This window comes from Gadus morhua, chromosome 4 (assembly GCF_902167405.1).
Source record: "Gadus morhua chromosome 4, gadMor3.0, whole genome shotgun sequence".
Classification (NCBI taxonomy): domain Eukaryota; kingdom Metazoa; phylum Chordata; class Actinopteri; order Gadiformes; family Gadidae; genus Gadus; species Gadus morhua.
The window spans coordinates 5,174,591-5,246,679 of NC_044051.1; the positions used below are offsets into that span (position 1 = coordinate 5,174,591).

At 44.8% G+C, this 72,089-nt stretch overlaps 2 protein-coding genes, 1 long non-coding RNA gene and 1 pseudogene across 4 annotated transcripts in view; 3 read left to right on the forward strand and 1 right to left on the reverse strand.

Annotated features, from left to right (window-relative positions):
* Positions 1 to 3,146: 3,146 nt before the first annotated feature.
* LOC115542668 (protein mono-ADP-ribosyltransferase PARP12) lies at positions 3,147 to 17,377 on the reverse strand. 2 transcript variants are annotated; one of them, XM_030355017.1, is made up of 12 exons: positions 16,672 to 17,377; positions 12,130 to 12,268; positions 11,351 to 11,726; positions 10,796 to 10,849; positions 10,534 to 10,660; positions 9,706 to 9,862; positions 9,242 to 9,341; positions 8,482 to 8,578; positions 7,807 to 7,888; positions 6,349 to 6,479; positions 5,996 to 6,147; positions 3,147 to 5,318 (listed from the first exon to the last, which is right to left on the reverse strand). In XM_030355017.1, the coding sequence occupies exons 1-12, from the start codon at positions 16,950 to 16,952 to the stop codon at positions 4,408 to 4,410; spliced, it is 2,607 nt and encodes an 868-aa protein (XP_030210877.1). In that variant the 5' UTR covers positions 16,953 to 17,377; the 3' UTR covers positions 3,147 to 4,407. The 2 variants fall into 2 exon arrangements, with proteins under 2 accessions (XP_030210877.1, XP_030210876.1); XM_030355016.1 differs by having other exon boundaries at positions 7,807 to 7,891; positions 16,672 to 17,376.
* A 6,765-nt stretch (positions 17,378 to 24,142) lies between these two features.
* On the forward strand, positions 24,143 to 29,541 carry LOC115542716 (uncharacterized). The gene is made up of 3 exons (XR_003976601.1): positions 24,143 to 27,930; positions 28,037 to 28,093; positions 29,095 to 29,541. It is a non-coding gene; the product is annotated as an uncharacterized LOC115542716 (long non-coding RNA).
* A 391-nt stretch (positions 29,542 to 29,932) lies between these two features.
* Positions 29,933 to 45,612, forward strand: LOC115543103 (protein mono-ADP-ribosyltransferase PARP12-like; annotated as a pseudogene).
* Positions 45,613 to 50,711: 5,099 nt separating this feature from the next.
* The window catches only part of LOC115543104 (protein mono-ADP-ribosyltransferase PARP12-like), a 25,723-nt gene continuing 4,345 nt past the window's right edge, over positions 50,712 to 72,089 (forward strand). The window contains exons 1-6 of the mRNA XM_030355655.1: positions 50,712 to 50,766; positions 51,974 to 52,027; positions 52,188 to 52,314; positions 69,078 to 69,246; positions 69,505 to 69,604; positions 70,058 to 70,154. Coding sequence (XP_030211515.1) covers positions 50,730 to 50,766; positions 51,974 to 52,027; positions 52,188 to 52,314; positions 69,078 to 69,246; positions 69,505 to 69,604; positions 70,058 to 70,154 — 584 coding nt within the window. The 5' untranslated portion in view covers positions 50,712 to 50,729. The remainder of the gene's footprint in view (positions 50,767 to 51,973; positions 52,028 to 52,187; positions 52,315 to 69,077; positions 69,247 to 69,504; positions 69,605 to 70,057; positions 70,155 to 72,089) is intronic.

Here is a 72,089-nt window from a genome sequence, read left to right on the forward strand (position 1 = left end):
AAATGGTGGCAATGATTATGCTGCCGCATTTTGCTGTGAATTTTTTAAATAATGATGATGATCCAATAAAAAAAAAAAATCTAGTTTTTTTGTGTGGGCCAATGATCAATCTGCTCCATGCCAGTGGTGGCACGCATGCCTAGGGTTGCTGACCCCTGTTGTAGGAGAATGGATCCCACAAACAAAACTGGCTTACCGTGTATAACCCTGTCAACAATACAACAGATTTCAAAAGGCGATGAGAATGCACGGCTCGCCGAGTTGAGTTGTCCGGATCGTGGTCCTCCTGGCTTGCTCGCGAATTGATGAAAAACTATTTTGATCCTTTGTGGTATGGTGGTCTCGTGCTAGGTATGACTCGGAGAGTTCAACACGTGGTTTATTCTAACAGAGACACAAGGTAAACAAGCTTGAGTTCTGGAGGTGGTTCATGAAGCATCTCTCAAACACAGGTAAGCAAACTGTTTATATTGGGAGTGGGCGGAATGGTAAATAAGCCACGCCTACATGTTCTAGTTTACCCAGGTAAACCTTTGGTCTGTCTTGGCTTTAGCGGATGTGGCAAAGTGGCCATGTTTGTATACTTTAACTTATCCACAAAATCATAAAACCTTATATGGTGTTGTCCATTATGTGAAGAAGAAACCATTCAGAACTATTGTCATCATGCCATCAGAAATAGAATAATTTCTAAAATAATTTTCATCAATGACAATCATGTATGTGTGCATTTCTGTGTGTGCCATCTTACCTTGGCTCCTGAATAACTGCCTGTAAAGGGTGTGATCAGATAAGAATAAAGAAACACGTGAGGAATCCAACCCAACAAGATGACTTACTGACGAGAGATGAAGGAAGAAAATAACCCCGTCTATTAAAGAATCACACAACATTACAAACATGTTTACTCATACTCTTGAGTATTCTGAGGACACTGTACTCAGTAGATTAGCTTTACCTGCCTATCCAACATTCAGTCAGTACTTTTTTTTTCTCTGTTCTCTTACAAAGATCGGATGAGGTGGGCCCCATACATATCTTCTCCTTGGGCCTACAATTGACTAAATCCACCACTGAGTGAGAGATCAGTGAATACAGGGCATTCAAATGGAAGAATCGGCCATAGTCAAATATCTCTGTGGGAACCTCGGATCAACAAACAAGAAAGAACTGATGCAGGGTTGACTCTAAGGTTTCAAAAGCACTTGCTCATCGGGCAATGAGAGGTCATGTTTGACTTGTCCGAATGTCATGTTCACTTGCCCAAATTAAAATCAGAATCGTGAACGGGCCTCTTTTTGCCAGGCACCTGGCCTGTACGTGTTTAAAAAAGAACAAACTTATTTGTTTACTTATTTACCAAATGGTCACATCATGCCATGAAATGATTTCAGTCCACCGTTGCAAATTAATAAAGTAGACCTTGTTACATGTATGTTTTTATTTTTTTTTGCATACTTTTATCTGGAATTTATGCAAATGTACATAAATAAAAGTCCAATGTAGTAGCAAAGATATGCATTTTTTGACTTTCACGTTTCTTGTAGGTCTTACTGAATAATCACAAACGCGTTGTTTATAGTAGTGTGTTGTCATGATACTGGAATATCTAACTTCGATATTATACCTTGAAAAATATGGATATTATGTACCATTTTCGATACCAGGGGTAAACAGTTTTTTTCGGAAAAGAACGGTCCCAAAGTAAATAGAGTACATCCCAAAAACTGCTAGGGCTATAATTTTAAATCTTGGTGCCAATAGAAAGATCGTTGTGCAAGTGAAATATTCATTGTGGATACTACTTCACGGCATAAATTGAAGATTACATTTCCACCTGAAATATTTATCAGTTGGTCATTATCAGTTGGTAGCACTGTTGTACTATGAGACACAAACAGGTAGATAGCTTACCATTTTCACACATGACAACACTATATAAAGTTCAGGGCAAATATAATCGAATGACACCAAGCCAAACATTCACAAATACACATATGGCCACTAGATTTGTGTTCCGATGAAGGCAATTTACCTTTTTTTCCTTTTTTTTATGGGCCGCTACGGTACAGATGCTAATGAGCCGACACGCGCACACGCACGGCTACGCAACCTGAGCTGGATGACGTATAGTCCATGCGACGACCACGGACATAATAAAGGCGACGAGCCTTCTTTCCCAGTAAACGGTAAACATATATCCAAATAAGCAACAGACTCAGCAAAGTGCGAACTGTGTTCTCTGTGTTGTTGTCCATTGTTGTTAAAACTCTGACTGGCGGCAGACTTTATTATGGTCCATGCAGCGGACGCTTGGTGATGACGTGTTACTTACGACGTGATGACGTATGTACAAGAGCCTACCATGGCCAGGCCACAGTTGCGACGGCCAACGGCCAACGGCCACGGCCAGATGGCCTAGTGTGAGTGCACCCTAAGTGTAATTCCGGCGCAAATTGAACCCGGGGTCTTTGTTTTGGCATGAAAACCCATCAAATAAGCCCTCCAGATACCTTTTTCATTGAAAATCGAGTATTAGAGTTTGCCCGGCGCAATGTTTGGCGTCCATGTTATTGGCTTGGGGCATTGTGTTTCGCATCCAAATCGGCATTTAACCACTAATTTTGCAAAGAAATAGCACCAAACCTCTGCAGTAGCATGACTAGGGACCCTACACATAAAACGAAGCACCAACAACTTAGTTTGCAAACCACATCTCAGGAAGTGGTGGTGCCACTGCTCCACTTTGTTGGAGAATCTCCATACTGAAGGGTATAGTTCTTCTGAAGCAGATGTGCTGTGAATTACAATAGTAACACAACCGTAACAATGACCTACAAAAACTATGTCTGTGTGTTTGTGCAGTCATGGCAGACGGTTTGCTCATTTCACGGAGGAGGGCAGAGAGATGGCAAGAGGAACTCTACCACCTATCTTCCGTATCCCGAGGAAGCGCAAACAGTCCGAAATGGAGGAGACATAATATTTGTCTTTTCTTTCTTTATTTATTTTTTATTGGTTTGTTTGAAGAGAAGAGCAGAAAATAAAATTTATAATAATGGATACCAATTCCAGAAATATTATTTGAATCGAAATGAAATCATATATTGCTGGTTATTATGCACACAATATACACCGTAAGAAAATACAATGCAGACTGCACATTTAATAAAGAAGACTGGGGGAAGTTAATTTCAAATTCAACATAAGTTGAGCCTCTTTTTTTCACATGTGAATCGGGATTCAACTGGCCTAAAATATTTTCGTTGGCCTAGTCCGACCTAAGTGATTCTCACTGTTGGCGACAACCTGATTGAAATCAATACGACAAGAACGCATGGATCAAAAGAGCGCTTGTTGTAGACCAACTTCGGGAAACTGTAATTCCACCGAAGAGACGCTAGAGGTCAGCAATACTCCCCGTTGCGCAATGACGTTGGTTAGAAAAAGTGGAGTCGAATTCATGTTTGAATGGAAGCACCTTTTCATCTCTCCTTGACCCGATGATGTTTTCCACATAGGTTATGTAAAGGAGGCATAAAGGTTAGGAGACGTGACAGCACTTTGATGTCCATGTCCTACAAGCCGCAGCGAGACATTATAGGAAATCATTGGCTTGAGTTTTTCGAGCCCTGCCCGTTCCACAGATGATTGACTTGTTTCATTTCCATGTCAGTACTTCTAACTCAGTGGCTGGGTTATGATATTATTATTAGTATTTCGGTATGGTAACTCTGAAGCAAAAGGAGGGGAATTGTATTTAACACACGTAGAGCGACATACCGCAGAGCTATCTTCTAGCCACGGGGCTACCCCCGGCGCTACCAACGGGGGGGCCATATGTTTCTGACCTGATCTGACTCCGGCTCAGCATTTGTATCAAGTACCACTGCACTTCTTATGACAAATGTAATTATTGTAAGTCGCTTTGGATAAAAGCGTCTGCTAAATGCCCTAAAAGTAGGCGTGGCCTATGTGACGCATTGGCTCCGGCTTCCGCGTCTGTCTTAAAGATGCTGCCTTCTGTGGCTGGAGTAGTTATTGCAGCTTGTATGTTGGGTCCTGCTCCCCTTGTGGCTATAGTAATTACAGCTGATATGTTTGATCCTGCTTCCTTGTGGCTATGTGGAGGTAATGCAGCTTATGTGTTCGATCCTGCTTCCTTGTGGCTATGTGGGGGCGTAGCTTATGTGCTTAAAATACGTAACATTCTACAGAGGGGCAAGGTAGAACTAAACCCAAAACTGATTCCCAAAGTCCTTTAGGGCGTGTTTCCATGACTCCCGACACCACAATGACTCAGCGAAACACAACAGGGATGCGACCCTCATGAGGCCTGCACCCGTATCCAATGCCCTAACAGACATCCCGCTCACCTTACACAAGTCCTTTGGATTCGGCTTCGGGCTAGGGAAGGTCAGGAGCGGGCGGCTGGAATGGATGTCTGGAAGTCTTGGGGACATAGAACTGTGGGGGAGGAGTGGGTTTCACGTAGGCCGGGGTGTACACTGGCGGGGGCGTCAATCCTCCCACGGACCACGCCCTGGGCACGGTCGTGGCAATGGACACTGGCATTGCACTGGGCACGTGTGTGGTACTGGGCATGGGGGTGGCACTGGGCATGGGGGGGGCACTGGGCAAGAGCGGGGCACGAGGCACGGGCCCGGTCCTGGGCATGATCAGGGCCCTCTGGAAGCCCATGTCCGTTAACTTTTCCAAGAGCGTGGCATTGGACACTGGAGTGGCACTGGGCACGCGTGTGGTACTGGGCATGGGGCTGGCACGGGGCACGGGCGTGACACTGGGCACGGGCGTGGCACTGGGCATGATCGTGGCCCTCTGCAAGGCCGTGTCCGTTAACTTTTGCAAGAGCGTGGCATTGGACACTAGAGTGGCACTGGGCACGCGTGTGGTGCTGGGCATGCGCCTGGCACCGGGCACAGGCGTGGCACTGGGCAGGGGCATGGCCCTGGGCACGGGCGTGGGCTTCACCACCGGCGCGGCGGTTAGAGTTAGGGCCAGTCGTCGCCAGTCGTCGAAGACCGACACCTTCTCTCGCCTTTCCTTGTACGTGAGCAGGAACTCCGGGTAGATCTGAGGCCGGTCGAAGACAACAAAGATGGAGGGCGAGAGGATGTCGTTGACGCAGCTGTCATAGAAGAGAGCGTCCCCGCCGTCCTTTGAGGGGGGGCGCACGTAGCCGGCCTTGCCCCGGGTGTGGTGGCCCACCAGCACCCGGGACACGAACATGGAGCGGACCGTCGAGGCGTTCCCGGTGTAGTTGTGGGAGTAGCTGGCGTCCCGGGCAAAGTAACTGCCTGGGGATGGGGAAAGAGACGAGGAGAGGAGGGGAGAGGGGAGACAGAGGAGAGGAAACAGAGGGGAGGAGGGGAGAAGAGGAGAAAAGACAGAAGAGAAGAGAGGATGAGGGGGAAGTGTGACAAGATAAGAAGAGAAGAAATATGGAGCCTTTGATTTTCCAAGCCAATCAAACACTTGTCATTTGTTAAAGTTGCAGTCTGTAGGATTTAGTGCCATCTAGAGGTGAGAATGGTGATTGCAGCCAACTGAATATCGCCCCTGCCTCACCTTTATCTTTCCAACGACGTAGGACAGGTAAGGCGGTGGTACTGACCTGTGAGGTGCCAGTAGGTATCGACTAACTTTAGTTAGTTTGACAGCTCAAGTATGTAGTTTGACAGCTCAAGTATGACAGCGATTATGATTTAACATTTTAAACTTGTCCTTCTAGAGCCATTGTCCCTTCTAGGCTACTATAGAAACATGGCAGCCTCCATGGAATTGGACCCCCTCTGTAGACATTAAAGGTTCATTGTAAATCAACAACACAATTGGAATATATTTTTATGGGCTGTACGATGACTCAAACACACTTATGTATACGCAATCCCTGCCAAGACTGTTGTGCTGCATGCCCCTCATCCTACACACTGCACCTTTAAGCCCTGCAGCGGTGTCTTAGCGGCTAGCTCACCGTTGCCGTAGGAGGTCCCGTGGGTTCCGCAGATCCTCCAGTCAAAGTTCGAGCAGCAGATGGCGTCGATGTACTTGGAGTCTGTGCCGTGGAACAGCTTCCTCTCGGCCACGCAACGGCCCCCGTTCCTCGTCTTCATTTGTTCCCTTTGCCTTTTATAAGACACGATTTATAAAAAAAAATTCAAATTTAGTAAATGTTACCTTGTTTTAAAACGCTTTAATTGTAACCATTTAAAAGGGTTAGGGTTAAAATTACAGTTGATCATGATAAGCGTTATCGCTTTGATTCGACAAATCAGCGTGCTGATTTCCCTGATGTCACCCATTTTACTGCTTCTTCAAGTGACGTACAACTGAAATTGGTCCCAGAGACTCTTGTTTTGAATCCTCTCGATCTTCACAATGTCAAAGTCGGTCATCGTCTTACGAAACAGCGTCTCCACCTCCTTGTATTCTTCAGACGAATCTTGCAGCAGAACTTTCTACCAGAGACGGAGGAGAGAGCTCTTAATCAAAGATAAAAGTTCAATCAACCCAAACGTGTATATCAGGAGACTCGTCTTCTGAGCTACTTTTCAAATACATCCTAACTTTGTTTATCATCAGGATGTCATCACCATCAACACTAGGGGTGGGAATCTCTTGGCACCTCACAATTCGATTCGATTCCGATTATGAGGTCAACGATTCGATTCTGAAGCGATAATCGATGCATCTCAATGCAACAATTTTTTTTATGTACATTTCCATGCGTGATTTTCAAAAAAAAAGAAAAAAATATATATATAGGTTTGCTACTCAGAGTTTGCTAATCGCTTCCTACTTTTGTGATGATCATTAAAGACATCAACAGATGAATTAACTTATCTAATATTTCATAAGAGAGAAAGCTTTTGTCACAAATATGACTTTCTATGAAAAATGCAATAATCAATGCAGCTTGCATTATAACACAATATGGAAGCATGCAAAAAATCGGTTTCAGTTTTATTTTATTTCTAATCTTTCTTTTCTATGTCATTAAAGGAAAAGCTGCTCTTGAATTAGAAGGAGTTCTTGTGTCTGGCTGTGCGTTTGCATGCATGCTATGCGTAGGCTGAATCGCAATCGTGTCAAGACAAATCAGATTGGCCAATACACACTGAAGATAAATTCAATGATTTTGAAATTACAACAATTATCCCTCTCTGGCGAACAGAATGTTGCAGCAGGCAAAAAAAACGCCAGCAGATTTTGAAAACACAACTCAAATGGTCCTACCCCCTCTCCTTCAACGCTGACTCTGATTCCACCCATTCCAAGCACGAAGTGGTCGCGCGCGGGGCGCGGGGGAGGGGGAGTGCAGTACGACCGTTTGATTGACGTACTTACTGTCCAATGCAACTCGGTGGCTCTGGAAATCATTGGCTTGAGTTTTTCGAGCCCTGCCCGTTCCACTGATGATTGACTTGTTTAATTTTCATGTCAGTACTTCTAACTCAGTGGCTGTAAGTGGGTTATGATAAGGATTTCAAGTAATTTTGCAAAAATGGCCAAAAAAGCGAATTCCATACCCAACCTTTAATTCTGATTATTAATTGATCTGCATCGAGACAGAATAGTTCTAGCGACAATTGCGATGCATCGAAGAATCGATTATTTTTCCCACCCCTAATCAACACTGGATAACACTCAGAAATTAATGTCATCTTTCTAATAATGAATATAATATTTCTAATAACGCATGGAATTTATGATCTCAAACTAAAAAAGGAAATGTAGGTCATGTGGTTGCTTGTAACTCTGCTAATAAATTATAATTATCATTACCTTGTGTCCAGTCTCAGGAACCTGGGTCCTGTCCCAGTGCCTGGGCATAGCTTGGAAATTTGTTGGACCATTTGGAGGCCTTCTACTGAAATAGAAAAACAATAATAACTTCCCTTGAAGCGGAATAGAAAGGTCCCGTTCTGTGTGTGGTTTATGAGGCGAGTGTCCAAAGTGCCCGATGTAAGAGTAGGGCTTTGTCTCACAAAAAGTAGGGTCAATAATAGCAAAGAGGTGTGACAGTTGATACAGCGATGCAAAGTTGCCTTACTGGTGCAGTCAGTGGCGCTTTCTGTGGTCATACAATCTTATGGCATTTTCATACAGTAGCTTCCTGGTCATAAATTGGGTAATCAGCAAGAACCCACTTTATTTTTTTTCAAACCTGAGCAACTTTCAATTCTGAAAGCTAGACAATAGCAAATTGGGGAAACTGCACAAGTGGTTGAAACGTGACCCTTTTAATGTTCATGTTTACACTGCGAAATAGAACACACATATATTATTCATGTTCCATTTCATTTTATTCTGCCCAAAATGTTTTGTGCCAGTGAAGGGGGTACTCCTTCCGCTGAAAATATAACTTAGAGTCGGTACACTAGTAGAAAAAGTTTGAGAGCCACCTGTGTATCGGGACCAAGACGTTTGACTTCTCTAAAAGCAAACAGTGGAACGCACCTTGTCCTGATGACCAGCACGTCGGCGGAGGACAGGAACCGAGGCCGTCGCCTCACCAGCCTCTTGGTGCCGTGACGCTTATTGGTCTGGATCATGTCTGCAAAATGCAAAGGAATACAAATCGTACCATGCTACTTTTCCCTGTAGTCCTGCAGCAGACACTGTCTGAAGCGACTCACAGAGAGTTCACATGACAGATTATTAAAGGTCCCATGGCATGAAAATTTCAATTTTTGAGGTTTCCTAACATTAATATATATGTTCCCCTAGCCTGAAATGGCGTTAGGTGTAAAACAAGCATTAGGTATCCTGCGCCGTCTTTGAAAAATGAAAGCTCAGACGCTCCGATTTCAAATTTGGCCCTATGTGTCGTCATAAGGGGCCAATTTACCTCCCCTTACTCTGCCTTGCCTGCCAAGAGAAATGGCCCGTCAATAAGACAATGAGCTACGACCATGCGAGCGCCACATGTGTGTGTGTGTGTGTGTGTGTGTGTGTGTGTGTGCGTGTGTGTGTGTGTGTGAATACACTATCGATATCAATAAGTATTAATGATCCCCATCCATAGTCCCTGAGCAGGACGCCTCAACCTAACCTCTTCTGAGCAGTGTGTGTATGAACGGTTGTCAGCCGAATAGGTTGCGGGTGCGAACCCGCAACCTATTCGGTACCAGGTGTTGAAACTCCCTAACTCGATACCAGCTCACGGGGTGTACACCGATGGGTGGTTCGGGGGTTGTGGGGGTAACGTTGGCCTCACCCTGGAGGCTGAGTGTGTAGGCGTGGGACCCTGCGGTGAACTCCACCACCTCCTGGGGGTTGTTCTGGAACTTCTGCTCCAGCTCTGTGCTGCTGTTGGTCTGGAGCGAGAGAGCAGGTGAATTAACACACACACACACGGACACACGTACGCGGACATACACGCACACACACACACACACACACACACAAACACACACACACAGAAGGGTGTTTTTGTAAGAAGAACGAAACGGTTAAGTATTTCTATTTCTTGATCTATTCAGGTCACTTGTTTGAATAAATTAAGCATAATTCATGGCATATTTGTACTCTACCACCAATTATCTACCCTGCCCACCCCCCCCTAGCAGGTACTCTAAACTTAATGTTAACAAACCGCAAACTAACTATCAGCTGGTTTATTAAGTCTGCAGATGTGAGCCGAGTCAGGCTGGCGCCGCTTTGCAATGGTGCTGAACTCACCGGTGAATCGTACTGGTTCCAGTTCCCATCCTCGTCCTCCCAGTACCAGAGCCACTCAGTGGTGAGTAGGAAGGTGGGCTGGAGGACTGAGGAGATGGAGGAGAGACGCCTGACCTTCTGGAGTCCACGCAACATGGTGTCAAAGCACACCACTGTGCTGCAGGAAACATCACACACCGTTGACCCTCAGTATGTGGGTTTAGAGATCACAAGTGCAGCATAAAAAGTTAAAAACACAACACAACATTTGTTCGATCAATTTAATGATTAAAAAATGGGTTTTTCAATTAAAGGGTTTCAATCTGGGATTAAACAGAGTAGCCTCATTTAAACTAAAAGGGTTTCAAACTAGGATTAAACGGAGTAGACACATGTCAACAAAATTGGTTTCAAACTCGGATAAAATGGAGTAGGCCAATTCAAACAAAAGGGGTTTCAAATTTGGATTAAAACGGACTAGGCTGATTTAAACAACAAGGGTTTGAAACCGGTATTAAAACGTGTAGTCTCAATTCTCAAAGGGTTTCAAACTGGTATCAAACCAAATAGACATTTAAATACAAAGGGTTTCAAACTTGGATTTAACAAAGTAGGCAAATTTCAACAAAAAAGGGTTTGAAACCGGGATTTAATGGTCTAGGCAAATTTTAACTAAAAGGGTTTCAAACTGAGATAAAACGGTCAAAGCTTATTTTAACCAAAAGAGTTTCAAACTGAGTTTAAACAGAGTAGGCTCATTTAAATAAAAAGGGTTTCAAACATGGATAAAATGGAGTATGCTCATTTAAACAGCACCTTCAATCCGACACGCTGTCGTCCGTCCCATACCTGTATGTCTTTTTGGGGTCACAGTAATCCTCTTCTATCTTCTCTGAGCTATCCAGCAGCGTCCACTGATGGCCCTTCAGAACTTCCCAGCTGTAAGGCAGCCTGCAATGAGCTCGGAAACACCTTTCTGAAGAAGACAGGGAGGATCAGGATTATCTGTGATTCATACGGCTAACACATCAGGTAATCTCAGGTGCTCAGGTGGCAACAGGTTTTTTGTATACAATTGAGTTATAAATAAGATCTGTTAGTTTTAACTCACCTATGGGGTTTCTACAGGTGCCTTTAAGGAAGTACAGGCAAATCTCGGTTTTATCTGAAAAACATATCAAACAATGAACAACTATTTTCAGATCAATGGACGAGCACTTCCATGGAAGGTTTGCAATGGGTTTTAAAATATGTTCTCCCGTTCTCCAGACATCGTGTTGCACTTACAACGTCATAATATATTACATTCATGACACTGTGTTGTATTTCAAATAATATTTAGTCGTTGTTTTGAGATGCAGATATATCAATGGACTGCAATTATACAGCGCTTTGCTAACCAGGGGCCACTCAAAATGCTTTACAATACTGCCTAACATTCACCCATTCATGCACACATTCACATACCGACGGCGGTGCGGGCCATGCAAGGTGACAGCCAGCTCGTCTAGAGCAGTTTAGGGTTAGGTGTCTCACTCAGGGACACCTCGACACAGCTAGGAGGAGCCGGGGATCGTGCAACCAATGAGCTGAAGCTGATTCACTCACTCACAAAAACATATAGTAGAAAACAAATGTAAATATCAAATAAACGTTCCGGCTTTACCACGAGGCGGTCTTCTCATTCCACCACCACCACCTCTTAGAGCACCAGCTCCACCGATAGCAAAAGCACCACCAGCACCACCGACACCACCCATAGCACCATCCATAGCTCCAACGGTCCCAGGGACCTGATTGGCCTGTCCGGCCTGCTTGGCCTTGTGCTCGATGCTACTCAGGACTTTCTTGTTGATGTACAGCTGCTTCATTGACGCCATGAGGTCGTTGGGGATGCGGCTCTTCTGCAGCATCTCGAATGGCTGCGGCTCGTAGAAGTCGTGGGCCCGCGAGCAGCAGCAGTTACGACGCAGGTATTGCTCACAGATGTGGATCCTTTTGCAGCCATCCCGGCATCCGGTGTTGTTGTAGTCGAAGCACACCTGTCGTGGTGGAGAGGGGGTGTTTTTAATGATTGTCATTCAGGACAGGGATATTCGCATGGCAGAGAAATGTTGATCTACATAGTAAAAAAATAATAAATGAACTAAAACCATTTGAAAGTATAAAAAAATTATATTTTGGAATTAAATTGCAAATTTGTATTCCAAAATAAATATGATTTAACTATTGGCAATGTTCGCCCACAAAATTAAAGTTAAAGGGTATTTTGAGCGACAGAATCACATCAACCCACTATATGTTGCCTTCTGACAGAAAAAAAAACACTCAAGCAACCGTTTCCTTAAGCTAACATTGAACCGAACAATATATAACATGACTGGAAGTGTTGAGCTACAGTGAACCCTCAATCCTCTCCTCCGATCTACCAGCTCACACACTTACATCGGGGAGCAGTGCCATGTCGTTCTGCAGCAGCAACACACATATCTCCTTCTTGTCCAGATCTTCCAAGCCGTGTGTTCTCAGAAGTCTGGCGTTGTGTTCGGAGTGGAGGTCGTGGGAGAAGGAACACTTGGCCCGCCTGTAAATCCAACGGGTTTTCAGGGGAGACATTAGGAGAAAAAGGTCAGGGAGTGACGCCTTTGGAAAACCTCATGTGGTCAAGGAACGCCTACAACGTGTTGGTAGGCGTTCCCCTCACCAGCAGCCGAAGAATAATGGACTGTTCTAGATGCCTCAGACACCAGCCTTCCGAGTTTCAAGTGGGGAAATCTCCCAGCTTTCTTGTGTCATTTCACGGAGGCACGCCCCCTTTTGGTCGGGCCCCCTCGAAATTCTGAGAGTATAACGAGTTCAGTTATGACCCTCTCAACAAAAATGGCTGCGCCCGTAAAGACATTTATTTTCTTTGTATTTGTACCACGCAGTGGCGGTTCCTTAAAGGGGGCAACGGAGTCAACGCCTCCTCGTGATAAAACAAAATTATTTACGTGATTATGAAATTATTATAAAAAAATATTTTTCTTTCAAAATTATCTATGTGCAATGTGTGTTTATTACTGAATAATAAAAAATTGCCAAGTGCCTTTGCAAGGCAGGAGGCTGGCCGACGCTACTCTATGTCCGGGGCTATCCGCTGAAGGGAGGCAAAGAGGCCAAAACGTATCTTTGCCGCCTTTGAGAATAAAAGATAGCCAATCACAATTCAGTTCCACTGTTGCGAGGTAAATCATCCACACCATGTTAAACATAGGAAGGGCGGCCAGCCGCATCTACTCCTTGCAACCAATCACAAATCAGCTATTTATTTTTCTAACGTTCTAAGCAAATGAGCCTTCAGTTGCCACCTTCAGTTGCCGCCTTCTGCGGCAAATGAGCTGGCTCATTTGTATTACATTTAAGTTTAGAAGCATTGCACTCTGCTGACACACTATTAAGTGTCTAGTTTTTAGTTAGGATCCTCTATAACTGTGCGTTCACACCAAACGCGATGGGGCGACAAGATCCCATACAAAGTGAACGTAGAGACGCGTATCGGGCGAATTTTTCACGAGAGAAAACCAGCGACAAGTTTTGATTTGTCGCACACCACACTTTCACCGTGCACAGGCGAGCACGTTCACGAGGATTTGTGGTGCGACAAATTCGCCTGAGTTGAAATATTTCAACTTGACACGAATTTAGCGTGATGACAACCAATCAGCGTTCAACCGTCAAACTCGGTGCAGTGCAGTCCGGGGTGAACTGCAGCATGGAGGAGAAAGTGATGTTGCCGTTTGCGACTCCCGGAGCTCTAACGTATATAATATAATATAATTGTATGGATCATATCACGGCCAAAAGCTCTGTGCGCCTCCGGATGGCCGTAGCGCGGGGAGCTCTCATAGGGATTGGGTTTCTCGGGGTTTGTTTACCGGCGTTGCTATGGTTTCCGGTCTTGTGTGTTCCAAAGGTTTATTAGGTAGGCCTATCTAATAAATCTCTGTCTAATCAATACTTCATTCACTGCCTCTTCCGGGGTCATTACAATATTAAGAATAGACTGTGTCGGGTCCTCGGGCGTCCCTCCCTCTTCCACAAAAGGTAAAGACATGCAATGGTGGTTACTGTGGTGAACGCACAGTAATAAGCCTCCACACGACGCGTCATGCAAGTATGTTTTTTAACTGTGCATTCACACCAAACACGACATTTGTCGCCCGTTCGCATTGTCGCCCAAGTTTTGTCGCTCCACAAATCATAATCTGTCGCTGTGCAAGTTTTGTCGAATTTGTCGCGCCACAACAAGATAATCCCTGGTGAGCTCGGTCATCAACCGCTACTGGTACCACGTTTGTCATTTTAACGTTGATTTTAAATGCTCAAACACACTTGATTATATTGCTACTTTATTCCCTGTGTGGGAGGGCCCCAGGAAAAGCCACTTAGGTGGCGTGTGGCAGAGGTAAACTGCCGGCGTTGAGGTGGCTGTCCGCTACCGTGTTTGTTGGCTCCAGTACGGGTTTGGGCAGCCCATCCGTGTCCCTTCCTGGTTCCTTCCTGGTCGGAGGGGCCCCACATTGGGCGCCAGTGTGGCAGGGTCGCTCCTGACCACAGGCCACCTAATTGGCTTTTCCTGGGGCCCTCCAACACAGGACACGGGTAGATGTTCGATTAAATATACCTTTGTTTAAGGTGGCAGGTGGTATTCGCCGAGCTGATGTTACAAGCTGCCCTGACAGTAGTAGCTCCCTCCTGAGTGTGTGTGGTGATAGCTGGTTTATCCTGGGTGCCATGGTTGCTCTGCACCACAGGTATGCAGCCCCACCCTGCCAGTGTCTTATCAGTCTGACTCAGGCCAGGTGAGGCTGTAAACCAGCTATCAACTCACACTCCACACACACCCTCCACAGTAGTAAAAGTAAATTGAAGAGAGAGAGGGACACACTAAATGAATTGTTACATGGGGGATGGAGAAGGCATGGGGGGTTGTGAGGAGGGGAGATAGAGGGAGGAGGAGGGCAGAGTATGGGCAGTTTTATTTTTCACCCTTATTCTGTCTCACGCATGCTTTTTTATTTCATCCAGAGAAACATTTGTTGTTAATGATCGAGTTCAAAATTGCCAAGATGGAGGAGTGGGGTAGAGAGAGGAGAGGGGGGAGAGAGAAAGGGAGGTAGAGGTGGAGGGGGGAGTATGGGCTCTGCATACAGGTATCTGCTGTTATTTTATTCACCCTTCGTTCTCCTTCATTCTCAAACACTTTCTTTGTTTCTCCACGGAAACATTTGTTCTGTGTAAATGTTAGGATGCCAGTGTTCCGCAGGGCTGAGTTTTATTTGGCCAGTTTGCCAGCCAGTTTATTGTAATTTGAATTACAATATTTTTTTTAAATTATCCAATATTAGAATATTGAAATGATTGGAGATAAAGATGCCATCACTGAGGAAACTACACACTAGAAGCCTATTAGGCCATGGCTCTGTTTCTTTTGTTGCTGAAAAAGACATGGTCAATAAAAAGAAATTGATCATACTGTTGCAGTTGTATTTATGTATTTTACACGGCTCTATTGATTGGAAGACATACTTTTAGTTTCAGGAACTAAAAACGTAAAGTTGGGTAAATTAGAATATACAATTTAGTTGAATTGGTAATGGAGTAGTTATTATTACATTCAACTTAAATGTTCTATTCCATTCCATTATGGGCTCAAGTAGCCTACATTGAACCACTTCACTTATTCAACTAATTTCATTACTTAAAAATTTTAAGGCAATGAGTTACCTTACTTTTTTTAATTAGATTCTACTTATCCGGGTTTACAGTGTAGCTGCATGCCTGCCTGCTTTTGTAATTTTTTTTTTTTTTTTTTAAAGATATTCATCAGCACTCACTGCAGCCTTTCCTCTTCGGGTAAGTCGAGTAATTTATTGCCAACCGTAAATCGTGCATATCAAGTAGGCTAGCAAACACCGTTGCCATTCAACTCAATGTCCGCTGGCTTTCTGCTTAATGTGAAACTTATAACAACTCGTGCATGTATGTAAGTGTGCAGGGGCGGCCTTCCCTACAGGCGGGTTAGGCGGCCGCCTAGAGCGCCATCTAGAGGGGGAGCGCAAAATAATGCGCCCGAAAAAAAAAAAAAACACAATTATATTTTTTTTCCCTCCTGGCGCATATTTTTGCGCCCCTTCTATATCTCCAACCAATATTTTGACATTAAAAACAATAAATCTAACATTAGGGTAAAATGAGCCAAAAATCGAAAACGGAAGGGGAACCTACCTCCTTGGTTTCGTCAGAACATGCTAGTACTATAAGGTGTTTGGTTAGAGTGTTTTCAAGAATCGAGAATCAAGAACGAAATCAAGAAAATGAAGAGGCAAAAGCCATCCGGGGCGCAATTTTTTCCTCCGTGGATTTTGTTCTTGAATTAATGTTTGTTCATCGTTGCGATCGTTGTTGTGTTTATGTGAAAGAAATGCAGTTACAGGGCAAAACAGTTTTTCAAGGTTGCAATTCAGTTTTCGTGGGGAATTAACAAACTATTTTTTTTTTTTTTTGCGGAGGGGGGGGGGGGGGGCGCCAGGAGTGAAGCTTGCCTAGAGCGCCAAATGTGCTGGGGCCGCCCCTGTAAGTGTGTGCAGTTTCGTTTTTCTACCGGTTAGAGAACCGTTTTAGCACTGGAACCGTTTGAAAAGTAGGCTACAGAGGCACAGGCATCGGATAAAACCCAAACGACACCCAAGTCACATGGTGTATATAAACATATTGATAGATAGTGATATGAAGTGCAGGTCACTCAACGGGAGTGTTGTAACGCGCAAAGTCCAAGATGTAATCAATAGTGAGACCACTACGCAACATAAACACAATATCAAAACAAGACGATCAGACCTTCGATAACCGGACAATACAAGCCCAGCCAGGGAAGGGGCATCCCTCCGCCAGGCCTTTAGGGCGCCACCGGTGCACCATGCATAATAGTAAATCGTCCCTCACCTTCCAGGAACAAACTGGCACTCGCCGTACAGGTAGGTTTTACAGAGATGTAAACTGCTGCATCCAGGTCCAGCGCACACCAGCCTTCTGCACAGTCGGAGAGCCGTCTTGGCGATCAGACGCTTCTCTCCATTATAATGCGCGTTGGCGAACCGGTCTCGGTTGCTGATGATCTCGTTCACCGTCGAGACGTCACCGAAATCTAAGTTGGCCACAAGTTCCTCCCGGTTTGTGGATCCGAGTTTCCCGCAGAGATATTTGACTATGGCAGATTCTGGCATTTCAATTCCCTGTATTCACGGGCCTCTCACTCCAAGTTGTACGCGGCTTTTGGACTCGGTGGGTCGCGATTCACGCCAGCAGTCGGGATGAGTGTCCTTTTCTAACGAATGGAAAACGAAACATAAGTTTCGTAGGCGGATCCGCCTTCAAGTCGCCAAACCAGCGTAACTGTCTCATTCGTTTGGGCGCCGCCCAGAGGATCAGCTCCGCCTCCGAAAGTTCAACTGTCAAACAGCGGATCCTGAGCGGACCCATGTCGGATCCCTGGACGCGGACGCGCCTTTCACAAAGGATGGCTCCGCCCACTGTCAAACAGCGGATCCTGAGCGGACCCATTTCAGATACCTGGGCGCGGCTGCGCCATTCACAGAGGATGGCTCTGCCCACTGTCAAAAAACGGATCCTGAGCGGACCCATTTCGGATACCTGGACGCGGACGCGCCTTTCACAGAGGATGGCTCCGCCCACTTATAACGGTTGAACTTAACAGCTATCGTCGCTTAGACGCGTAAAGAGCCGGAGAAGGTCATCATTTGAGATTTTCTTTGCTTTTTCAACTTTGTGCTGAATCCTCTTGACTGAGTACGTGCGTTTATTAATTGAGTTATTGCGACATTCACAGTAAACATTGGCCTTTGTGTTTTCATCTTGTAGGGGCTATGCTATAATTGTATTGTAATGACTTTGTTTGATACTGAACTAGCAGTAGAACCGAGAAGTGATGGATCATGTGAGTCTGTATTTGACATAAAATGCACTACCAATTTTGGCAGACTGTTATGTATGGGACAATGTATAGAACGCCGGTCATTATGGGGAAAATGAGCCCTGTACCGGTCTGGTCTGTTTTAATGCCCATATCCATTATCTACTCATAGCCTATGCTAGCGGCATGTAGCTGCTCGCTTGCATGTTGGTGGGCAGGCACGATTGCATAGCATAGTCTAAACCCCCCAATTTGTTAAACAAAGATCTAGGAACATGAAACCACATTGAATTAGCCTGAGACAAGTAAGATTTAATCCAATTTATCCTAAAGGTACCGACCAATGCTTCAAAGTCAAGAGCTCTAACACCACCCTTCTCATATTCTCTCACCAACTGAGATCTTTTAATATAATGAGTTTGGTTTCTCCATATGAACTGGAAAATAACTGAATTGGCTTTTTTAATATTGTTGTTATGTTAGAAACGAACAAGGAGTGACAAGGATAGTTTAATTTAGATATACCTTCTGCTTTAGATAAAATTATCCTTCCAAAAATGTTAAGATCTCTTGTTAGCCAGTGACTGAGGGATTTTTTCACATCTGTTATACGATTTGAAACATTAACGTCTTCCTTCTAATAAGGTTTTTAGATAATGTTATTCCTAAGTATTTCACCTCAGGTTCAACTCTAATTGAAGCAATAACTGAGTCTTCACTTGTATGAATGGGGAGAAGTTCACATTTCTTTATATTAAGTGAGAGTCCTGAAGCTTTTGAAAAAAAAGAGATTGTATTTAGGGATTTATCCACCATTGATTTATCTTTTAAAAATATGGATGCATCATCTGCAAATTGACTTATTTTAAATTCCTTATTGAAAAAAGTAATACCTTCTATTTCCGTGGTATAATAATAATAATAATTCATTCATTTTCTATAGCGCTTTTCAGTGACCCAAAGACGCTTACAAAATAAAACACGAAGAAGGAGATGACAATCAGGGGGGACAAGCGGAAGACAGCACAACAGAGAACAGAAGCAAGGTGTGTGATAATAGATAGGGATAGGGATAAGGGTGGTTATGGGTAGGGGAGGTCATAGGCTTGGGAAAAGAGGTACGTTTTTAAACGGGATTTGAATATGGGATGGGAGGGAGAGTCGCAGACAGGTTGGGGGAGAGAGTTCCAGAGTCGGGGTGCTGTTCGTGAGAAGGCTCTGTCACCAAAGGTTTTGAGTTTGGATCGTCGGACAGTCAGAGTGAGAGTGGAGGAGGATCTGAGGGTTCGGGAGGGGCAATGGGGGATGAGGAGGTCAGACAGGTAGGGCGGGGCAAGGCGGTGGAGAGCTTTGAAGGTCAGTCTGTTGAGTAAAGCATTTTCCACTCCTCTATATACCTGTTTAAAGATGAGAATAGATTTTTGTTCTGTAATTTTCTGTTGTAACCATATACACATAATAAAATGTGGTTGAATCCATTAATTTCTGCTGAAACCATTAGCCAATAACCATTAGGGTCACCTTTGTGGTCAATAATCCTCCCAGGGAATCTGTTTAATAAAATCATAACTCCAGCCGAATGTGAGGTTCCATGACTGAAGAAAATAGAATCTCCCAATTGCAATTTCCAAAATTTTGTCTCGGCAAAATTGGGTTTCTTGCAAAAAAACACAACTAGCCCTTTGCTCCTTACAGAAAATAAAAATAGCCTTATGTTTTACATTATTTTTTAAACCCCCTAGCATTTAAAGAAATAAAGGACAACATTTAGGTAGTCGGCCTAAGTATATAGCCTTAAAAGAATGTACCAAAAGAGTGTAGTAATGCGCAGGAATGAGTAACTTAGTCCTTAACCTTTATGTTTAGTTAAAAAAAACCCTCCAATCATCATAAAGGGAAAGAAAAAGACCTTCATATAAACAGCTATTGTAGTAAGGTCTAATATGTGAACAACAATGACGTATTATTACTCATACTATCGTAATTCTCTGATTTTAAACTTTTATAAACTTACTAATAGAAAACTTTCAAGTCAATAAGCAGAAAAAAGACCAGTTATAGAAACCTGTATAACATAAAGATATACCCTTATTATGAACATTTATTTTTAAAAACAACAAAAAGAAGCATTCAGTCTGTCTCAGCCAAACACTGGCATGCAAAAAAAGGATATTGGCTGTAACAGCGTCACATTATCCGTATGATCTAATCATTACATCGGTTTATTTGCCCTGTAATCTACAATATAGTCATTCACGAACAAAGGGCGGGTAGGCAATACTGACACATCGGAACTGGAGCATATATGCCAACCGAATGTTAGAGAAAAGTGTGAACCTAAGTTAGAGTTCTGCCAGCCATTTATGATAGAAAAAACTTGCGTTCACTCAGGGTTCACTCTTCGGTTATCGATAAGCGTGTATCCTTCCTTCAAGAATGCTCTTTTACCTCTCTTCCTGGCTTCCTGAACCAACAGCCACAGCTTCGTACGAGCCTCCCGGTCTTCTTTTGAGAAGTCTTCTTTGAAGCGTATGTGCATGTCTTTGCACACTCTGGCATCCTTCGACTTCTTCCAGACTTCATCCCGTACCACTCTCATTCCGAACTGGATGATGATCGCTCTCGGTGTGTTGTTGGAGGTAGCGGCGTCGCCTTTTCTTCCCAGCTGGTGAACGGTGTCTACGGTGTCTCGCAGACGCTCCACGGACATGGGACGACTCTTGTAAGTATGCCGAGACCGACTTCTCTGGTGTCCTCTCCATCCTTCTCTGTGAGACCAATCATCCGCAGGTTCCATCTTCGCTTGTAGTGGGTTTGCTCTGCATGAGCTTCTTTCAACAGGTTATTTTCTCTGTGAAGGATGTCGAACTTTTCCTGTAGCACGCAGATTCCCTCTCTGTTTTCTTTGGCAGCCGTTGTATTAGCTTTGATACGTCTGTCGAAACTCTTCAAAAGTTCAGTCTGTTCATCCATTTTCCGGGTCAGAGCTTGCACGGCATGTCAAATTACAGCATTAGTGTTTCCGTCTTCCATTCCGCTTTGGCCTCTGTTTCTTGGGATTTGGCTCTTTTATTGGCGTGTCGATATCGTCACATGCCACGTGGAAGTATTCCTCTCGAAAAAAGAAAAAGTTAAAAAGAGAAAAAGCTCAACTGTTTTCTATTTATGTTACTGATTGACACGAAATTAAATAGCTGTTTAGCAGAGGGTTTTTACACTGTTAAATCATGGTTCAAGGACTGAATAAAGAACAAGAAACCGGAGCCTGCAAAAGTGCTGCCTCTCACTCCGCAATCTTGAAACCCCTCTCGGGAAATCGAACACAGCACGCTGTTCGACACAAAACGAAAAACGGCTGATCAACTGTCATTTTAACCATTTTAAAATAATAAAAATATTTGCTCAAATGGTTAAAATCAAAAAAAATTAAAACACGATGATTTTTAAAATTGTGTTATCGTTATCGTTTTGATAACGCTTTTATAACGTTAACTTACGTTATAACGTTATCTTATCTTTATAACGTTATCGTTATAAAAACATTATTTCATATAACGTTTTTGTAATATCGTTAGACGAGGAAGACGAGGAACGGCGGGCGTTACGTGGCCGAGAGGAAGCTGTCCCACAGCACAGACTCAAAGTATATCGATGACATCTGCTCCTTGAACTATGACTGGAGGATCTGCGGAACCCACAGAACTGCCTGCGGAAAGGGTGAGCTGACCACTAAGACATAGCTGCAGGACTTAAAGGTGCAGTGTATACGATAAGTGGCAACTAGCAGAACAGATTTGGCAGAGATTGTATATTCATGAATGTGTTTTAGTTATCGTATAGCTCATAAAAAAATATCCCAATTGGGTGTTGTTAATTTTTACAATGAGCCTTTAATATCTACAGAGGGAGCAGGTCCGATGCCGCGGAGGCGGCCATGTTTCTACAGTAGCCTAGGTCGGAACACAATCAAATGAATTATCCGGAGACAAAGCAACACTTCATATTTCCTCTCTTCTTAAAGGTTGGGTAGGTGATTCGCTTTTTTGGCCATTTTTGCAAAATTACTTGAAATCCTTATCATAACCCGCTTACAGCCACTGAGTTAGAAGTACTGACATGAAAATTAAACAAGTCAATCATCTGTGGAACGGGCAGGGCTCGAAAAACTCCAGCCAATCATTTCCATTGCCACCTCGTTGCATTGGACAGTAAGTACGTCAATCAAACGGTCGTACTGCACTCCCCCTCCCCCGCGCCCCGCGCGCGACCCCTTCGTGCAGTACTCGTGACCCAGAGCTCGTGACCCAGAGCAAGCTCCTGTTTGTTGTTATCCTGCGGTAGCTACTGGAACTAGTTAATCCACATTTGGACCTAGCAGTAGAAGACAATTTCCATGGCAGACAAGACGCCACCATCCCCACCAACACCACCACCACCAGCAAAGAGAAGGAAAACTCTTTTTCAGAGAGTAACTGATAATAAAAACGCTGAAAGAGAAAAACTGAAATCAAGAATAATCCTAGGCGCTGCTTTCGAACGTTGGCGGCAACTGAAGGTCTAAAAACCGATGCTTGTGTGGCGGTTGACCTAGTTTCAAAGTTTATACCGTTTATACTCGGTAATACCGGTGTGGAGACGAGTGTATTACTCGGTGTGAAAATGTCCACACCGCGGCAACCCTAGTGAAAACCAGGACTTCCAATACAATTATATGAAACAAACATACATTTTCTAAAAATAGTAATGATTTATGTGACCGTTTAATGTTTATAACATCTGGTGCAACCATAGCAGCGAGAACGTATTCTCAGCAGGGGGTGCTGGGAAAAAAAAAACTCAGCCTGCACTAGACTCGCAACTCGTTACATTGATAAAAAAGATGTATAGCAGCGCAGCTCAATTACACCAGTGCATGCGCGCACAGTTGAAAATCGATCGTTCACATCCAGCTGCTCACAGAACAAGTTTTGCGCACCACCGCTACCCTCACACTTTTTCACATAACCTTTTTTCAGCACTAGGTCATATGAGCATTAAATAAATGCTGCGTCTCAAAATGCCTTGGACAGCAGCGAGGATGACTCGCTTTGCCACGGGCCGAAACAGTTCGGAGCGACCACAGCCAGAGCGAACACAGCGGGGCAGAGGAGTGTCAGGAATAGTCTTTGGTGTACACATCAGTACGGCCTATTTGCACTACTGTTTAGTGGCAATGCAGTGTTTTATTCGATGCCTTTTTATTTTCGTATATTATTTCAATGAATACAATTTATTCATTCATAAAAACCGGATCTGGTCTTCAAATCTTTTTTCCAAATATAGGTCGTCTTACAATGGGGTTTGTGTTTATATTCGGACCAATACGGTACAGCGGGCGCTCACATGACGTTAAGCATTTCCTGGTGTATAATGTGACGCTTCAGAACCTAAAATCCCGTTTCTCCCCGTTGACACGACAACACATAACCGGCGTTTTCAGAAATCTCCACTTTGGCCGGAGTTTTTAGAAATGATCGTTTTCTGTGATAAGACAGGGCCTCGGACAGGGGGTGTTGCAGCACCCCCAGCACCCCTACTTCCCGCGGTACTGGGTGCAACTTACAGCTGAATGTAGTGCCATGTTGTTAAACGAAAACCTACGCTAGCCTGGCTCGCTCTCGCGCATCTCTGTTCGCGCTCGTGCATGATTGCGCGTCCAGGTACTTGGAATGGGTGGAGTCAGAGTCAGCGTTGAAGGAGAGGGGGTAGGACCCTTTGAGTTGTGTATTTTCAAAATCTGCTGGCGTTTCGCAAATCACCTACCCAACCTTTAACTTGTCCCACTTCCCTCTCCTCTCCTCCTCTGTCTACTCCTCTCCGCCTCCTGTCTCCTCCTCTGTCTCCTCCTCTCCTCTGTCTTCTCATCTCATCTCCTCCTCTTTCCCCTCCTGTCCTCTTCTCTCCGTCTCGCCAGCTACTCCCACAACTACACCGGGAACGCCTCGACGGTCCGCTCCATGTTCGTGTCTCGGGTGCTGGTGGGTCACCACACCCGGGGCAAGGCCGGCTACGTGCGCCCCCCCTCCAAGGACGGGGGGGACACCCTCTTCTACGACAGCTGCGCCGACGACATCCACTCGCCCTCCATCTTTGTCGCCTTCGACCAGCCTCAGATCTACCAGGAGTCCGCAGAAAACGGTCAGGGGGTCGCATGCATTTGGAAGACATCACGTGTTCAAGGAATGCCTACCACGAGATGAGGCGTTCCCCTCACGAGAAGCCGAAGAAAAACCCAATTACAACTCACGCGTTTGATCTCACATAGAGCACCTTTAGCTCCACTGGGCAACATCAACGGGGGTCAACCACACACTGTGTGGTATGGTTGTTTTGAATTACATAAATATAAAGATATATATATATATATATATATATATAGAGAGAGAGAGAGAGAGAGAGAGAGAGAGAGAGAGAGAGAGAGAGAGAGAGAGAGAGAGAGAGAGAGAGAGAGATATGAAGTGGGTCAAGGTTTCTCATTCTGTGTTTTAACGCTCGGTGAATGATACAACATAAATACACCATTATAACAAGAGGACTTCGATAACCGGACAACATACGCTCAGCCAGGGATGGGGCCTCCCCACGCCAGGCCTTTAGGGCCCCATCGGTGCACCATGCATAATAGTAAATCGGCCCTCACCATCCAGGAACAAACTGGCACTCGCCGTACAGGTAGGTCTTACAGAGATGTAAACTGCTGCATCCAGGTCCAGCGCACACCAGCCTTCTGCACAGTCGGAAGGCTGGTTGCTATAGCAGCAGCTCGTGTGATAGCATATGACAATTTTGAAGGTTTTGAGAACCACGACGAAGAAATTAACAACAAAACTAGCTCTGCTTGCTACGGAAAGCCGAAAACTGTTCCTCAATTGATCGGGGAGCCGATCAGACGCTTCTCTCCATTATAATGCGCGTTGGCGAACCGGTCTCGGTTGCTGATGATCTTGTTCACCGTCGAAGCGTCTCCGAACACACAGTTGGCCACCCAGGATGGGTTTTTTGAGATAAGTTTTGTGTTATGCACTCAAAAAAATAAATCATTGGATCAACGTGATTTTATCATGCCACCTAAAATTCCACGTAAACAAATCATGTTACGTCAGCGAATCTTTATCATGTTATTTAAACACATTGTACATGTGTAGGTTGAACATAATGTTAATATTTTCATTCAACTAATTTGCATCTTGTTGAATTTATTAGTTTGTACTTCATGTGACCAACATGATTTTATCATGCAACCTAAATTCCACGTAAACATCATGTTATGTCAGCGAACCTTAATCATGTTATTTGAATTATGTTCCTAAATCGTATCGTAGCACATGTATCTAGATAAGTATCGGATCGTCCTCTAAAGGAGAGATGCACAGCCCTAATAATATCAAACAAACAAGAACCAGTGATATAATCGCTCATACATTTTAAGCCTGCAGATGATAGAATCCCAAAGAGAGCTAAAGCCTTCAACACAAACACACAACCAAAGAGTTTTGCTCAAGAGAAACAAGAAGTAAACAGCAATAATCCAAAATCACGTAAAAGTGAAGCTCATGGCATCACAAAGTGTCCCACTTTCACAGCTAAGAGTGTTGAAGATAAAAAGGCATTTATCCATGAAAATTGGCTCTGCTTTGGATGTTTGAGAAAGGGTCAAATGATCAAGGATTGTAAGAGGCGGCACACGTGCAACACATGCAACCGTCGTCACCCAACCTGTTGAAGCAATAACGAATAGCTCCACTTCCACAGAGGAACATGCAAGCCAGGAAACACACAAAGTCATGTCCCATACATCAACACAACGTGCATCTGCTACCTCAAGTATCCTCCTAGTCTTTGTGTCTTCAGTACAAGAACCACACAGAGAAATACTCACATACGCAATACTAGACACACAAAGTGAATCAACAATTGCCTTAGAAGATGTACTTGATAAATTGAATGTGGATGTCCAACCAATAAAACTGAAACCTAGTACTATGACAGCAATTGACACAATCATATCGAGTAAGAGTCTTCATGGTCTACAAGTTCGAGGACTCCACTCTGAGAGCCGTATTCAACTACAGCAGGCCTACAGCCGTGACTTTATCCCGGTGGATAAGTCTTATGTTCCAACAAAGGAAACCGCATTACTGTGTCCTCATCTCAGAAGCTTGGCAGATAATTTACCACCCCTTGAAGACTGTGATGTAGGGCTCCTAATCGGATACGACTGTCCAGCAGCACTAGCTCCTCATGAACTCATCTTAGGTGATGAAAACTAACCATTTGCACAGAGATCAGAACTAGGATGGAGTATAATAGGCTGATCAAACCCCCACTTAGACAGTCAAGGAGGTCAGAGCTTTGTGCATCGACTCACAGTAAAATAACTGCCAGTTCCATCAGCGACAGATGTTCTAAAGGCCCTGGAATCAGACTTTATTGAGAGAACTTATGAGGATAAATATGTGACCCAAGAAGATGTTCATTTCATACAGTTCCTCAGTAACCACATCACACAGAAGGAGGACGGGCATTATGAAATGCCTCTCCCCTTCAAAGGCAACAGTCCGCCCAACCTGCCAGACCACAAAAGGTTAGCCATGGTTCGAGTCACTTTTCCTCATGGACAACACTTGTAAAGGTGGTTGCAAGAATCAAGAGACAGAGTGCTAAACAAAAACAACATAGTGAACGTGTGACTGTGGAGGAGCGTGAGAAGGCTGCTGAGGCAGTGATTAAAATCACACAGCAGCAAGCCTTCCCCCATGAGATAAAGACGCTTCAAGGTGAAAAATACCTCCCAAACTCAATCTCTCTCTTCAGTCTTGATCCCATTTGGTCTCAAGGACTTCTCCGTGTTGGTGGGAGATTAAAAAAGTAATCTCTGCCACAAAATTAAGTACCCAGTCATCTTACCAAACAACAGTCATATGACTAAGCTGATTGTGTCCCACTGCCACGCTAAGACATGCCATCAGGGTCAAAGCCAGACACAAATGGAACTTAGGACAAATGGATTCTGGGTCATTGGTGGCAGCAAGCTGGTTGCTAAACTGATACTTACCTGTGTGCTTTGCAGGAAACTTCGACGGCCGACAGAGTACCAGCGGATGGCTGAACTCCCTAAAGAACGTCTTGAAGCCTCAGAACCTTTTACAAATAGCGGCATGGACTGTTTTGGCCCGTTCATTGTAAAGAAAGCCCGCAAAGAATATGAAAGATATGGCCTGATTTTCACAGGTCTGTACTCAAGAGCTGTCCATATCGAGAGATTTGTCGACAGACTCATTCATCAACGCATTGAGATGCTTTATCAGCCTCAGAGGAGCTGTCCGACAACTACACTGCGACCAAGGTTCTAACTTTGTTGGCGCCAGAAATGAGTTTAAGGAAGCACTTATACAATGTGACACCAAGCTCCTGGAAATGTGCCTGTCTGAGAAGCAATGTGAATTTCTCTTCATCGCCCCCTCTGCCAGCCATGCAGGCGGTGTCTGGGAACGGCAAATTAGATCTGTTCGAAATGTGCGGAATGCAACCTTCGCCCAGTGCCCATGTCGACTTGATGAAGCCTCTCTCAGAGCACTGTTGTATGAGGCCATGGCAATTGTTAACAGTCGCCCATTAACAGTAGATGGAATCAATGATCCTCATGCGCTGGAACCTTTAACACCGAATCATCTCATCATGATGAAATCTAAAGACGACAACCTCCCGAGAAATCATTGGCAACTAGGACGAGTGGTGGAGACTGTTTAAGACAGCGATGGCTTAGTCCGTCGTGTCAAAGTGCATGTAAGAGAGCGAAAGTCTCAAAGAAAACAAGATCCCCCTTCCAAACCCTCAGTTATTGAGAGACCAATCCAACAATTAGTGCTTCTCCTTGAAAAATTATGCAGAACAAACCACAACAGTTATGTGCACACTGCTTTAGTGATATGATGTGATTCAAATAATTTGTATGCCTCTGACAGTTCAATGTAAAGTAATCTATTAATTAAGAAATTAGTCAAGAAATCCTGTACAATTAATTTGCTTCTTGTGTATTTGCTCATTCATTGTAGCAGGAGTTGGTGGGAGTGTAAATTGCAGTTAATTTCGTCTATAAGTTATGCCATTTTACTTTTTTGTACTTTTATTTGACGAGCACCCCCCTTATTTTGTTACTTCCTGTTATCAAAAACGCTAGACTTCCTGCTCCCTCTCGGCAAAAACCACATGCTCACGAAGCTACAGAGTTGGTAAAACATGCAAACGAACTATTTACATGTCATATCCTTTGTTAAAACTTGTAAAAGGTTATTTATTGTGGTTCACTCCGTGTTTCTTGTGTCATTGTATTTCTAGTGTAAGGGCTGGTACCGCAGGCTGACCTCAAACTTAGCGCGCTTGGAAGCAGAAAGAGTATGTAGGAGACTTATGGTGTATTCATTGTAAAAAGAGTGGTTCATTTATTTAAAACTGAGAGAAACTTTCATTATTTTATTTGAATAAGAGCTGCAACTCATAGCGGTTTAAAAAGAAAAAAACTATGTACTATGGCATTTGTATTTCTGTCCATTTTCATGGTTTTCACGGTGTCAGAAGGTGTTAAAATGGCAGCGGTGAAAGGAGGAGAGAATTAAAGTGGAACCCCAGTCGAAGCTCTCTGCATCCTGTGTGGTATTTCCAAGTGGGCACCTACACACACATTGAAACAGCGACGGCAGTCAACCATGCAAGGGGACAGCCATGCATGGTTGACTCTACTTAGATAAAGGAAATAATACACTGGTTTATAAAAAGAAACAACATCACATTGATCCACCATTCTCCAGGCTAATAAGCATTTTTAAAACAAATTATTGCATTACTTGGCAGGGGATTATAGCTTATCTTCAACCTGGATTCCCTAGAACATGGAACATATGGATATCATACGGGCATTGAACTCCTACTATCATGACCAGCAGATCGTTAGTCAAAGTGATCTGCAGTGCACTGAGACACACGTCACATACTACCGACATGGGGGATTGAACCCAGAACCTTTCCACCATCCTGCCCCCATGATGATGATTTACATTAAGGGGATTTAGAAGACGCTTTTATTCAAAGCGAATTGAAACCATTCATTCACACCTTCTCACACCGACGACGGAGTCAACCAAGCAGGGCGACAGCCAGCTGGTCAGGAGCAGTCAGGGTGAGGTGTCTTGCTCGACACCTCGACACTCAGCTAGGACTGGTAACCAGTCAACCCCCTCTTCCTCATGAGCTACCGTGGCCCCCTTTCGACCTTCCGGCCCCCATGATTTATGATGATTATTATGATTATATTACGATGACGATGTGTCTATGCATGTGCCTTTGTGTGTGGTGGATCCTAGTGAGGCATGCCCCGTGTCCCCTGTGTGTGTCCGCAGCAGGAGAGAAGCTCTTTCAGTCCGTCGGCCAGCCCCCAGCCCAACTCCACCTCCTCCCCCGTCCATGCCCCCGCCGCCCGGCCCACCGGCCGCATGGAGGAGGACCCCACCCGGCTGCCCACCCACCTGCGTGAGTCCAGCGCACCTGCGCCACAGACACAGACAGACAGACAGACAGACAGGAGTCAAACCGGGTTCCTGGCTCTGTATTTTTATTTAACATGTGAGGACCCCAGGGCTTTCCTTCGGGACGCCTTCAGAGAATGATTACAACTGCAAGGGCCCGCGGGTCACAAGTCCTCACCCGAGGCCTGTCCTGCTGTGCTATTTATTTCCTTATTGACAGATGGAAGACAGAATATTCCCCTCAAGGCGTCCTCTCTCACACATCGGTCTGACACGCACACACACACACGAACACACACACACACACACACACACACACACACACACACACACACAAACTAGAGATGTCCGATATTATCGGCCCGATATTAGCATAAAAATGTAATATCGGTCAATATCGGTATCGGATTTAAAAAAAAAAAAAAATGGCACTTTTCCCTTAAATTAAGTTGAAGTATTTTTCTTATTTTGCACAGACAATATTAACATTTGGAAATCCTTGTAGCATTCAAGAATGCATCCAGTGGGGCATCACAATAACATTAAGCATGTTGTGTTAATTCCACAACAGGAGATATGTAATGTTACCTAAATTAGGTTTGAGGAAAAATAACCCAAATATCGACATCGGTATCGGCTGATATCGGAATCGAAAATTTAGAGTTGGACAATATCGCATATCGGATATCGGCAAAAAAGCCAATATCGGACATCCCTAACACACACACACACACACACACCTACAAACTTCTTTTTTTATATAACAGTAATCCTCACTTCCTCCATCTCATTTCCTTCCCGCCCCTCTTATCACCCCCGGCAGCCTTCCGTTTGTGCACACGTGTACTGTACACACGCACACACGTGTGCACGCGCACACACACACACACACACACACACACACACACACACACACAGTGTTTGTAGTCCATGCACAGCCAGTGTTTTTCTGCTTTGAACAGTGAACTATCAATAAGCTTGCCTTGCTACATGAATCCAGGGAAATTATTTATAGTAGTTTACGATGTAATTAAATGGAATTATGGCTTTGTTTTAGATAAAAACAAATAACAAATTCATGCCAGAAAGAAAATATGCATATCATTACAAAGCACCATGTTGAATAACTTCAAATATTAAACGGATTCAATTCGACATTCTGTTTCTACACTGTATATTGTACATCAAAAGCTTCATTGAATGTGATTTCGTTTCACGATTGTATTTTTCAGCACATCATCCCTAGAGGTGAAATTCAGTTCACCATTCATCCATTGAGCCAAATCCACATAAAGAAGTTGACCAACCATCAAGAAATTTTTAAGAAAATAAAATGCAGACTTCACATGGAAGAAAGACTACTGGGGGCAGTTAATTTCAACGTCAACATAAGTTGAGCCTAGTTTTTTTCACATGTGAATTGGGATTCAAGTGGCCCAAAATATTCCCGTTGACCTAAGTGATTCTCACTGTTGGCGACAACCTGATTGAAATCAATACAACAGGAGCGCATGGATCGAAAGAGCGCTTGTTGTAGTCCAACACTCCTCATTTTTTACCAGTCAATGTCCGGTAATTACCGGACAACGGAAACTCTGTATAGATTATCCATATTTTTCCAGGTATTGTATCGAAGTTAGAAAATCCAGTATCGTGACAACACTACTATAAACGCGATTGTGATCGTGATTATTAGACCTACAAGAAACGTGAAAGGTAAAAATACATCTCTTTACTACTACCTTGGACATTTTGTTATTTACATTTGCATAAAATCCAGATGATAGCATGCAGGTTTACATATAACTGGGCGACAGCTTTAATAGGTTGCAACGGTGGACTGAAATCACTTCATGGCACGATGTGACCATTTGGTAAACAAGTAAACAAAGAAGAAGTTTGTTAATTTTAAACACGTAGATGTGTGGAAGAAGCTAACATTCAGCTTCAGTCTGAGCTAGGATGAGTTTTCTGAGTTCCCCAAAATAAGGCCAGGTGCCTGGCAAAAAGAGGCTTGCGGCGTTCACGATTGTGATTTTAATTTGGGCAAGTTAACATTACATTCGGGCAAGTCAAGCATGACCTGTACTTGCCCGATGGGCAACTGCTTTTGAAACCCTAGTGTTGGCTCCATTGTAAATCTATTTACCTTATATTCTTGTGCAATTTATACTTAAAGTTAACCTTAATTATACTTGTCTACGTGAACTGAGAGATAGACTGATGTCATTGACTGCAGAGGAATGTCTGTATGATCCTCTGAGGTGTTGAATAAGAATGGAACAAGGTCCATTTTAAAACTACCATTGAAGTGCTCGTCCATTGAACTGAAAATAGTTGTTCATTGTTTGATTTGTTCTTCAGATAAAACCGAGATTTGCATGTACTTCCTTATCCTGTAGACACACCACAGGTGCGTTCAAATGAACAGATCTTATTTAAAACTAAATTGTACACAAAGAACCTGTTGCCACCTGAGCACCCGAGATTACCTGTTGTGTTAGCCGTATGAATCACCGATAATCCTGTTCCTGCCTGTCTTCTTTAGCAAGGTGTTTCCGAGCTCATTACAAGCTGCCTTACAGCTGGGAAGTTCTGGAGGGCCATCAGTGGACGCTGCTGGATAGCTCAGAGAAGATAGAAGAGGATTACTGTAACCCCAAAATAACATACAGGTATGTGACACACGACAGCGTATGGGACTGAAGGTGCTGAGAGAATGAGGAGGCTCTAATCGTTACAAGCAGACCTGCCACTGCTCTTACATCTCTAGTCAAAACCCTTTAGTTTAAATTAGCCTACTCCGTTTAATCTAAATTTGAAACCCTTTTGGTTTTAATGTGCCTATTCTGTTAAATCCAAGTTTGAAACCCTTTTTGTTTGAATTAGCCTACTCGATTTAATACCAGTTTGAAATCATTTTTATTTGAATTAGCCTACTACTTGGTTTAATACCAGTTTAAAACCCTTTTGGTTTAAATCAACCTACTCCGTTTAATCCCAGTTTGAAACCCTTTTAGTTTAAATGAGCCTATTCTATTTAAGCCGAGTTTGAAACCCTTTTTGTTGAAGTGAGCCTACTCGGTTTAATACTGGTTTAAAACTCTTTTTGTTTAAATTAGCCTAGTCCATTTTATCACAGTTTGAAACCCTTTTTGTTTTTAATCCCAGTTTGAAACCCTTTTGGTTTGAATGAGCCTATTCTGTTTAATCCCAGTTTGAAACCCTTTTTGTTGAAATGAGCCTACTCGGTTTAATACCGGTTTCAAACCCTTTTTGTTTAAATTAGCCTAGTCCATTAATACCAGTTTGAAACCCTGTTTGTTGAAATTAGCCTACTCCTTTTAATCCCAGTTTGAAACCCTTTTTGTTGGAATAAACCTAAAATCCCAGTTTGAAACCCTTTTTGTTGAAATTAGCCTACTCCATTTTATCCCACTTTGAAACCCTTTTTGTTTATATAAGTCTGCTCCATTAATACCAGTTTTAAACCCTTTTTGTTGAAATTTGCCTACTCCGTTTAATCCCAGTTTGAAACCTCAGTTTGCTCCGGTTGATTCCTAGTGTCCCCTAAATCCTGTCTATTTTTCATTATTGAATTGATTGAACAAGTGTTGTGTTGTGTTTTCATGCTGCTCTTGTGATCTCTAAACCCACATACTGAGGGTCAACGGTGTGTGATGTTTCCTGCAGCACGGTGGATGGAGGAGCGGTGTGCTTTGACACCATGACGCGTGGACTCCAGAAGGTCAGGCGTCTCTCCTCCGCCTCCTCGGTCCTCCAGCCCACCTTCCTACTCACCACTGAGTGGCTCTGGTACTGGGAGGATGAGATTGGGAACTGGAACCAGTACGATTCACCGGTGAGTTCAGCACCATTGCAAAGCGGCGCCTTTAATAGAGTACCTGCAAAGTGGCAGGGTAGATAATTGGCGGGAGAGTAAAAATATGCAATAAATTGTAAACAAATAAATAGAAATTCTTTACCAAAGAACACATGTGTTTAAAACCATTACTGTGTGTGTGTGTGTGTGTGTGTACGTTGGTGCACGTGCATGTTGGTGCGCGTGTGTGCATGTGTGTTTGTGTGTGTGTTCGTTTGTCCATTTGCTCTCTCCCAACAGCAGCACAGAGCTGGAGCAGAAGTTCCAGAACAACCCCCAGGAGGTGGTGGAGTTCACCGCAGGGTACCAGGCCTACATACTCAGCCTCCAGGGTGAGGCCAACGTTACTACCCCCCAGCCCTCGACCCACCCATCATTATACACCCCCATGAGCTGGCATATATTGTCATACGACGGGGGAGGGATGGTGACGTGCTAGGGAGTTTCAACCCCTGGGCAGAAAAAGTTGCTGGTTTAAACCCCAAGCTCATTACATTGACATTTAGGGCATTTAGCAGACTCTTTCATCCAAAGGATGAAAAGCACCATACAACCACACACACTCGTCATTTGAGGTTAGGGTGAGGTGGCTTTCTCATGGACACCTCAACACTCATCTAGGAGGAGCCAGGGATCAAACTAGCAACCTTCTGGTAACAAGTTAACCCTTTATCAATGATCTGTTATGTGAACTCTCTGTGAGTCGCCTCAGACAGAGTCTGCTGGATGACTCAATTAAAATGTAGCATCATTAGATTTGTATGTATGTGTGTAAAGATGAACATTAAAATGTTCAGGTTAAATAAGGTTTTCTTTTATCTATTATATTATTCAGAATTTAAAGTTGCTCAGGGTGAAAAAAAAAAGATAGTTAAAGATCCCATGGCATGAAAATTTCAATTTCTGAGGTTTTCTAACATCAATATGAGTTCCCCTAACCTACCTATGCTTCGACAGTAGCTAGAAATTTTGTTGGGTGTAAAAACGAGCACTAGGCATTCTGCTTTGAGAGAGACTTTGGCCCACCAATGAGATACGACCGTGCGAGCGCCACGTGTGTGTGTGTGTGTGTGTGTGTGTGTGTGTGTGTGTGTGTGTGTGTGTGTGTGTGTGTGTGTGTGTGTGTGTGTGTGTGTGTGTGTGTGTGATTCCACACACTAACGCAAGTGTCCTTGTTATTTGATTTGGATAACCGTTCTTCTGTTGAGTCGGACTCTGTCTCTGGTATTTCCACAATGAGACTCGTAGAAGGGGTTACCTCAGCCATGGTTGATATGGAATTGGGGGAAAGGAACTTTGGCTTTTAAGGAACGGGGCGAAGGGGACCCAAGCGCTGGACACAAGGAGGCAGAGACGGGGTAAAAGGAAACAGGGTTTATTGGGTCACGGGGTAGGTGACAAGCTGGGGCGAAGCAAGCGGTAGGGTTCGACAGACGCCTCTCGGTGGACGCCCAACAACAGACGGGTGATAACCCAGGCCCAACCCTGATGAATCCTATCACTTTCACTTTTCCTGCTTTATGACCAGGAAGCTTTGGGAAATTTTCAATTTTTTCTCTATCAAAATTTCCATGCACAGATGATTATACAACCTCAGAAAGCACCAGTGACTGCTCCAGTCAGGCGACTTTGTATTGCCGTATCTGCTGTCACACCTCCGGCCTAATATTGACCCTCACATTTCAGTGAGACACAGCTAACTTTTACATCGGGCACTTTGGACCGCTAACCATAAAATTGACACAGAACGGTTCCTTTCTATTATGCTTCAGGTGAAGTTAAACAATATAAAAAACATTACCGACGATTGTACGACCTCAGAAAGCGCCGCTGAGTGCACCAGTAAGGCAACTTTGTGTCGCCAGATCTACCGTCACACCTCTGTCCTAACGTTGATCCTCATATTTCAGTGAGACACCCACTTTTACATCGGGCACTTTGGACCACTGCCCATAAAATAGACACAGAACGGGTCCTTTCTATTACGCTTCAGGTGAAGTTATTGTTATTTTTTTATTTCAGTAGAAGGCCTCCAAATGGTCCACCAAATGTCCAAGCTTTTCCCAGACACTGGGACAAGTCCCAGGTTCCTGAGATTGGACACAAGGTAATTATAATCCTTTGTATAGGGTTACATAGAAGGGTTACATGCAACAACATTACCTGCCTTTTTAGGTCGAGATCATAAATTCCATGTGCTTTTAGAATATTATATTCATTATTAGAGAGATGCTGTTAACCGTATTCAGATTTTTATCCAGTATTGATGGTGATGATATCCTGGTGATTAATAAAGTTAGGATTTATTTAAAAAGATTAGTAAATAGTGTTTAAAAAGATGAGTCTCATGACATACACCTTTGGGTTGTTCCAAATGTTCTCAAGAGTAAATTAAGAGCTCTCTCCTCTGTCTCTGGTAGAAAGTACTGCTGCAAGATTCATCAAAGGAATACAAGAAGGTGGAGACGCTGTTTCGTCAGACGATGACCGCCTTTGACATCGTGAAGATCGAGAGAATTCAGAACAAGTGACTCTGGGACCAATTTCAGCTGTACGTCGGTTGGTCGGAAAAGCCGTAGAATGGCAGACACAAGGGACTCAAAACGATAACGCTTATTAGGATCAACTGTCATTTTAACCAGTTTTTTTAAGCTTTGCATTATCGGTTGGATCACGCTTTTATAACGTTATCTTACGTTATAACATTATCTTATCTTTATAACGTTATCGTTATTTTTTGCAATGCTTTATAACGTTATAAAAAAAGTGAGTTTTTATAACGAAAACACAAATAATGATCAAATGTTAAGCTTGCTGGTAGTTCTACCAGGAGGACTCAAATCACGCGCGGCTGGCCGCCAATCACCAATCACCAGCTACCAATCACCTGCCTACACCTGCTCTATAAAGAGTAGTCTAACATATGTCTTTGCTGCTCAGGTCTTCGTTCGACGCATGCTGCTGCTTTACTGTGCTTCTGATTATCTCGCATATCTCGTCGCTTAGTTGCTACGTCGGTTAATACACACCAAGAGGTCATAACTTTGGATTCGTGCTGGTCGGCCTACTACTTCTGGTCCGGGCAAGTGAGCGCAGAAAGCTGTTAATTTCGGTCCCCGGTATCCTCAACAACACCACCAAGAAGTTCCCAACACGGACATCCGCCTGGTTCTACAAACCCTCGCCGAGTTGGTGCAAAGCATTTGGCGCCAGGATGGACGCCGTCGAAACACCATGTGGAACTCCCGGACGGGTCCAGGCCCCCAACCCGCTGTCGTCAGTCGCCACGGCGCCTTTCTACTTCCAGCAACCATCAGGCTCGGCTTCCTCCGCCTTCACAGGCTACGCACCTGGCACGTGCCCTGCTACCATGGCTATTGCAGTCCCCGCGTTAGCCCCCGCAGCGTATTCTCTCTCACAGCTCTACCAGTCCAGCTTCAGGATGCGGCTCCCTCGGTCGGGTTAGGGGGTTTCTTCCAAGGGCAATGGTTTGCTGAGAGATGGCCAGTCGAAGCTGGCACGTTTGTCCTCGGGTCGAGTCGTCTGCGCTGTTCGAGCTTTACCCTATCGTAGCAGCTAGCGTTCTGTGGGGCAAAGCATGGCGGCGTTAACGTATAACCATGTTTTGCGATAACAAAGCAGCGTCAAAACGGCTGGGAAGGTGGTCTTCCACAGCATACGGATTTTACATCCGGTTGAATTCGGTGAGTTCGTTGCACACGTCGGTGTGGTACAACACAGAACTCTACGTTCGCAATCAAAGGTTCATAATTATCTTTATACCGTGTACTAAAAAATGTGTAAGTTTTCTCTTCATAATGCCACCTCAAGCGTTTTATTAGCCGTTTTCTGTTATTACTTTTTGCTGGAGAAGGAGGGGTGGGCAGCTGAAAGGAGTTGTAGCGAGACATGTTGTTTCGGCCTGGCATTCGAGAGGGCCTAGTGCACTGTTCGGTTAACTTCTTGTGTCTGAGGTTTTTCACTTTAACATGAATGAAGTTGATGGGTTTTAGGCACTGTGGTAACTGAATATCACTAAGGTTTTTATTGACGAAGGGACTTTTAGATTGGTTCAGCTGCTGCTCACTAACTTTCACGTTCCTCTGCTCGCGATGCGATTCACATATCGATCAATTTATTCAAAAGATCCAAAGACAAAGAACAGGTACATTATGGTATAATTTTATATTATTATTTATAGTCTTATTGTTAATAGCTTCAGTCGCGTTGGTATTTAATTTTTCATTTGCTCGTTTAGCTATGTATGACAGTTAACAATGTTGGTGTATTACAATTATTTACGCGTGTAGGCCACTCCAACTCTCGATATTTTAAATAGATTAGTGTGCTCTCTCAGAGCTGGGAGATTTCATCCTTATTTTAACATATTACTCGAGACGGTGTTTCTCACAGCGTTCTCGGGTTCATGCGTTCTCGGGTTCATGCGTTCATGCGTCCATGCATACATGTCTCCTACTCAGACTTTTCCCCTACACGGGGTATTTAATTTTTCATTTGCTTGTTTAGCTATGTATGACGGTTAACAATTTTGGTGTATTACAATTATTTATGTGTGTTGGCCACTCCAACTCACACTCGATATTTTGAATAGATTAGTGTGCTCTCTGGGAGATTTCATCCTTATTTTAACATATTACTCGAGACGGTGTTTCTCACAGCGTTCTACGGGTTCATGCGTTCTACGGGTTTACGCGTTCTACGGGTTTACGCGTTCTACGGCTTTACGCGTTCTACGTGTTTACGGGTTTACGCGTTCTACAGGTTTACGCGTTCTACGGGTTTACGGGTTTATGCGTTCTTGCGTTCATGCGCAAATGCGTACACGTCTCCTACTCAGACTTTTTCCCCTACACGGGGCCTGACTTTCGCCGATGTCGCCTTCTCTTCTTGCAAGGCATTTTTCCATCTAAAAGCGGTAGCCTAGGAGCAGCTGTTACTATTATCATTTCAAGAATCAACAACTCTCTGTCCTTACGCTTCCATGTTCCTTTAACTCAAGCTTCGGCAATGCACGTCCCCGAATCACCTGTTTATTTGCGGCCTGCCAATGCCTCAAGGGTGGTTCAGAGTCCATCTCGCGACGGTGGTAGAAGGGTGCGGCCTACCATCTCCCCTCTACACTCAGTGGCGCCACCATGGGGTGGCGAGGGGTGGCTACTGCCACCCCAAAATTATTCTTTGCCACCCCATTTGCCACCCCTAAGACAATTTTTATTATGCATATTTATTTAAAATATATAATGTAGTCTAGATTATATTATAATGTAGTCCCCCCCCCCCCCCCCACCCCCGGCCAACAATCGCTGCCCGGGATGTTTATAGATTTGCTGTGGCCCCCATTGGCCACCCCTGGAATAATCTTCTGGAGGCGCCACTGTTTACACTGGCCACTCCTCCCGGATTGGAGCGGCAACCACAGCCGCTGAACAAGGGTTGCCGGTCGCGTCTATCAAACGGCTGGGAAGGCGGTCTTCCACAGCTTACGAATCCTACATCCGGTTGAATTCATGGTTCTTCCTCCAAGCGCACACGATGCTCTAACGTCGGTTAAGGCAGGTTTATCACGTTTGCTACTACAGCTGTTTTTGGCGGCCTGTTTCCATTCTAGTTTTAGTCTTGGTGTCAAGGTGTCATTTTTGTTTTTATTAGTTTAGTCACGTTCATACTCTTTCCAGTGATATCGAAATTCCGTTTAGGTATTATCAAAGATACAAGTGCGTAGATTTGTTAAATAAGGTAAACGGTCGAAAATTGATGTTGTTATGTCTCAACAGTTGAAGTTCCAGTTGGACAAAATAACGTATTACAGTTTATCGCCTAGTTTAGGTCAACGGAAATGAAGACATTTTAGCAGTCTTATTTTGTAAAACACTTTCAGTCTCGTTTGTATTCGCCAACAACATTGCACTACGTATTTAATTATAGTTATTGTCATATGACCAGCATTGTTCTCCTCACGCGATAAAGGTTCGTTGATGACGACATTTAGTCATAATTTTCGGTGTCAAAAGCAACACTATTTGCAACTACTGGTGGTGGTGGTTATCAGGTACTAAACTCATAAAGCAAAATTTGGCTATATAACTCAAGGTTAACCTGCAGCAACCCCGGCAAGTTTGACCACGTCGGTGGATCATCTAGAAAACACTCTTGAGTTCGGTGTCACGTTGGTGGCATATCATGGAAAAAATAAAACTCAAGGTTCGCAGCGGCGACCCCGGTGAGTGCGTTGGCCAAAGCGCAGTGGTAACAACTCGGGCACTCGTAACTATGACCACGTCGGTGGCACGTTATCTATTACTCATGGTTGACTGCAGTAACCCCGGTGAGTGCGTTGACCATGTCAACGCACAATTGGGGCACAACTCAGGCACTCGTGAATTTGTTGCACACGTCGGTGCGGTACAACACAGTACTCAACGTCCTACATCCGGTCGAGTTCAAGGTTCTTTCTTCAAGCGCACACGATGCTCTCTAACGTCGGTTAAGACAGGTTTTACACGTTTGCAACCATAGCTGTTTTTGGCGGCCTGTTCCTTTCTAGTGTTAGTCTAGTCTTATGTCAAGCTGTCATTTTAGTTTTTATTAGTTTTAGTTACATTCATACTCTTTCCAGTGTTATCGTAATTCCATTTAGATATTATCGAAGTTACAAGTGCGTAGTTTTGTTAAATAAGGTAAACGGTTGAAAATTGATGTTATGTCTGGAACAGTTGAAGTTCCAGTTGAACAAAATAACGTTATAAGTCTTTATCGCCTAGTTTAGGTCAACGAAAATGAAGAGACATTTTAGCAGTCTTATTTTCGTAAAACACTTTTTAGTCTTGTTTTATTCGCCAACTATATTGTACTATGCTTTTAATCACAGCTATTGTCACACGCCCAGCATCCACGTTGCGTCCAGTCTCGTTTTTCTCACGCGATAAAGGCTTGTTGATGACGACTCTTAGTCATAATTTTCATTGCCAAAAGCAACACTATTCTGGCGGCCTGTTTCCATTCCAGGGTTATTCTAGTCTTAGTGTCTAGCTGTTATTTTAGTCTATTCGTTTTAGTTACGTCTATATTCTTTCTAGTGTTATCGAAATATATTGCACTATGTATTTAACTACAGTTATTGTCACACGCCCAGCATGCACGTTGCGTCCTGTTTGTTTTTTGTTTGTTTGTTTGTTTTTCTTTCTCACGCGATAAAGGTTCGTGATGACGATATTTTGTCATTATTTTCGTTGCTAAAAGCGACATTATTTGCAACTACTGGTGGTGGTGGTTATCGGGTACTAAATTCATAAAGCAAAATTCGGTTTCATAACTCAGGTTAACCTGCAGCAACCCCGGCGAGTGTGACCACGTCGGTGGATCATCTAGAAAACACTCTTGAGTTCGCTGTCACGTCAGTGGCGTAAAATAGGAAAATAAAACTCAAGGTTGCAGCGGCAACCCCGGTGAGTGCGTGACCACGTCGGTGGCACATCAAGGGCACTTGTGAGTATGACCACGTCGGTGGCACGTTATCTAGTACTCATGGTTTGACTGCAGTAACCCCGGTGAGTGCGTTGCCCACGTCGGTGGGAACAACTCAAGCACTCGTGAGTTCGTTGCGCACGTCGGTGCGGTACAACACAGAACTCTACGTTCGTTGCAGCAAATCCGGTGAGTGCGTTGCCCACGTCGGTGGGAACAACTCAAGCACTCGTGAGTTCGTTGCGCACGTCGGTGCGGTACAACACAGAACTCCACGTTCGCTGCAGCAACCCTGGTAGTGCGTTGACCACGTCGGTGGGCACTACTCAGGCACATGCAAATTTAATTACCACGTCGGTGGCATAATATCAAAAGCTCAAGTGCAGGGCACTCGGAGTTCATTGACCACGTCGGTGTTTAACACGGAAGTTCACAATATTTGCTGCAGCAACACCGGTGAGTGCGTGACCACGTCGGTGGCACAGCAAGGGCACTCGTGATTTCGTTGACCACGTCGGTGTTCAACACGGAACTTCACAATATTTGCTGCAGCAACACCGGTGAGTGCGTGACCACGTCGGTGGCACATCAAGGGCACTCGTGAGTTCGTTGACCACATCGGTGGTTCAACGCGAAAGCACTCAGGTCACGCAGCGACCCCGGAGAGTGAATCGACCACGGCAGTTGGTACAGCACGAAAGCACTCGTGGCTCGCTGCGTAACAGCTGCAGAGTGCTCTAAATTTTAATTGATCTCGCTGAGGTATTTTAAGTCGACTGCTTTTACGTGATTCATCGATCTCGCTGACGGTTTTAAGCTTATCGTTTTATGGTATGTATGATTGACTCTTAATATGTCGTATATTGGGTATGCCTTTTATCTTCCAGAAGCAGTATAGATCCTTGTCCACTTCTTCTACGCGGGTATGTATGGTCTCATTACCCCCTTTCGCTATTCTATTTTTGGGGTCGGCTCCGCCCCTGCCAGTCCCGGCAGGACATGCCGAGTTATCTCCTACTTCTGGCGAAGGCCTACGTCCTCTCTTTTGGGGAAGGCTCCGTCCCTGCTAGTCCTGGCAGGATACGCCGAGTCCGCACGTCACCCTGGATCAGTGACGAGGCTCATGCCAAAGATTTACCATGCAAAATATTCCCATGTCGTTATTTAAATAAATCCTGTTCATACTTATCGGTGATCGAGTCTTTATGGGAGAAATGTTAAGCTTGCTGGTAGTTCTACCAGGAGGACTCAAATCACGCGCGGCTGGCCGCCAATCACCAGCTACCAATCACCTGCCTACACCTGCTCTATAAAGAGTAGTCTAACATATGTCTTTGCTGCTCAGGTCTTCGTTCGACGCACCTCCATCCACCCCACCACCACCAGGTCGGCCTCATGGTGCGGCCACACCAACCGCGTTACTCGCGTTGGACAACGCGAGTAACGCGCCTAACCTGACGGTACGGCCACACCAACCGCGTTGCTCGCGTTAGGGGCGTTGAAAATCGGCATTTTTGCATAGGGAACCATTGGTTTAGGCGCGGTACACGCGTTGAAGCGTTGAAGCGTTGCGTTGGGGGCGTTAGGCGCGGCAGTTGCACGTAATTACGCACGTAAACGCAGTAACGCGCCCATCGCACCAACGCCCGGAGTTCAGAAAATTGAACTTTCAACGCTCCAACGCGTGACGCTTAGCCGCGGTAGCCAATCAGCGTGGAGCTTGACCCGACGTCACTGGCAGAGAGTAGTGAGCTTGCACAGAAGCATACGGCCGACATCTTCCTTTTTTCTGGGTGGAAATAGTGACATAGTTACGCCATTAAATGCGTTTATGGAAACATTTCTAGCGAGAAATGTGCATTTTACTTTCATAATGTTCGCTCGGTGAATGTGAAGGATGTTTGGTTTGATAGTTATGACGAAGAGGGAACGCTCCGTTCACTTGCATGGACAGAGTCTCTGGTTGCTAAGCAACCTCAACGTCTTGGCGGACTGCTTCTCTGCTGATCAACACTACGAATGTTGGAAACACACCAGACACACCATGTGAAGTTATTTAACCCGATTATTGTTATTTATATCCGAGATTATTTAATCTAACCCGATCTAAACTCTATCACCCAAACACGGCGGCGTTTGGGTTTCCTACCTCGGACTCCAGCGCAGCCACTGCCGACATTTTTCTTTATTCTGGGTGGAAATAGTTACATAGTTACGCCATTAAATGCGTTTATGGAAGCATTTTTAGCGAGAAATGTGCATTTTACTTTCATAATGTTCGCTCAGTGAATGTGAAGGATGTTTGGTTTGATAGTTATGACGAAGAGGGAACGCTCCGTTCACTTGCATGGACATGGACTCATCTAGCTGCGTTGGCGCGTTGACGCGTTGGAAGCGTTGAACCACCACACACTGGTCAAGCGTCAGGTTAGGCGCGTTACTCGCGTTGTCCAACGCGAGTAACGCGGTTGGTGTGGCCGCACCATGACGCTTGACCAGTGTGTGGTGGTTCAACGCTTCCAACGCGTCAACGCGCCAACGCAGCTAGATGAGTCCATGTCCATGCAAGTGAACGGAGCGTTCCCTCTTCGTCATAACTATCAAACCAAACATCCTTCACATTCACTGAGCGAACATTATGAAAGTAAAATGCACATTTCTCGCTAAAAATGCTTCCATAAACGCATTTAATGGCGTAACTATGTAACTATTTCCACCCAGAATAAAGAAAAATGTCGGCAGTGGCTGCGCTGGAGTCCGAGGTAGGAAACCCAAACGCCGCCGTGTTTGGGTGATAGAGTTTAGATCGGGTTAGATTAAATAATCTCGGATATAAATAACAATAATCGGGTTAAATAACTTCACATGGTGTGTCTGGTGTGTTTCCAACATTCGTAGTGTTGATCAGCAGAGAAGCAGTCCGCCAAGACGTTGAGGTTGCTTAGCAACCAGAGACTCTGTCCATGCAAGTGAACGGAGCGTTCCCTCTTCGTCATAACTATCAAACCAAACATCCTTCACATTCACCGAGCGAACATTATGAAAGTAAAATGCACATTTCTCGCTAGAAATGTTTCCATAAACGCATTTAATGGCGTAACTATGTCACTATTTCCACCCAGAAAAAAGGAAGATGTCGGCCGTATGCTTCTGTGCAAGCTCACTACTCTCTGCCAGTGACGTCGGGTCAAGCTCCACGCTGATTGGCTACCGCGGCTAAGCGTCACGCGTTGGAGCGTTGAAAGTTCAATTTTCTGAACTCCGGGCGTTGGTGCGATGGGCGCGTTACTGCGTTTACGTGCGTAATTACGTGCAACTGCCGCGCCTAACGCCCCCAACGCAACGCTTCAACGCTTCAACGCGTGTACCGCGCCTAAACCAATGGTTCCCTATGCAAAAATGCCGATTTTCAACGCCCCTAACGCGAGCAACGCGGTTGGTGTGGCCGTACCGTCAGTCTACTTGTCCAGGGGAAGGCTCCGCCCCTGCTAGTCCTGGCAGGATACGCCGAGTCCGCACGTCACCCTGGATCAGTGACGAGGCTCATGCCAAAGATTTACCATGCAAAATATTCCCATGTCGTTATTTAAATAAATCCTGTTCATACTTATCGGTGATCGAGTCTTTATGGGAGAACTGTAATTTTAACCTTTTTTTTATCTTGTCTTTTTAAAAGGCAAAGGGAACAAATGAAGAAAAGGAACGGGGGCCGTAACGTGGCCGAGAGGAAGCTGTTCCACGGCACAGACCCCAAGTTCATCAACGCCATCTGCTTTTCGAACTTTGACTGGCGAATCTGTGGAACCCACGGGACTGCCTACGGCAAGGGTAAGCTAACTGCTACGACAACGCTGCAGGATTTAAAGGTGCAGTGTGTACGATGAGGGGCATCTAGCAGAACAGACTTGGCAAAGATTTTATATTCATAAGTGTTTTAGTTATTGTATAGCCCATAAAAAATTATCGTTGTTAATTTGACAATGAGCCCATGACGTGGAGACGGCTATGCTTCTACAGTAGCCTAGGACGGACAAACTGCTCCAGAATTTAGAATTTAGGTTTAAACTGTTAAATCATAATCGCTGCCATACTTCGATATCAAACTATGAGCTAAAACTGGTCAATACCTACCATGTCTTATGAAAGGGAAAGGTGATTGAGGGGTGATATTCGGTTGGTTGCAATCTGCAACCTCACCTCTAGATGCCACTAAATCCTACAGACTGCTACTTTAACAACTGACATGGGTAGGAACGGCTTGGATAACCAAAGGTTGCACAAGGTTTAGATGTGTCGATATACTCGTATATGAAATGGGTCAAACTTTTTTAGATAAGATGTATGTTTTTTTGCTATTTTCTGCATGGATTCGATAGAATGATGGTTTATGTTTCAAAGCACAATCAAATGAATTACCTGAAGATAAAGCAACACTTTATATTTCCTCTCCTATCTTGTCACTCTTCCTCCTCCTCTCCTCTTTCTTCTCCTCTCTTTCTTTTCCTCTATCTCCACCTCTGTCTCGTCTCCACTTCCCTTCTCTCCTCTCCTCTGTCTCCCCTCTCCCCTCCTCTGTCTCCCCTCTCCCCCCATCCCCAGGCAGTTACTTTGCCCGGGATGCCAGCTACTCCCACAACTACACCGGGAACGCCTCGACGGTCCACTCCATGTTTGTGTCCCGGGTGCTGGTGGGTCTCCACACCCGGGGCGCGGCCGGCTATGTGCGCCCCCCCTCCAAGGACGGCGGGGACACCCTCTTCTACGACAGCTGCGCCAACAACATCCGCTCGCCCTCCATCTTTGTCGTCTTCGACCGGCCTCAGATTTACCCGGAGTTCCTGCTCACAAGGAGAATGCTGCGGTCATGGATCACTCAGCGCTTTCTCGAATGCCGTCCCGCCGCCACAGCACTATGCCCCCTAACAACAGCTCTACCCCCCCCCCCGATCCCCCCCCACGCTCCGCATGCGAGAAGGGGGTTAGGGGGCTCTGGGGGGCGTTGGGGTCGTGACCTGTCGTTCTAATCTGAAATGCATGAGGTTTAATAATAAGAATATGCATTGATGTACATAAAAATTATGCAAAACACACAGAGAAAATTGCTCCATGGTAACCGTGGGTTGCACGTGTATACTCCGTATCCGGAATCCGTAATCGGACTCCGTAACTACGGAGACCCCTCGAACATCGGCAGTTCTCCCGGGATGTTGGATACGCAATGCAATTCGCCGCCCGATTGATCGTCGATGCTGATTACTAAACATGTAAACAGTGTAGAAAATTTACTTCCAAAGATTGGTCCTTAATGTGCAAAGTGTAACAATGTACAAAGTAAATGAGGGGCGAAAGTGAAACCGGTAAAAGGGATTCCGAAAATGATTTTGTGAGAGGACCAATCACAGCCCTTGCCGTCTCCATCCATCTCCGTAAGCATCGACGGATAGTTTATAAAAATTGGATGTGCACGTAGAGCTACGGAGCGGCTCAGCGACAGGCTCTCCGTCGACGGAGAGAGCTCTCTGTGTCTACGTACAGCACTTTACCGAGGACTATAAAGGTCCCTTTATGGTTCCACGTTCATGCAACGCTAGGGGGTTACGGACCCCTTACGTCCTTGCGGACCCTCGTTGGGTCTTCCCCCGAGGGCCGGACGTGCACCTCTCAAAAATCGGAACCTTCCGTCGAGGTGACTCAGCAGCAAGGGCTGTGATTGGTCCGCTTACTAAAACCCAACGAAGAACCATAAACGTTCACGACTGCGTCGAAGCATCTGCATAGTCATTGCGTTGCAGGAACGTGTGTCCATAATCAGCACTTAACTACACCTAAGGAAAACCAACCGTCGCTGTAGGGACACCTGTTCTCCGCGTAGGTAAGTGTTTACATGTCTTCTCAATTAAAATGTGTGCAGGATTGTTTTGCAACTCGTTCACCTCGTCGACAATAGATTTAACCGCGTCCGTCGCTTTAGGGGGAATGAGTTTTTAGGAGCATCCTGTCGCCCGTTTCCTCCAGTTAATCCACCTTATTCATCCTATTGGTGTGAGCCCTGCCTGCTGCATGCACCGCGCTTTGAACGTCTTGAGATGTAACAATGCAACCTTGCTTTCGCTGCGGCGGTCGTCGTCAGATGCATCAGTTTTACGCCGCATTCAGGGCATATTCACACTACCTCCGTCCGTCTACGGATCTCACTGACTGCATGGGACGCTCTCGAAATGCATTGTGGGTCCATCCGTTCTCTCGTTACTGTTGCTTGCGTCAAAAGTTGAGAAATGTTCAACTTTTCATGCAGCGACGGAACCTTCGGCCAATCAGATCGTGTAATGCAAATATACGCAAGTACACTGTCCAATGAAATCGTCTTTGTAATAGAACCCGGGGAAACACATGGATACGTCAAAAGACCCCATCCGACGACGGACGGGGGCAGTGTGAATGCGTCGTCACACTACATGCGTCCGTCAACGGATGACCGAGGGCGTGTCTGACATATAGGGGACTAGTCTTTGTGGATCGCTTCCCACTACAAAGCCGATGTGTGGATATAAATACAAAAGATGATACAAACAACTGGCGACTAAAAACAATCCTATCGATTCCACATTTCTTTAGAAAATATATAACGGCCGGATTTTTCCTGCTTCTTCCTGCTAGTTATTGCTAAATGGTTCCAGTAGTCGCGTGGAGTGTATTTGCGTAACCATGATCTTATTGGCCGATGGATCTGTCGCTGCCTGAAAAGTTTAAAATTCTCAACTTTTTGACGCAGGCAACGGAGCCGACAGAACGGACAGAACCACAATGCATTTCGAGAGAGTCCCATGCAAAGTCAATGAGATCCGTCGACGGAAGGAGGTAGTGTGAATGCGCCCTCAGGGCGCATTCACACTACCTCCTTCCACACCACATGTGTCCGTCAAATTTTTCAACTTTTCAGGCAGCGATGGATCCGTCGGCAAATCAGATAGCGTTTTGCATATATACATAAAAACACTGTCCAATGAAATCGCGTTTGTAATATAACCCGGGCAAACAGATGGATACGTCAATAAGCCCCCATCCGTCGACAAACGCATGTAGTGTGAACGAGGCGTGATTTCGCCCACGGTCTCCGGTGCACCCATCGCGTTACGTTCGACGCACCGAAGAGGGGATCCCTCAGCTGTGTCCCTGTGGTGCATCAGGCTCCGTTTTTCACACCTTAACCGTAGTCCTACCGGGTACTGACCGGGATAAACACAGAATGCAGACCTTTAGAGATAGTTTGTTTTTCTGTTGTTAAAAAAGCTTTTTGGGCCTTTTGTTGCGGTACTTTTGGCAGTTTTTTCTGCCTTATGTGTTTCTATTTTCCAGAGGCACATGCTTTACCAGCATGACATGATGTGTATGATGTCATGCTTGCAAATATGAACGTTTTCATGAAATATTCATTAGAATATTTGGGGAAGTTGGGGGAACCAACAAGCTCGTTAATAGACCACACAGTCCTGGGCTAGGGTAGGCCGACCCAAACATCTCTCAGGTCTCTCGTTAATAGACAGTCTAGTACACAGCCCTGGGCTACGGTAGGCCGACCCAAACATCTTTCAGGGCTTTCTGTTGACCTGCCATTCAGACCAAGCTCTGCTGTGTTGTGAAGAGGAATTTAAAATAATTCATTGTGAGTTTGATGTTGTTAAATTCTTGTTTGTGATTAATATTTTGTGGGTTACACGAGAGCAGCAGACCCCTATAGTACTGCTGAGTGACTTGTGTTTGTCCTCTGTGAAAAGGGGCTATTCTAGCCCGGGCATTACCCCCGTGTGTGTGGGAGTGTGTATCAGGGTGTCAGATTCCCACTGTAACTCAATCTCCCAGCACATGAAGGGAAGTGGCCGCTCAACATCCACCCCCCCCCCCCCCCCCCCCCTCCTCCCTCCGTCCACAGTCACCAAAGACGCTCTTCAATTGATGGACGTTTCTATGGCAACTGCTAGTCGGCGACGTCTGGACAGACTCCAGACATGAACTCTGATCCGCACCTCACTGATGACAGGTGATCAGTATGGCGTGTCCGCCCCCATCTAAAGACACCCGCTTGGATAAATTGCCAATTCGATATCTGTGCAGCCACGGAGCGGGGGAAGCGAGCAGGAAAGAGTATGGCTTCGCTCACCATTGCACCCTCACGGTGGCCCACCTTTCCCGACTCGTCCTCTGAGGGGCGTGTTGCGTCTCTGCCACAAGAGGGCGACAGAGCGCTGTACCGCCAATGGGAGAGACAGAGACGGGTCTAGCGCAGAGTAGTTACCCGCGTCAAGAAAGTTTAAATAGTAGCCTATAGCCAATAGTAACACAAAAGGAAATAATGGGATGTATGATATTCATAAACCAGTAGACCTACAACTTACAGCCCTATGTTAGTTGTACTTTATGTTGTTATTGTATTACTACAATTGATAACAAAGAAATAAATAATAGATGTGGAAAAAAATGATCAATAACTTAATAATATGATCTAAAACCTATTATACAATGATGTTAATAAGAGGTATTAACTGTAACAGTGCTGTTTATTACCCTTCTTTAGAGCGTGCGTGTTCCTTATTTGGTCATCACGGAAGAAACGTTGGTTTCGTTTTCGAATCGTAAGAAAAGGAAACTCATGCCAGCTGCTGCCGTGAATAACCGCGACCCACCCTTTGTTTAATAGGTCCATGGACCCACCGAGTCCACTGCCGTGTACAACTTGGAGTGAGAGCAGCGGTGGTTTAAAGAGGCATAGGTAGGGTGTCCCCCAACCAACCTCAAAAAAAGAAAAAAAAAAAGGGGTTTTTTGCACATACAGAGACGAAGCAAGACAAGTCTATACGCGTTAAAAAAATAAAAATAAGGGTTATGAAAGGGTGGGTGATGTGAATTAGTTTAGTCTATGCTATTTCTGATGACATATGTCAACAACATTTATGAATGGTTTCTTCTCCACGTAATGGACAACACCATATAAGGTTTTATGATTTTGTAGATAAGTTAAAGACTACAAACATGGCCACTTTGCCATTCCGCTAAAGCCAAGACAGACCAAAGGATTACCTGGGTAAACTAGAACATGTAGGCGTGGCTTATTTACCATTCCGCCCACTCCCAATATAAACTGTTTGTTTACCTGTGTTTGAGAGATGCTTAATGAACCACCTCCAGAACTCAAGCTTGTTTACCTTGTGTCTCAGTTAGAATAAACCATGTGTTGAACATTTACCACTCTCCGAGTCATAGAGGAGGCACGAGACCATCATACCACAAAGAATCAAAATAGTTTTTCATAAATTGGGGAGCAAGCCCGGAAGACCTCGATCTGGACAACTCAACTCGGCGAGCCTTGTATTCTCAGTCAACAGCCGGCACAGGTAAGCAGAGCCTTTTGAAATCTGTTGTAGTGTTGACTGGGTTATACATGGTAAGCCAGTTTTGTCTGTCTGACCCATTCTCTTAAAACAACCTGGCGTGTGGTATAATACGTGTTATAGTGTCGACGGAGTGATAAATTCCAGGACGGTTGTTTATAAGAGGGTGTGGTTAGCCCTCGGACTTCGAGTGACGACTCAATGGTAAACTGGCTTGGTAGCCTTTACACGCCTATGTGATGAAGAGACTTCATGGGCTGGGAGATTGAGTTTGTTTGTATTGTTGCATGGTGGGTCACTTCACCCATGCAACATTTATTCCTAATCATCCCTTCTTCTACGTAGTCTTATAAACATTGATGCCACTTTCAAATTTAAAGTGCCCGGAGTTTGGCTAGGCATTGGAGGAAATTTGTTAGTCAAATGCAACATTGCACTTCCTCTTCTGAAGTGAAAGTGAGACATGGAAACCAGGTCGTTCATGTAGACGTGTGTGGACGACTGGTTTTGAACAACAATTTAATTGCGATAATGTCCAAAAGTAGATTAATCTGAGTGGTTTTAAATAAAGTGTTACCAAAGCGAAAGTCCCCTCAGTGACGTGTGTGTGTGTGTGTGTGTGTGTGTGTGTGTGTGTGTGTGTGTGTGTGTGTGTGTGTGTGTGTGTGTGTGTGTGTGTGTGTGTGTGTGTGTGTGTGTGTGTGTGTGTGTGTGTGTGTGTGTGCTTTCAGTCCGACGCCCGGCCCGCCGGCCTCATGGAGGAGGACCCCGCCCGGCTACCCTCCCACCTGCGTGAGTCTCACCTGCGCCACAGACAGACAGACAGACAGACAAGCACACACGCACCTGCGTACTCATGCATACACGCAGGCACACAAGTACACGCTGACACAAACACATGGGTACTTACACAGAAACGTACACATGCACATACACAAACACACGTACATGCTGACACGTACACACTGACACACACACACACATACGCAGACAAGCATACAAACATACACATGCATGCTTTCAGTATACACTGACATACACCTGCATCATCACACAAACGCACACACACACACACACCCACACATATATGCATTGCCTCTGGATTGCAGCGGTGTTCAACCATATCTGGGGGTGGTTGACGCTGGGCTGTGTTTATACAGTAGAGAGGTCCACTCCTCCACGGCTGGCCCACAGTCAGAATGGACCTCGGCCCCGTTTCCCGAAAGCATCGTTAGCCTAAGAGGATTAGTTCCCAGTATCACAACTAAATCTAAGTCAAAAAGACGAATCCGCCAAACAGCGTGTATACACTCACACATGCATATATGAACACATAAATGGAAGGATGGATTGCATGGTGTGAATTGAGAACAGCCAGCTCATGATGTGATACAGCTTTCAGCTGTACAACAAATATTTTCGAATCTTGACGACTTTTGTAGTGCTGTGTGTAGCCACACGTTTGCCCCTTCTGAACTTAAACAATTAGTTCATTTCCATTCCTAGCTCCTCTTGTTTATGTTGGTAGCTTAGCCATTTCATGTCACGTTGTCAACATTGGGTACATGGAGCAGAACATAGTGGGTCATATGCTTTTTGGAAACGTTTTCTTCATAAATCGTGCCAGATTTTGTGTACATTTTATGCTTTAGTAATTAGCTACATGGGTATGCCGTCTTTCAGAACCTTTCATTACCTGAACTAAAGAGAGAAAAAAGAGTGCATCCTCATTGTACCAAATTGCACTTCCGAATGCGTCTCTGTCCCCAGCACATTTCAAACAAAACTGAAGCCCATGATGATATGGATGATTTAACTCGCAACAGTGAATCTGAATTATGATTGGTTATTTTTTATCTGCTTTTTTATTATATATATATATATATATATATATGTTCTGAAAATCACAAGGAGGCTTTTAGGAGGATTTTAAACCTTCCATGGAAGTGCTCGTGCATGTATCTGAAAACAGTTGTTCATTGTTTGTTTTATCTTTCAGATAAAACCGAGATTTGCTTGTTCTTCCTTGAAGACAGCTGTATCCACCCCATAGGTGAGTTCAAACTACGGAATCGTATTTTAGAACCCATCGTATAGCAGACAGCGTTCCAACCTGATGCCACCAGAGCACGCAAGATGACCTGTTGTGTTAGCCTCATAAATAAAATCACTGATAGCCTACATAATACATTTTTCCTCTCTGTCTTCTTCAGAAACATGTTTCCGAGCTCATTACAGGCTGCCTTACAGCTGGGAAATTCTGGAGGGCCATCAGTGGACGCTGCTGTATAGCTCAGAAAAGATAGAAGAGGATTACTGTAATCCCAAAAAAACGTACAGGTATGCAACACATGTCAGGACCACTTGGCTCGAGTAGAGCTGACATAACAAAGGGAGGCCACGCTGATTATAAAGATGGAACAATTATTTATTTAAAGTGCTAAATGCAAAACCTTATCAGTAAGGGGAAGCCAAACCAAAAGTGTAGTGCATATCAGTAGATGTAATATAAAGCAAAGTGAGGTAAAGATGAGGAGCGAAGCTGCAGCCAGCCCTTCCCCGTCAGGCCATAGGAGTAGTGAGAGACCCCGAGCCGACGGGAAAGGCGTCTTTTATCCCCAGCTCAATCAGCCCAGTCATTAGCCTGGCACGTCCCATAGAGACAGCTTCCCTAGTGGCGATAGAAGGAACACGGACACGGAACACGGATGATCATGACACGCCAAGCAAGGCAGGTAGAGAGGCACATCCAGCACGGCAAAGCTGGGCGTGACATCACTCCCCCCTAAAAGACAGAGGCCCATATTAACGGGACTCTGTATCTACCCAACGATCCCAAATCACCAAAACACAATGAGTGAATTCTAACCAAATAATAAATTCACACTGGAAGACTCATACACTCTATTGTGCACATTCACCCATTTAACCGTGCGGACACAACTGTTACAACCCATCACCAACACCGGCCATTCTCACCACCCGATCTTCACCCCATCATACCACCAAGCAAATCCTGCGGAAGCTACTTAAGGGGGACAGACAAGACAAAGAAACGGATGGAACAGCAACACATTGACCCTCTGTCCAAATGTCCCAACAGGCTGTCCAACTTGGCCAATGTCTGTGTTGTTTTTTCTTCCTGTGCTCAGGAGTAGACACCGCATAGTTACTTTCCGAGATTTTACACAGGACAGTGAAAGGGCCAGAGTATTTCGCCCCAAATGGCGAGCCCAGAATGGGTTGTAGCGGCGCAGGTTTAATTGACAGTGACACATTTGGTTTACCTGCCAGTTGACAAGTATAACAAGCTTTAACGTACCCCGCTACATCTCTTTTAATACGTGGCCAATAGAAATGCTGTAACACACGATTGTAGGTCTTTCTCACCCCAAAATGTCCAGATGTGTCCCCGTGCGCAGTTTTCAACACTACATCACGGTACTCTACAGGCATCACCACCTGCAACACCTGATCTGCCACACCCGTGTCTCCATGAGGTGACAACCTACGCACCAATAATCCATCCTGGATCGAATACCCATGCTCGGCTTGATCAGTACCAGAGGCAAATGCAAAATACTTCTCAAGACTTGGACCATTCTTCTGTGCTCCAATTATCTCACTGTCAACTCTCACAGACAATGGTGCTGGTAACTCCGGGACAAACACTTTAGCTGCACCAGTCTTGGACACAGCTCACGACTTCTCTGTCTGCGCAGGAGCCATCGCTCGCGTCACAGCGCAGGCAGTGAACACCTCTGGGAAATCCAGAAGACATTTGTCCGGCTCTGCTGATGCTGTAGTTACTGATTCTACCGCTGGAAAATGACATGACTTCTCAGGCCATACGCAATCCCCCCCCAAATTATTTCCAATAATCAGGTCAATATCATCTACAGGCAGAGTCGGACGTACAGCGATAATCACTTCGCCATTCACAAATCCAGAATGTAACTTAATTTTGTGCAATGGCACTGGAAACGGATGAAGGCCAATTCCCTGAATCACAACACAGCTCCCAGTGTCCGATAAAGAGGAGAAAGGCAAAGACGATTGACATATAAAACTCAGATGATCCTGTGTCACGCAGTATTTTTACTGGCACTATACGATCATCTCCCATCATTGACACAAACCCCTCTGTAATGAAAGGAGCATAGTTAGACATGGTTGTTCCTTTAGGTTTATCATCCATCCTCTTTACATCCTGTGCATTAGACTGCTCGTGAACAGTCTTCGTAGCCTTCAACTGAAACACATTTGCCTTTCGTTCATTTCCCAAATGCGCAGCAGGAATCGAAGCTACACAGCCGACGTCCTTGACTTCCCTATTAATTTCTGTAAGCCTACTCTTTCTGCGAGCAAGCAAAGCTGGACAATCCATTTTCCAATGGCCCAATCGCCAACAATAATTACATTTATTGTCTTCTCCACTTTTGCTATTGGTTCTGCTATGAGGCACAGAATCCAACCTTCCAGGAGGACCCACATTTCCACGAACCACTTGGTGATCTCTGCGGTGGTCGCGGTCATCTCTCCGATTGTCATACTGTTGCGAGTAGTCTCGTACATAGGCTAATTGATTCTTATCAAGTTAGGCTCAAAACTGTTGAGGGACAATCTACTCTTCTCGCTTTAAGCACAGGCCACAATCTTGCCATGGTCTGACGCACAGGCCACAATCAGAGCACAGGTTGAGAAGAAGCGAGACTACAGCCTCCCCCACACAACTACTCTGCCACTATCTGACACACAGATAGCAGACAGCCCACAGACCTTGAAGAGAGACAACAGCCCGCCCGACGCCATCAACACTGTGCCCTCCCCCATCGCTGATGCTGGCTTGGCGAGGAACGGCCACGCCCCTCCTCTGCATTCCCCCATCGATGATGACCTCCAGCCTCATCTCTCCCATAGCCACAACAACAACTCCAGCTCCGATGTCTCCCTTTGCGATTTTCCAGCCGAATTTAAGAAACTGGAACATGCTGGCATCAAACTTGCATCTGTGTCAATGATAGCATCGCCACGTCATGGCCGCAGGCTGCTAACACTGCTAACACCCAGGAGGACGGCGCCCCGCCCCCGCCCCGATAGTACTCCTGAGTATTACTGAGACAAAAAAGGGTTCAGCCATAGACACAGTATAAAGGAAGTTTCTCATAATCTGCTGAACCCAAGGTTGACTACGTCAAAGCAGGGCAACTTTCGCATTCATGCTGTAACCACTAAGAGAGTAAACAAAGGGAAACTTAGACACACTGCTAACCTCACAAATCTCATATCTATTGCCTCCAAACCAAAAACAACCTTAAAGCCTATCAACAGAACCATCAGGATGGCTCTACTTAATGTGAGGTCTCTTAATAACAAATCATTTTTAGTTAATGATTTTATTAACACTTCCAAACTGGATTTTATGTTTTTAACTGAAACATGGCTGGAACAAAATAACAGTGCAACCGTTCTGATAGAGACAGCTCCTCCCGACTATAACTTTTTTGATGCATGTAGATCTGGAAAAAGAGGTGGAGGGGTTGCTGCTATATTTAAAAATGTATTTCAGGGGAAACAGATGTTATTTGGTGATTTTCCATCGTTCGAATACCTTAGTGCTGTATTGAAATGCTCCCCCAGAGTTCTCCTATTAATTATTTACAGGCCACCCACATATTCTGCAAATTTTTTCGATGAATTCACAGAATTATTGTCTAGCATCTCCACAGAATTTGACTGTCTAGTTATAACTGGTGACTTCAATTTTCATACTGATGATTTGAATGACAAGTGTGCAAAAAAAACGTTTTACCATTTTGGACACATTTGAATTGTCTCAACATGTGAAAGAGGCTACTCATTGTAAGGGGCACACTCTAGACCTGGTTATCACAAAGGGCCTCAATGTTTCTGATCTCTCTGTGACTGATCCTTCCTTGTCTGACCACTTTTGTGTTTTCTTTAACATATCTTTTATTCCCGACATACAGACAAAATCAAACACTGTCAAAAAACGGTATATCAATGAAGATTCTAATGTACTTTTTAAAAAGGCCATCTCCTTGCTACCACCTCTAAACCCATGTTCTGCTGATGATCTTGTAGAAAACTTTAATTTGAAAATTTTGAAAGTCATAGATGTCATTGCACCTTATAAGGTTAAAACGATTTCTGGAAAGCAAAAGGCACCCTGGAGAAAAGCTGCTTCTGTAACAGCACAGAAAAAGGAATGCAGGAAGGTTGAACGCATCTGGCGTAAAACAAAACTTCATATTCACCATGATATCTATAAAGAGAGCCTCCGTGCCTACAATTTAGACTTAAAAAATGCTAGAGAAACATTTTTCTCCAATATCATTAAAACCAACACTAATAATGCAAAAACCCTATTTGCAACTGTTGACAGACTGACCAACCTCCCAACAGAAATTCCACCTGATCTCCATTCCACGCAGAAATGCAATGAGTTTGCAGCTTTTTATATTGATAAAATTGAAGGTATCAGACGCGCCATCAATATCTCCACGTCAAACAAAAATGTTGGACTACCACCCTGTTCAGGCAAAAATTACGTGGCAAGGATGGCATGCTTTAATGTTATAGACTCTCAAAATCTTGTGGAAACTGTGACACAACTAAAGCCATCCACCTGTTGCCTTGATACTATACCTACTAGGGATGGGACGATACACTTAAACTCACGATACGATGCACCTCGATATGCCAGGGTCACGAAACGATATGTCACGATACGATATCAAAAAAGACAAACTATTACTGCGTAATTACAACGTATGTATTTTTGTTTTAGTTGCACACTAGGAAACACACGGCCCAACCTTTCAAACACAAACAAGAACACTTAACCCTACATTACGTTAGCTCAGCCTCTTTTAAGTCATGGCCCTGGCCTAGGACTGGTTCTTCTTCAGAAAAACTAACATATCGACATGTTCTGGTGTAATTAGTGATCTTTGAGCACACACAATGTCTCCTGCCGTCGAAAAGACCCGTTCACTGGGCACTGACGTAGCAGGAATGCAAAGGTAGGCTTTGGCAAGGGGGGCAAGTATGGGGTAAGCATATGCATTAACTTTCCACCACTCAAGTGGACTACTGTTGAGTGGGATAGGAATCCCATTTCTGTAGGCGACTATCTCCATTTCAATCCCTCTGCTGGACTGCACTGGCTCAAGAGTAGTGTAGGAGCTCCCAAGGAGATCTTCTAGCGCTGTCTTCTTTGGTGGGGGAGGCTGTGTCACATCCTGCATCTGCCTTTCTCCTTCTACTGGCTCTGCTCCCTGTGCCGTCTCAACCTCGACCATGGCCTGCTCTGCTGCTCCTGGTGTTGAAGCACTGGCCCTCGTTGTTCTTTCATCAGTGTCACTGGTCTAAAAAAATAAAATAGAAAAACTAGCTCAAACATTTGTCTTTCAATCCCACACACACACACACACACACACACACACACACACACACACACACACACACACACACACACACACACACACACACACACACACACACACACACACACACACACACACACTCTCTCTCTGTCACACACACTCTCTCTCTCTCTCCCTCCCTCGGATCGACTAATTTAAAAAAAACAATCGATATGAGAAATACGTTTTCAGGCTGTAGCCTACACATACACAGTTACACACACGCTCAGCACACCTCTTTTTTTTAATGAAAGTTAGTCTACCTGGTTGCGTGGCAAATGAGGTCCTGCAGCTTTTTCACGTATCCGGGCATAGACGGACTCGCGTTGTTCATTATTCAGATGGGACAGGCTTCGGAATCATGGGTCAAGCGCTGTGCACTCCTGCAGCATATCATTACAGTCCCCAGAATACCGGTCCGAGATGTCGCGTAGGATTGCGCTTTTCATGTTGGCGATGGTCTGTGTGTCATTTTCGTCTGGTGACATGCTTTGCTCGATCATGTACTTCAGTGGCATTATAAGTGAAACAGTGGGCTCTTTTTCATCACAGACAACTGTTGTGGCTGTCTTCAGTGGCTTAAGCAGTTTCACTATGTCTTCTACATCTGATATATCAGTGTTATCCAGGGTGTCGATTTCTCTGGCATTCCTTCGGATTTCTGGGCTGCTGAGCGCTGCTGAAACAGCTGCTTGTTGTTCCAGGTAGCGCGCAAGCATTTCGTACGTGCTATTCCACCTGGTCTGGACATCGGTGATGAGCTTATGCCGAGGCAGCTCCAACTGGGTTTGCTTGTTGGCCAGGACGGCGGTGGCCGTGGTGCTCTTGTGAAAGAATGTAGTTACTCTTCGCACACGGCCAAGAAGGCGCGCGACGCGGGATACAGCCAAGCCTCGCTTACTGGCCAGATTCACAACGTGCGCCAAGCACTTGATGTGAGGATGGAGACCGCTCTCTCTCACTGCAATGTCCATGTTGCTTGCGTTGTCTGTGACACAAGCGATGGTTGTTTGTGGCCTCGTTAGCTCCCACTCTCTCAGTGCATTTCTCAACACGTGAGCTATGTTAACACCAGTATGACTTTCACTTAACTCACGAGTTTGCAACACAAAGCTTTTACTCTCCCATTTCTCGTCGATGACTTGTGCCGTGATGGTGATATAACTCTGTGTTGCACGCGACGTCCAGCCGTCGTGGTCAGGGCGATGCAGTCGGCATTTTTGAGACACTCTTTCACGCTTTGTTTGGTTTCATTGTAAATTTCCGGAATAACCTTCTCTGAAAAATGTCCTCGGCATGGCACCTTAAACTTGGGCTCCAGCACCTTGAACATTTGGATGAATTTTCTGTTCTCTACAATGTTAAATGGAGCCATATAGTCCGCTATGAACTCGCCAATGAGCCTGGTTATCTGTTTTGCACGCGGACTTGACAGGGGTAGAGTTGGTGTCAGTGCTTGTTTCATGGTCAGTTGTCCCTTCGGTAGGTTTGTTTTCTCTGGGGCCTTCTTCACATCTTTATGGTGACGTTGAAGGTGGTGGCCCATGTTTGTCGTGTTGGAGGTGGTGTACGGAGTGACGGCATTGCATAGCTTACACACAGTCTTAGTCTTGTCAGTTACTCTATTGCCGTCTTTGTCTTTTTTAATGAGAAAGCCGAAATACTGCCAGACAAATGACCTGTATCCAGGCGGAGCGTCCTCAATTTCGACCTCATTCGACTCCATTGTCCGGCGGTTTGAGGGCAAGGTAGTTGCTGCTAACGCATGCGCTGTGACCTGACTGTGACGTGACGCACTGCACCGTTCCCGAATTTTTTTTTCCATTTAGTTTTCCCCTGCTTGACCAACCGATGGTACTGCATGCCTGCCCCACAAACGCACAAACTAAATATTTATATACTATACAAATCACGTGGCAGTGCCATCATTTCGCGATCCATTTTTTTCAAACTCGATGCGTATCGTCACGTTTTGTATCGCGATATTTCGCCAAACGATATTTCGTCCCATCCCTAATACCTACCAACCTCTTTAAGAATGTTTTCGACTGCCTAGCAGTAGACATATTGCAGATAGTTAACAACTCTCTCCAGTCAGGCAAGTTCCCAAAAGCTCTGAAAACTGCAGTTATTAAACCCCTTTTAAAAAAGCGGAGCCTAGATGCCTCTATTATTAACAACTACAGACCAATATCAAATCTACCCTTCATAAGTAAAATCATTGAGAAAGTTGTCCTCCAGCAACTAAATCACTTCCTGGCATCAACTGGTTGCTATGACACCTTCCAATCAGGATTTCGACCCCTGCACAGCACTGAGACCGCCCTTATTAAAGTTGTAAACGACATCCGTCTTAACACAGACTCTGGCAAAACCTCAATACTAATGCTACTTGACCTCAGTGCTGCATTCGACACTGTAGACCATACATTACTTCTGGAAAGGTTAGAAAACTGGGTGGGGCTTTCAGGCACTGTCTTAAATTGGTTCAGGTCCTACCTACAAAATAGGAACTACTTTGTTTCCATTGGCGACTTTGTATCAGAATCAACCAACGTGACATGTGGAGTCCCACAAGGTTCGATCTTAGGACCCTCTTTATTCAACATCTACATGCTCCCACTAGGGCAAATCATGCAAAATAACAATATTGACCATCATTGCTATGCTGATGACACGCAAATCTATGTATCGCTATCACCAAATGACTATCGGCCCATAGATCTGCTGTGCCAGTGCATTGAGCAAGTGAAGGAATGGATGTGCCGAAATTTCCTTCAACTAAATGAGGACAAAACAGAGATAATTGTATTTGGTTCTAAAACGGAAAGGCTTAAAGTAACCCAACACCTTCACTCTCTGTCCCTGAAAACCTCAATCAAAGCCAGAAATCTAGGGGTTATCATGGATTCAGATTTACATTTTGACAGTCACATCAAATCAGTTACAAAATCGGCATATTATCACCTTAAAAATGTAGCAAGACTTGGAGGGCTCATGTCCACCGAAGACTTACAAAAACTTGTACATGCCTTTATCACTAGTAAGCTTGATTACTGCAATGGTCTCCTCACAGGTCTTCCAAAACAAACTCTGAGGAAGCTTCAGCTTGTTCAGAATGCTGCTGCTAGAGTTCTAACAAAGACCAAAAAATTTGATCATATTACACCAATTCTGAAATCGTTACATTGGCTTCCTGTAGGTCAGAGAATTGATTTTAAAATCATGTTGCTAACCTATAAATCCCTACATGGTTTAGGCCCAAAATATTTAACTGATATGCTTCCACTACATCAGCCTTCTAGACCACTAAGATCCTCTGAGACCAATCTGTTAATTATCCCCAGAGTAAACACAAAACATGGGAAAGCAGGATTTAGTTACTATGCAACAAATAGCTGGAATTAACTCCCAGAGGATTTAAGACTTGCCCCAACTCTGAGCACCTTTAAAACAAGACTGAAGACTTTTATGTTTGCTATAGCTTTCTGCTAAAATCTTAAATACATTGCACTTTCTAAAAAGCTTTTTTAACTTTGCCTTTATTTTCTATTTTAATACTAAAATGCCTTTTTCTCTTTGCATATGTTTTTCTTTTACTTATCTATTATTTTATTTTATTGTATGACAATGTTTATATGTGAAGCACTTTGAGTCTGCCTTGTGTATGAAAAGTGCTATATAAATAAAGTTGCCTTGCCTTGCCTTGCCTTATGAGTCAACACATAGCCATCAGCAAGGACAGCAGCCTTGGCTGCTGTCTTCACTTTATGCTCGTTAAGATATGTAACAATGCGTTCTGGCACTATGTTTTTGAACTGTTCCAACATCACTAAATTACGCAAGCCATCAAATTCAACAACACCCTCTGCAGTGAGCCAGCGATTGAAAAGATTTGCGAGCTCCCTGGCTACCTCCGAATGAGTGTGCCTTTCGAATTTTCTTCAATTGCGAAAACGCTGTCTATATGCTTCTGGAACAAGTTCATAGCACTTCAGCACAGCCTCTTTTACTTTCTCATAACTTCTCCTTTCTTCAAAAGACAAAGCCACAAACGCTTCTTGTGCGCGGCCAATTAGAACAGTCTGTAACAGCAGAGAATTATCCTCACTACTCCAATCTTGATTTTCAGCAACATTTTCAAATAATGAAAAAAAAACATCGGGATCACGCTCATTGAACTTTGGAAGGAACTTGATCATACTTCCCAAGCCTGAATGCTAGCCGGCACTGCCTCTACCCTCAGCTTCCAACTTAAGCCTGGTGCGCTCAAGCTCTCGAGCTTGTTCTTGTTCATGCTCGGTATGCTTAAGCCGCTCCATCTCAAGCAGTCGATCTTTCTCTCTTTCGAAAGCCTCGATCCTCCTCTGCTCTAACTCTTGCACCACCACCCATTTCTTATGTTCTAACTAGAGATGCACCGATCAATCGGCCGCCGATTAAAAAAGCCGGTTTTGTATCCAATCGGCCACAATCGGTGACCTGCCGGTCACTGTCGTAATTTCCGGTTTTCGGCCGATCAAACTCACCCGCATGCGCGGTGCGTAGCAGCTCAAGGCGCCCAGAGCGCGGGAAGAAAACATGTCGCTGATTTTGACTTATTTCACTGTGTGCCAGGACGACCCAAAACACGCTGTTTGTAATGCTTGCAAGTAGGGATGTCCAATATTGGCTTTTTTGCCGATATCCGATATGCGATATTGTCCAACTCTAAATTTTCGATTCCGATATCAGCCGATACCGATGTCGATATTTGGGTTATTTTTCCTCAAACCTAATTTAGGTAACATTACCTATCTCCTGTTGTGGAATTAACACAACATGCTTAATGTTATTGTGATGCCCCACTGGATGCATTCTTGAATGCAACAAGGCTTTCCAAATGATAACATTGTCTGTGCAAAATAAGAAAAATACTTCAACTTAATTTAAGGGAAAAGTGCCATGTTTATTTTTATTTTTTTAATGGTCTCAGACAACAGTTTGGATTACACTCTCCCTGAGATAATCTTGACAATGCCCACAACAAATAGGGCAAACTTGACTTCACAAATGATAAAACATTGTACCTGAAAAACTATGTGCAACATAGAAGTATGTTTCTTTAACTAAAACTCAATAACCTTAATTGAATAAATGCACAAATATGAGTCAATTACAATGTGCACTGTACTGCACAATTTTGAAAACATTTATTTGAGCTATAAAAAAAATAATTAAAAAAAATCGGTTTTAAGGCAAAAAAAATCCGATACCGATATTGACAGATATTACATTTTTATGCTAATATCGGGCCGATAATATCGGTGGGCCGATAATATCGGACATCTCTACTTGCAAGTCAAAAATAAGCCGTGGGGGATCATGTTGCTAGGTACGCGTCCTGTATGGGGTCAGAACAGTCTCATTAATAATGAATGCACAGAGAAGGATTCACAAATGTATTTTGTGATTTATATATAAATTACTCTCTTCCCACAAATACATTTCAATGCACACATAAATGGATATCGTTATGTATAAATGTAAAATAAATCCATAAACAAAAATAAGTTTCACAAACACATTTCTGATCCACACACAAATTTACCTTGTTGTAAATAAATGTAATATAAATCCATAAATATATTAATTAAAAAAATATTCACAATTTTCATCACAATGTATTTGGATGTTGTAACATTTATATACAAACTGTTAAACTTGTATTTACAAGACGTTTTTCATTTGTGAACTTACTTGCATTTGTGTGGGAACTGGTCTGTATTTATGTGTGGATTTTTGAGACTCTCCTGACGTCGCTAGATTCACAAATGCATTTTTTTCAACAAGGAAGTCTCTGTAGCCAATCAGATGCCTCCCTCGTTTTCAGCCAATCACGATGGAAAAAGTGTGTAGCTATACGTGACGCAGCATTTACTTCTTCACCACCTAGAGATTGTTATGTACGATCATTCAAAAAACCATGTTCTTTCCGATAGAGTAGACATTTGACAGAGAACCGGGAGGCTCGGAGGCTGGACTCAGAGGTCGGAACTGCAGCCATGTGATTGGCTGAAAACGAGGGAGGCATCTGATTGGCTACAGAGACTTCCTTGTTGAAAAAAATGCATTTGTGAATCTAGCGACGTCAGGAGAGTCTCAAAAATCCACACATAAATACAGACCAGTTCACGCACAAATGCAAATAAGTTCACAAATGAAAAACGTCTTGTAAATACAAGTTTAACAGTTTGTATATAAATGTTACAACATCCAAATACATTGTGATGAAAATTGCAAATATTTTTTTAATTAATATATTTATGGATTTATATTACATTTATTTACAACAAGGTACATTTGTGTGTGGATCAGAAATGTGTTTGTGAAACTTATTTTTGTTTATGGATTTATTTTACATTTATACATACCGATATCCATTTATGTGTGCATTGAAATGTATTTGTGGGAAGAGAGTAATTTATATATAAATCACAAAATACATTTGTGAATCCTTCTCTGTGCATTCATTATTAATGAGACTGTTCTGACCCCATAGTCCTGCGACCCAGACGCATTACAATCTGAAAGGACGCACTAAACTCACTATCCATGCGTCCCGGGGACGCATCTCATTTTCCCCATGAAAAACGATACATTGTGAACATTAAACAACTCGTGTTTAATCACAGTAACTGGCCAAAGAAACCTTCTTGGAGCAGACCGGACAAGCGCTGTTTCAACCCTCTGCGCATCTACTCGGCGCAGACGTGATCCCATGTACAAAGTATCGCGACATGCTAATTTAGCCGCTACCAAAACAACTAGCTCGTCACCGCTGATTTCATTTCAACAATTAAAAATACGAACTTCATAGTAAATAAACCCACGTTTCCACTGCTCGATGCTGTGCTCATTCGTGTCGATTATGTTGTAACGTTTAGGGGACGTGCTGTAATGAAATAAATGAAACATAATCCGGTGGTGGTGATGAAAACTACATTGAACGGCAGCCGCCATATTGTTATGCCCAAACGGCGCCTGCGCATACATCGCGCATCCAACGAGATCCCGTTTTTCTCGAGAAACAGGCAGAGAAGAGAGAACGCAAAAATACCACCAAAGAAAAAGATTAAACGTATTGCAGGTCAGCAAACTATTGCAGCTGCATTTTCTGTCCCCACTACCTCTGCACTCCTCCCTGACTCTGATCAGCCTAGAGAGAGTACCTCAACATTGCCTGTACCTACTTCTGCCTCCCCCTCTACTGAACCTGATGAGCCCACTGCAGAAGAAGTGCCTCAACCTTCTACATGTTCCTCCCAAAAAAAGCGAACTTGTCTGAAGCAGTGGCTCACCACATACAAATGGCTGCGCTTTTCAGATGACAATTTCATGTATTGAGTTTAACACTATTAATTTCATTTAAAGATCCCATGCCATGCTATTTATGGATGCTTTAATATAGGTATTAGTTGGCTACAAACACAGTATTCAAAGACGTCCCCGAAATTCAGCCGTGGTGCAGAGTTACAGCCACTCCAAACCAGTCGCACATTGAGCTTCCCCCAAACGCGCTGTTTCGGTGGGCGTGTCAAGGCAGGTCAAGGAGGGGGGTGGGGGTGTGGCCCTGAGCAGCTTGTAGCCACAGTACAATGCGCTCTGGTTACGGTGGGCGTGTCAAGGCAGGTCAAGGAGGGGGGTGGGGGTGTGGCCCTGAGCAGCTTGTAGCCACAGTACCATGCGCTCGCCGCTCTGTTGACGGTGGATGTATCGCAATGGCTCGTAGAAACCCATATTATACATAGATATCTATATAATATAATATAATATATGATGTATATTATCACCTGGCCCTGCATGCGCTCTGTTTACGGTGGATGTATCGCAATGGCTCTTATAAACCCATATTATGCATATCTATATCATATAATCTATAATATATATTATCACCTGGCCCTGAGCAGCTTGTAGCCACGGTACCATGCGCTCTGTTTACGGTGGATGTATCGCAATGGCTCTTAGAAACCCATTTTATACATAGATATCTATATCATAATAAATATTATCACGGCCAAAAGCTGTGTGAACCTCCAGACGATCAAACGACCGCGTCTTCTTCAGATTGATGTGGAAGTGGAAGAACCAGAGACGTCGGAGAACCCGACGAAGTCCTTTGCGATTCATTATATCGTCTGCACACAGGTTTTGGCCGTGATAATATGTATTATTTGATATAGATATCTATGTATTATATGATATTATTTAGATGTAGAGCCCCAGGACTGTAACGCTGCTGGAGTTGTTATTAGGATCTAAACAACACGTCGGACTCTCGTCTCTGGTATTTCTACAACGAGACTCGTAGTGGGGGTTATCTCAGCCATGGTTGAGAATGAATTGGGGGAAAGGAACTTTGGCTTTGACTCCCTGAAGTACATGAACCACGACATGGAGGAGAAGGGGATTGTTGGCCGCGAATGTATCCCGCTTGAGCCCTGCTTCCCGCCGCCTCGGCAGCGGTCAGCGCTAATCACCGCCTCCTGAAGCGGTGGTCCATCGGCAGCGAGGCTCCGGCGGGAGACGACCGCGGTCAACAATCCCTTTCTCCTCCATGTTGTGGTTCATGCCTACTTCAGGGAGTCAAAGCCAATGTTCCTTTCCCCCAATTCATTCTCAACCATGGCTGAGATAACCCCCACTACGAGTCTCGTTGTAGAAATACCAGAGACGAGAGTCCGACGTGTTATGCGCCATCACACCAACAGCAGAACGGTTATCCAAATAACAAGGAAGTGTACAACACTTGCGTTACAGTCCTGGAGCTCTATATCTAAATAATATCATATAATACATAGATATCTATATCAAATAATACATATTATCACGGCCAAAAGCTGTGTGCACGTCCAGACGATATAATGAATCACAAAGGACTTCGTCGGGTTCTCCGACGTCTCTGGTTCTTCCACTTCCACATCAATCTGTAGTAGACAGAACCGCGCGCTGCCTGCTGCCTGCTGCCGGCGCAAGGCACCACCGCCCGGCTGCCCGCTGCCGGGCGGTGGTGCTTCGCGGCGGTGGTGCCTCGCGCCGCGGCAACCGGCGGCAGGCAGCATGTCGCAGTTCATGTACTTCAATGTCGTTCTGCCATTGCATTCAAAATTCTGTAACTAGCCTGTTACTACGAACTAAGCAACTACCATACACGTATTAGCATTTAGCACTAGCTCAATCACGACTCCTTCAGAATTCTTGTGGGTGGTTACGAACCAACCAAGTGGGCAGGGCCATGAATAATAGTTTGACAACGCTACGTCACAGTGTCACCTTATCCAGATTGGCTCATTTCTTCTGCCTTTTTCCTTTCATTGCCTATTGCATTCAGCAGACACACTGCATAGATTTCAAACTTACCACAGCTCACAAACTTATTCAGACCTATGTTATTTAACAAACAACAGGAAAAATGTGATTTTAATGGCATGGGCTCTTTAAGAAATAGAATAATAATAAAAAAGAAACACATTTTTTAAACTGGGGAGTCGGGACCCATTGAATTTCTCAGGGACCCACCCAACTCGCCACCTGTGGGTCCCGGGGACTCACTACATTGAAAACCTATCAACATATTATATGATTATAATTATTTCTTAGAAAATCGGTATCGGAAAAACCGGTTTTGGCAGGTCAGACCTCCTTAAAAACCGGAAATCGGTATCGGCCAAGAATTTTGCAATCGGTGCATCTCTAGTTCTAACTACATTTGCAAAAGTTATTTTTGCTCATCAAACGTTAGTTGACTCATGTTGGACAATGGTTGGTCAGGCACCGTCAATGGCGTTGGCTCGTGTACCCCCAGACAATACCCGTTGCTCCCGAAGGAAATCCACTAACTGATCTTTATTAGACCTCTTTGAAATGGTCACCTCAATCACATAATAATCTGCTATACAAAACAACTGCTCCTTTGTCAACGCTACCAATAAACTCTCTGATGGAGCAGCCAAAAAGTCATCATAACCACTCATTATACAAGCTCACAAATTATCCAATCACATGATCAATGTACACAATCCAAAAGCAGAACTAACCATCGGACTTCCACTATTTATCCAATAATCTAACCGCAAAGTGAAATCAAATCACGCAGAAGAGCAGACCAAGAGCCCTCCCCCTAAACATTTACCCCCACTACTATAACCTATCTTCGCACTGAGTCCAAGGACCAGGATGATTACATCATTTCCTCACCAAACGCTGCTGAAGCCCGTACTGTCCCGACAGAAGCCAATGCGGTCGGTTCTCCACAGCGGTGCCCTGGCCCAGAAACAGTGACACGGCAGCCTACAAACCCAGCGCGGAAGCGCTCTAGAATGGGGATGACAATGGCTCCAAATGACTGGTCGCTCCACTACGAGAAAAGCATTCCCCCTTTAAAAAAACAAACAAAAACAATATGTGGCCAACGGATAACCAGCGCTGATCTCCCCAAATCAAACAATCGGCGCTCAGAAGCCGGTAGACCCAAACTACGCCTACCCCGACTTCAATCACAAAAATTAATCGCCGATCACGTGACTACACCGCACTCAGCTGTTGAGTGGGAATTAGAGTAAACCTACCAAATTACCACCAAATTCAGGGTTACAATACGGCTGGACGAGCCCCCATTAGGTCAGGACCACATGGCTCGAGTAGAGCTGACATAACAAAGGGAGGCCACGCTGATTATAAAGATTGAACAATTATTTATTTAAAGTGCTAAATGCAAAACCTTATCAGTAAGGGGAAGCCAAACCAAAAGTGTAGTGCATATCAGTAGATGTAATATAAAGCAAAGTGAGGTAAAGATGAGGAGCGAAGCTGCAGCCAGCCCTTCCCCGTCAGGCCATAGCAGTAGTGAGAGACCCCAAGCCGACGGGAAAGGCGTCTTTTATCACCAGCTCAATCAGCCCAGTCATTAGCCTGGCACGGCCCATAGAGACAGCTCCCCCTAGTGGCGATAGAAGGAACACGGACACGGAACACGGATGATCATGACACGCAAAGCAAGGCAGGTAGAGAGGCACATCCAGCACGGCAAAGCTGGGCGTGACACACACGACAGCATATAGAACTGAAGGTGCTGATAGGATGAGGAGGCTTACAAGCAGACCTGGCACTGCTCTTGCATCTCTAGTCAAAACACTTTGGTTTAAATTAGCCTACTCCGTTTAATCTAAATTTGAAACTCTTTTGGTTTATATTTGCCTAGTCCGTTAAATCCAAGTTTGAAACCCTTTGTGTTTGAATTAGCCTACTCGGTTAATACCTGTTTTAAACCTCTTTCGTTTCAATAAGCCTACTCGATTTAACACCAGTTTAAAATCGTTTTGGTTTAAATTTCTCTAGTCTGTTTTATCCCAGATTGAAACCCTTTTTTGTTGAAATGAGTCTACTACTCTGTTTAATCTCATTTTCGAAACCGATTTAGTTAAAATAAACCTACTCTGTTTAATCCCAGTTTGAAACCTCAGTTTGCTCCGGTTGATTTCTAGTGTCCCAAAAATGTTGTCTATGTATATTTCATAATTGAATTGGTTGAGCATATGTTGTGTTGTGTTTCTATGCTGCAGTTGTGATCTCTAATCCCACATACTGAGGGTCAAAGGTGTGTGATGTTTCCTGCAGCATGGTGGATGGAGAAGCGGTGTGGTTTGAGACAATGACGCGTGGATTCCAGAAGGTCAGGCGTCTCTCCTCCATCTCCTCAGTCCTCCAGCCCACCTTCCTACTCACCACCGAGTGGCTCTGGTACTGGGAGGAAGAGGATGGGAACTGGAACCAGTACGATTCACCAGTGAGTTCAGCACCATCTCAAAGCGGTGCCAGCCTGACTCGGCTCACATCCGCAAACGTAATAATCCAGCCGATAGTTAGTTTGTGGTTTGTTAACGTTAAGTTTAAAGCACCTGCTAGGGGGGGCAGGGTAGATTATTGGTGGCAGAGTAGAAATATGCCATCAATTGTGCTTAAATATTTATTTGAATAACTGAATTACTCATGTTTACTGTATGTGTGTGCGGCGTGTGTTCATTTGCCCGCTCGCTCTCTCCAGCCCAACAGCAGCACAGAGCTGGAGCAGAAGTTCCAGAAGAACCCCCAGGAGGTGGTGTGGTTCACCGCAGGGTCCCAGACCTACACACTCAGCCTCCAGGGTGAGGCCACCGTTACCCCCCCAGCCCCGACCCACCTATCGGTGTACACCCCATGAGCTGGTATAGATTGTCATACGACGCTGATGACGTTGCTAGGGAGTTTCAACCCCTGGGCAGAAAAGGTTGCTGGTTCAAACCCCAAGCTCATTGGGGTTTGACATTAACACATTAACATTTAGGGCATTTAGCAGATGCTTTCATCCAAAGCGAGTAAGCGAAAATACAACCACACACACTCGTCAGGAGAGGTTAGGCTGAGGTGTCTTGCTCATGGACACCTCGAAACTAAGCTAGGAGGAGCTAGGGATCAAACTAGCAACCTTCCGGTAACAACTCAACCCTTTATTAATGATCTGTTATGTGAACTCTCTGTGAGTCGCTTCAGACAGCGTCTGCTGGATGACTCAATTGAAACGTAGCATCATAAGATTTGTATTCCTTTGCATTTTGCAGACATGATTCAGACCAATAAGAGATACGGCACCAAGAGGAGGGTGAGGCGACGGCCTCGGTTCCGGTCCTCCGCCGACGTGCAGGACGACAGGACAAGGTGTGTTCCACCTGGAGGACGGACTGCCTCTCTGTTTGCTTTTACCCTGCGTTCACACCAAAAGATGCAAAAAGTTGACACGCGGCACGATCCCATTCAAAGTGAATGTAGAGACGCTTTGCTGCGGCAGAATTTGCTGCCGAGAAAACCGGCATGAAAATTTGATTTCTGATTTGCAGCGCGGCGGCCGCGTTCACGTATTTTGCGGCCCATCAATGAGATACGACCGTGCGAGCGCCACGTGTGTGTGTGTGTGTGTGTGTGTGTGTGTGTGTGTGTGTGTGTGTGTGTGTGTGTGTGTGTGTGTGTGTGTGTGTGTGTGTGTGTGTGTGTGATTACACACACTGTAACGCAAGTGTCTTTGTTATTTGATTTGGATAACCGTTCTGCTGTTGAGTCGGACTCTGTCTCTGATATTTCCACAATGAGACTCGTAGAAGGGGTTACCTCAGCCATGGTTGATATGGAATTGGGGGAAAGGAACTTTGGCTGTCAAGGAACGGGGCGAGGGGACCCAAGCGCTGGACACAGGGAGGCAGAGACGGGGTAAAAGGAAACAGGGTTTATTGGGTCACGGGGTAGGTGACAAGCTGGGGCGAAGCAAGCGGTACGGTTCGACAGACGCCTCTCGGTGGACGCCCAACAACAGACGGGTGATCCCGATGGAAGTCCCGGATGAGCGAGGCATCCAGAATACGACTCCGGGGAACCCAGGAGCGCTCCTCAGGACCATACCCCTCCCAGTCGACGAGGTATTGGTGACCCCCGGCCGTGGCGTTGTACCTCCAGATGGGTGGAGTGGGGGCGGAGCGGGGAGAGACAACGGGCTGGTGGAGACGGGCTTGACCTGGGAGACGTGGAAGGTCGGATGTACACGGAGGGATGGGGGAAGTCAGCACAGGGGTTGATAATAGTCTTGATCTCAAACAGGTCGATGAAACAGGGGAAGAGTTTGGGAGGAACTCCCTTCAAGGGAAGGTCCCATGCCCGAAGCCACACCCTCTGTCCGGGAGCGTACTGGGGGGCAGGTAGACGGCGCTTATTGACTTGCCATTGGGAGAGGGAGGATGCGCAGGGAAGCGCAGCGCGTGTGCGCTTCCAAGGGCACTGGCACCTGCGCATGTGGACCTGGACCGACGGGACTGAGATCTCGACCTCCAATTTGGGGAACAGGGGTGGTTGGTAGCCCAGTGAGGCCATGAACGGGGATAAGCCGGAGGATGCGTTGACTAGCGTATTGTCGGCATACTCTGAGAAGCTGAGAGTTCCAGGAGGAGGGACTGGCGTGGGAGGTACCGTGGAGCGCTGCCTACATCTCCTTGTTTGCCCGCTCTGATTGTCTATTGGACTGGGGGTGGAACCCGGAGGAAAGGCTGGGTGTGGCCCCTAGAGGCGCGCAGAACGCATGCCACACGTGAGAGGTGAACTGGGGACTGGGGAAACGATGTCCGCAGGGATGCCATAAAGGCGGAACACGTGCCTGACCAGGAGATCTGCTGGCTGTCTTGAGGAGGGAAGCTTGGGAAGAGCGACGAAGAGCGACGAAGAGCGACGAAGTGCGCGGCCTTGGAGAAAAGTTTGATCACGGTGAGGATGGTGGTGTTGCCCTCGGACGCGGGCAGACCGGTGTCGAAGTCCAGGGCGATGTATGACCACGGCTAGGAATGGGTAGGGGCCGAGGCAGACCGGAACGGGGACGGGTCGAGGTCTTATTCCGGGCGCCGACAATGATCGACAATAAACGCACGGACGTCTGCGTCCATGGTAGACCAACAAATCGGCAGCGGATGAAGTCCAAAGTGCGGGCGATTCCTGGGTGGCAGGTGAGCTTGGAGGAATGGACCCTGACCAGTACCCTGGACCGTACAGCGTCCGGGACGAACAAGAGATTTGGGGGCCGGGGCCTGGCTGCTGTCTCTGCGCGAGGCGTACCGC

Bases quoted from the DNA above. Each gene is read 5' to 3' on its own strand.
- LOC115542668 (XM_030355016.1), bottom strand. From the start codon at position 16,952: ATGCCAGAATCTGCCATAGTCAAATATCTCTGCGGGAAACTCGGATCC. The intron at 12,269-16,671 runs GTGAGGGACGAT...TTGGATTTACAG, and splicing joins TGCCAGTTTGTTCCTGGAAG to GCGGGCCAAGTGTTCCTTCT. The intron at 6,480-7,806 runs GTAATGATAATT...CGTCTCTGGTAG, and splicing joins TTCCTGAGACTGGACACAAG to AAAGTTCTGCTGCAAGATTC.